Source organism: Corvus brachyrhynchos, unplaced genomic scaffold, assembly GCF_000691975.1.
Source record: "Corvus brachyrhynchos isolate BGI_N302 unplaced genomic scaffold, ASM69197v1 scaffold187, whole genome shotgun sequence".
Classification (NCBI taxonomy): Eukaryota; Metazoa; Chordata; class Aves; order Passeriformes; family Corvidae; genus Corvus; species Corvus brachyrhynchos.
Window position 1 is genome coordinate 480,983 of NW_008239050.1, and position 67,606 is coordinate 548,588.

Genomic DNA, 67,606 nt, shown 5'->3' on the forward strand with positions numbered 1-67,606 from the left:
TATGTACACTCTCCATGCACTGCAACTAAGCCCCAGTCATCCTTTAATATTGCATCATGAATGGACAACTCCTTGTGTGACCAGTGAATGACCTCCCACTTCACCCCAAAAAAGTATGAAGTTTTTATCTCTGTGGCAAGAACATTTACTATTATTAGTGCCTCAGAAATGTTTCTTTTGTCGTATATTTATGTATGGTACAGGCAGAAGGGTGTAGCAGGTACGTGTGCATACTCATGTGTGTGCATGCAAGGGAACTCTTAAAATTAATTGCCTTGGCACAAAAAGCCTTCTGGATCTGCTTACATTCCTGAGGCAAATTCCTTAATATATCTGTAGTTAAACTGTTCCACAGCCTCTAAATGCATGGCTTTGGTATGCTACCCACCTTCCCTGCACAGGGAATTGCTGGGAACATTTAGTGCCTGCTGAGAATAAACATGCCCCTGATATAAGCACAGCAGCAACGTGTGAATGCGCTCTGATGATGCTACTTAATCCTGAGGATAATGTAGTGGATTTTCTGCATATCATCTTAATATAGCACAGAAAGGGGAAATTGTTTGGTGTGGAGTGTGGAGAAGTGGGTGGGGGGAGGAGGAGGAGAAGGGAACGGAGTGGGCAATGTTTAAATAGCTTCAGTAATGACCTCGGTGCTGATGGAGGGCTCCCACTCACATCAGGAGTTATGCTGAGTGTTTGAATTGAGCAAGATTTGCCCAATAGTGTCAGATAATGTTCAGTGTTAAGGGCTGGGCAGTGCTCGTTCAAGATAGCAGTGAGAAGTGGCTGCTGCACTCCTACAGGAGAGCGGGTGGGAAGTTCCTTCCCCAGCCCTCGAGGCCATATCAGAGCCATTCCCAGTGACCTTTCAAGGCCAAAAGTATTAGCTGTAAGATAAAGGTTTGGAAACCAGCCTTGATCGTGCAGCCCTGATCTTCTCCCAGCAACCTGAGAGATGACCCTCTTCCATGGGGTTTTGTGATTCAGGATAGGGCAGTCCCGGGAGAGCCATGCCTTAGATGACTTAAAGGTGGATTCTCTGCATAGCTGGAAAGTGTGCAGCACTTGAGAAGGGTGCTTATGTGTTCTCCTGGTTCTGCTAGATGAGAAAAAAATTAAATAAAAAGGTCTGGAGAAGATGGAATAGAAGAAAATCTACAGCTCCAAACAGAGTGGCTCAAAGAAAATGCAGGAGACAGATTCTTTTGGGCAGAGTGGTGGGGTGGAAAGGCAAGCACAGGTCTGTACCCCTTCTATTCTGACTTCTCTTACTTTGATCACCTCTGGTAGGAATAGGATCACCCCTGAGCAGTATCTTGTTCCCCCATTGATGTCACAGAGCACATCCTCCCTTTCACCAAATTTCTCTGGTAAAGCCAGTAGCAACATGTTACACCTTCTCAACAGAATATATGTATACATCTGTTTTCTTTTCCAAGGTAAAGATGCCATCAAAAGAGTCAGTTATGCAAGAGATGTTTTGAATGGTGTAGCAAGGTACTGCTGTAAATCATCTTGTTCCATTTACCAGGCTTTCTGGTGTTGGAGGCTGGTATGTGGGAATGTGATGTTCACCAAGATGGTGAAACACTGGACTTTATGCAACAAGTGCTTTACATAAAAGCTTGCCTGGTTTTATAATGCAAGATAAAGAAAAGAAAAAATCACTTTAGCATTATGGAAATATATATATGTTTTGGGGCAGGGGGAGTGAAAAGGCCACATCTTTAAAGTTTGTTTTGTTTTTAGTTTTTGTAAAACTAACACTTTTTTACTTGGTGTCAATTATTTTCATGCTGGCAGAGATCAGAAACTCACACTCTGCAAGGAGGGCTCTACAGCATCTCTCCTCTCCTTTCTTGTTGCCCCACTCATCATTGCAAATCAAAGTCCCTCTTCACAAGCAGTGGCAGGAGCTTGGGCTTCTGCTTATGGTTACAGCCCCAAGCTGCTTCCAGCAGCTCCCTGTGCCTCTCTGATCCCAGCCTGGTGCCCTTTCCACTGTATCACAATGAAAATGGAGACAGATTGAATATCACCTGTTTACAGTGATCTCAGCTTGGATTAGCACCATAGGGAGAGTCACCAGTCATAGAACCAACACCACACAAGAACAACAAGGCTTCAACAGTGATGGAAATGAACAGGTCTGATGGACCCTAAGTGTTCCGTCCATGTACCTAAGGGAGGAAACCTTCTCTTTCCCAAGATGTGTGTCTGTAGCCACAACTCAAAGGGCCAAAGGAATAGGAACTAACTGACATCATTGACAAACCTGTGAAGGACACAATGCTAATTACAGATTTGAGCTGCCTCCATTTGGGATCAGTGTCTGCTGATTTCACCTTGCACATCTCCAAAATGACAGCTGCCACCTTGATACCAGCCAGGAGATAAACTACTGTTCCTGCTACTGTTCTGGAGGCACTATTTACTAGCACACTTGGACTCACTTTCTTGCATGTGTTTATTCAGAGCAGTCATGTGCTTGAGCAAAGATCAGTAGTGATTTGTCATGTCTGCTGAAAACCCTCTGAAAATCAGTTATTGATTAAATTCTCATTGCCATTTGTAATAGATTACTGTGCTAAGGGAGCTCTTGGCACACTCAGTGGGATTTGCTGGGGACTATGGTAAAGCTTGGTCAATACCATCCTGAAATTAAGTACTGCTTCATTGTACTTTGCTTTCTGCTCAGCAGGCGTTTATGATAGTTCAAAATGTAAGCATGAAATTCAGACTTCAGATAAGACTTATCCAGAAATATGTGTTAACAACTCAGCCATTTGTGTGCATCTGCCTTTCTGTCCCTTTGTCACTCTGAAACACGTTTTTATCTCTCTTTTATGTTTTAATAGTGGCCATAATACTAACCACCCAGCTTACTACAGGGAGCATGTCCTTCAGCAGTGAAACACAGAGGGCTATGGAACTGCAGCACCGAGAGGGATGAACAAGATGGCAGAAAAATAAAACTTGCTTGATAAAATTGCCACAGCTCAGCTGCTGCTGCAGCAGCTTGGACCTGTCACCCAAGCTGGGAAGGGACGAGAGAGGAACAAGGTCAGCTGGACTCCAATCTGAGCAGAAGCCAGGTTCACATCGGTCACTGTTCCTGCTCTGTGCAAACAACTCCCAGCCTGTAGCCGAAAGCCTGCACCGCTCACCCAACCAAACTGCTCAGCTGCACCATGAGCTGGGGCAGGGCTGCCTCCAAGGGCTGCACCGTCCTGTCCAGCCTGTCAGGGTTGGGCCAAAGATAACTTTTCCTGAAGGACACCAGTATTTTGAAACCTCAGGCAGCTACTTGGTCTGCCCGCTGACCTTTACAGAGAGGCCTGTTGGGAGCAGATACACATTTATGGAGACATTGGACTGCATTTCTCAGAAGCTGAAATGTCCTGTAACACGATTCAGCATTCTTTAAAATGCTGCCTCAGACTGCCTCAGTTAGAGGGAAGTATTACTTCCCCCACAGTACTTGTAATCAAAACAATGGACATTATTATACCCTGTGCTGGCTCTGGGGTGTGTGAGTGGGAGAAAGAGAGTCACAAGTTTTACTAACTAGATAGATTGTTTGATTGTCTCTTGAGAACATCCCTAAATCTGGAGCAGCAAAGCTGCAGCCACAGCTATCTTTCAGGTTTTTTATTCCTCCAGATGCAGATTTAATACTTGCACTGGTGGCAGATGGATGACTTGCCACTGAGTCACAGAGTTGCTCCTTTTTGCTTTGTTTCCTACTTGTTTCCCACAATGGCAAAAGATGCTTTGTGTTTTAAAGTATACCTCTGCCACTTGATTTTTCAGGTGTATTTTAGAGTTTAAAAACAAAAATAAATAAAACCAGGATGTGGGAAGCAAACAAACCAGCTGAGGACTTCTTCCTGCCCAGGTGTTGTAGAGAGCAATCCCAGCTCCACCAAGAAATTCTAAATTATGAAAGAAAAGTCCTGCTATAACTTGGAATCCTGATTTTTTCATTGGAAAAGCAAAAAAACTTTTTCACTTGAGATGTTGATTGGGTGCGTTGTCTTTTTCTTGACACTTCTGTTTCAAATGATGAATTCTTTAATCACCCTTTCCTAGGATACATTTTGAGTTTATTTGCATCTGCATTTTCCCACAAAAGACAAAGTCTTCTCAGATTACCAGTAGGCTGTAATCACAACCACACAGTACCCAAGGTGTGCTGCAGGTGCAGAGCATGGGCAGAATTCCCACACATGCACACTCACACACATACACACCTGTTCCACCAACACCCAGAAAGGGTATTTCTCCTATACACCACAAATAAATGAATAATTAATAATAATAAATACATAAATAAATACTAATATATTATTTATTATCAATAATTAGTATTTAACATCGTGCCCTCATGAGCCAGGGACTAGACTTAAAAAACCCTGTGTGGACTGCTTGTGGCTGGAATAGAAGTGTATGCAAGTGGCCACATCCCACTGCAATGGGATTTATCGGGAGAACCCACTGGAGAGAGGCATTGCTGTAGGTAATATGGCACCACCAGCATCTTCCTGGCTGCTCTCAAAGAGTAGGAAACCCCAGGTAAGGTAGAAGAGGAGAGCACAGGGCAGTACCCTACAGAAAACGTGCCAGATAACACTGGAATCCTTTACATATTCAAGCAGGATAGACCCCAGGATAAGTTCCTACCCAACAACTATTTCAGGAATGCACTTGGGATCCTGCAGGGAACAGCCTAGCCCTCAGCAGGTGAGGCCCAACCTGCTTTTAATGGCAAAAATCCTGAGACAGAGTTCCCTGGGTGGGAGGCCAAGGAGCTGGAGCCTGAAGAGAATGTTGTCCTGAATTGCAAAGACTTGCTCTTGGCGAAAATCCTGTAAGGTCTGATGGAAAATTAAACACCTGAAAGGAGAATTTGAAATGTCTTCTAGGAATTTGCTTTTGTGATACATATTTTACAAAAATCTGGGTAAGGTATTCTTGCCTCACTGCAGAGACCTAAATGCTCTTGAAGTTCCTTTGAGTTTTTATAGGGATGGCAAAAAACCAGGATTTAGTATCACAGCATCATTTCCAGTGCACTACATCGTGTCCACAGAAGTGACTTGGTCTGTCACAGCTGGGCACAGTAGGGTGCTCCATGCCAGAAGGAGTGGTACCTTCCTGCTGGTGCAGAGTAGGAATGAGGTGTGGGGGACTTCCAAGTGCCTGGATGGAAAGCAAACCTGCAGAGGAGGGTGGGGAAAGAGGATCTCTGCTTCTCCTTATTTGACTTCTCAATTTCTTTGGCTGGAGCTCTTAGTAGGGATGAAATAGAATGGCTGCCAGAAAACTTGTGAGAAAGCCTGTTGTGGGCTAGATTTATTTGCTAGATAACATCTAGTGCAGGTAACTGGCAGCCTGCCTTACATTGAAAGTTAAACATTTCTATTTCTGTCACGGAAATTCAATTTACAGGTGCACTAATTAATCCTAGATGGCACTCTCAGTGCCAACTGGAAGACTTGGGACCATATTTTATATCTTCTATCCTCCCTGAGAGTATTTACATTGCAGAAAGATCAGGCTTCTAACAACTACCACTGGGGAAGATTTGCATATCTGAAATATTTGAATAGTGCTATCCTAGCCCATTTGCTGCAGGTTTTATTTTCACAAAAATGACATAATCATCATAAACAGCATTTTTGCAAGGCATTGTGCATGCTGTGAATTCATATGGTAATTCCCTGAAGCATCTGTACCTCCATATTCATAGGTCCTTCAAAGGACCCCAGTCTACACGTGTAGATCTTTGCATCCTAGTATTTCCTGATTTCTGCTGTAGGTTAAGGGTATATTTCTCAAATGCATGGCAGTGAATAGGGAATATATTGGAGACACCTAAGCTAGATATCCTCTGAAAGGTCTTCCTGGCTCTCTCCTCTTGAAAGGACTTTTTGGAGGACATGGTAGAAGGAGTAAAGTACTTTGTGTGAAGTTAGATGGCATGGAGACTGGAGCTGTCTTGGGAAAATCTGGCATCCAGTAGCAGTGTTGGCAGTGCTGACACAGAGCGATGCTCTCCAGATCCTGGCTAAGTGTTTTCCTCTCTAGAAAACCTTTTCCAGGCATGGTTTACACTGGAACTACTTGCATATTTTAAAGAAATTGCACTGCTCTGTAACAGTGATGTTCCTGATACCAATTTCCAGCACAACTTCTGGTTTACAGCTTTGGCAGCGTTTGTCTGGTCAGGGGGTTGGTCTGAGCTGGGCCCTGCAGTCCTTAAGTGAAGAAACAAAAGGAAAAAAAACACTCAGAAGCTCCTCAGAAATCAGTTGCTAAAACAAAAGTTTTATGCCAATAGCTGAATTAATATGATTCATCTTGGGCTTTACTGAGTTTAGCAGGTCTTTGAGTTAGTGCTTCCATTATGTGTTTGAGCACTTTTACAGCAAAGGGAAAGCTTAAGCTTCAGCCAGAACTCCACTGCCTGCTATTCAGTTTTATATTGCCATTTTTCAATTGCATTAACATCTAGGCACTCAACCCATTTGGTTCTATCCCAACTCACACAAGATCTCTGCTTTTCAGTTAAAAAGACTTTTAGTGCAGGACAAAAGGTAACAACATGAGTTTTATCTGGGCAATGTCTGTTTTCCTTTCAGCACACAAACATAGAGCTGGGCATGTGAGAACAGAGACATCTTCGAGGTCCATGTCTGGAACATCAATAATTTTGTTATGCTTTGTTTGGGATGGAGCATATTCAAACCTTGGAGAAGCCAAACCAGTATTTTCTTCATACAGGGCATCACAGATGATCCATTGCAAACTCAGAGAGCCCCAGTTTAAAATTCTAAGATCAAATCTACGGTGCGTTAATAATTCCTGAGGCTCTTCATAAATCCTTTACTCCTCTTCCATACTCAGTCTCCCTGCTGCTAATGCAAGTCCCTCCTCTTGGTGAGGACCTGTCAGGAAGCACAGTTTGTAGGGGGGGGTTCACATCACCGTTATCTTCTTTTTGCTGTTCTGTGAAGATGGTACCAAACAGAACTTTTCAGCTTTGCTCTACTGCTTTTCTACCGAGTGATCAGATCTGATCCTTTGTTGTGAACACACAGCAGGGATTTCCCATTCAAATCCTGGGCAGGTCCAATCTTAGCTTCTGTTAGCAGGAGTGTTCAGATCATTAAATATAAGGTTTTATTTTTTTTTTTTGATACTATAAATAGCAGCAAAAAAGAGAGGGTGCTGCTATGTCTGTTTGTGGAGGGTGATGCTCTTAGCATCTGTACAATTTGTGTGTGATGTGACTAAGAGACCTATATCCTGGTCCACACTCATTTCCTTAAGGTCACCACCTCTGCTCCTCTTTGTCATATGCTTAGACTGACTTTTTTTTTCTCTCCTGATCCCAGGCCTGCAGACTTCAAGGACAGGATTTTCAGAAGTGACTTAAGATTTTATATCTTGAATAATCCTGACTCTTTTAATCTCTTAGCTCTGAGTTGGGGCATGCAGTGCTGTTTGAGTTACAGAACATGTGCACCACACAGAACACAGGCATGGTTCTGGTATGAGCTAGCTGATGTGTAAATCAAGATTTTTCTCTGTATCCACCCTTGATGACAAAACAATGTCTCACCTTGCATAGAGGAGCAAGGTGAATCATCAAACCTGATGACTTCATTTTTCCCACACACGAGGCAGGATGAAGTTCACCTCTTTTCCTTCCTTTCCTTGTGTGCTGGAAGGCATTTTGGAGGGTGAAATATTTCCCGCACCAGCTCAGGGAAATACAGGGTGTTTTGAAAGAGAAAAGATTGCCAAGATTCATGGAAACAACTTAGCAGTAGGGGGAAAAGATGGACATTGTTTTATCAAGACAAAGAACCAATATCAGAGAGGGTAAAAGGCACTTGAGAATACAGAGAACTGTCATGGAGGACATGACCTGAAGACCCCAATTTTTCATTTCCTTTGGGTCTTACTTTGTGGTTTTACTGATACTTGAAGAAAAACAATGAATTCAGAAACCTTCTATGAAACTCCTGTGTGCTGGTGTGTGTTCCTGGGTGTGTCTGTGTGTTGCAAGCCCCCTTTGTGCACCCCCCACCATGGCAACAGTGGTAAAAGCTACACTGAATGTATAGGGGAATCTGAGAGCTCCTTACCAGGCACAGGAGCTGGTGAAGGTACAAATGCTAAGCTTGTATTAGGCCTTTCGAGGTGTGCCTGGAGTCCAAGGCAAGACCAATGCTGAATTTCCACTGAGAATCCATTTTGGCTTGATGAAACTGAGTCTTAGGGTTGCCTTGGATCTTTTGAGTGTCTGATCTGGGGGAGAGGAAGAAAACTGGTCCTAGAAATGCCTTCAAGGTGGTTATCAGGAGCAGTCATCTCCAGTCTCCTGCTCTTGGACTCCAAATCCTTTTACATGTAAGCACACAGTTAGAAGTTCTGTGTCTGGCATTGGCAGGAGCTGGAATATTATTGCTTGATTGGTCACTTTTCCCCATGTCTGGCTTCCACTTTCCAGAAATAAAGCAATGGTTAGTAGCAGAGGAGAGGAAGCAAGGAGAAAACTGCAGTCAAAGCTGAAGGTTAGCAGATTATAAACCTTGCTAGGTTTAGTGGGTTCCAGGCTGGGTATGTAGTGTTGAGAAAGTAAAGTAAAATTTTAACTCAGACGAAGATCCCAGTGGTGAATCAGCAACCAATTCTCTAAAATCACATCCCTGCAAGCACGTCCATCACGTCTCAGAGGAATGAGTGATACCTTTTCCTGGGACATGCACCTTCCATGTGATGTTTCTGAGTTCAGTGCTAAAAGAAGAACAGTGCTGCCTGGCAAGTTCTGACCTGCGTGTTCTCTGAGTATGTCACTGCCTCTGATGACCTGTTCTCTTTCATCCTCCCTCTTCTCTTAATGTTTTGGTTTTTTTGGTTTTTTTTTTTTTTTTTTGAGAATTAAGGTCTGCGGTCATAAAAAGCGCTTCTGCTCATATCCTTTGACTGCAGGTCTGGGTGTGATTTGTTTCCATGTGAAGATATTGATATGTTTCTGCAAGATAAGGCCTTCCCTTGCAACGCAGATAAGAAAAGTATCTGTCTTCAGGCAACACAAACTGTGCAGAAAAGCTTTCCAAACAGAGCAAATTATCTTTCGTGATTCACAGGCCGTACGTGCCTATAATGCCTGTTTCTATCAGGAGCACTGCTCATCAGAAGATTTCAGAAGAGGTTACAGTGTAAGGCCATCTACTCTGGAAAATTTAGTGGGAAATTAGTGGGAAACGATGGGAATTTACTGTCGTGCCTCTTGCCTGCTGCAGCCATCCAGCCCTTCTCCCACCTCCACTGCCAGCATACAGCCCATGTGTGCTTCTCTTCTCTCTGCGGTCTGAAGGTACCCCCCAGAAATGATGATGCATCAGCACCTGAGCAGAAAAGATAAATTGGTTGCACAAGCAGTCATCAAATGTAGATAGAAATGTAAAAACTCACTACTGCCTTGTTAACAATCACTGAATAGGGCAACATGGTGGTGGTTCAGCCCCTGACCAATACAAGCCTGGCTGTCTCAGCTCAGGGAGGTGCCCCCCGGGTATGTAATTAGCAAACACATTGGAGCTGTGTAAGGAGCTCTGGGGGGCTCTCAATTGCATGTGAAATACAGCACTTAAGGAAAATCTGTATGTGCTCACTGTTGTCTCTCACCACAATAAATTCAGATTTGTAGGTAACTATGTGAAATAAGGGTAGCAAAGATTTTAAGGTTTAACACATTGAGAGCTCATGCTGCATTTGACACCTGGACAATGCCTCAACAGGAAATACAGTAATTTACAGGCAAGGCCCTTGCATTGCAGATGGCTGACACCCTTGATTGCCTGGAGCCTTATGGAAAATGACAAAAACCCCTTTGTATTTAGGGATGACTCTGGCTTTCATGTGAAACTTGAGTTTTATAAGACACATGACCCGTGACTTTGTATGGCATTTTGGTGCTCAACAAGAGACATGCTATGGAGACCCTATCTATGCCACACCATTAGCCTCTCATGGTGGTCACAGGTTTCCTTGGCGTGTTCTGTGGAGGCTGATTTCTGTTCATGCTGCAGAGCATGGACCTCTTCTTGCTCTGTATTGTTCTGCTCTTTGTGACCACACTACTACTCTACCTCCAGCAAAAGGAAAATGGAAAAATTCTGACTCCCCTTTTTTTTTTTTGTGAGATCTTTCCCTCCTGCTTACTCCTTTTTTTTTGCTGCTTTCACCTCACCGCATATGATTGACACAGTTAATAAAAAATTGGTAACACAAAAATATTGTTCTCTCTTATCTTGCTAGGGAGCTGGGTCTTTTCAGGCAGCTTAATAAATAGTACTATGAACCTGGGGCTGTTTTTGCAATAGGTGGCTTTAATTAGAGTTTAATTTAGGCTGGAAAGAGAAAAGGGGATTTCATAATCAATGCTAGGAAGCAAGGAACATCATTGCCAGGTCAAGAGAGTTTCTTCTCTCAAAAGCAACCATTAAATTTGCCCTGCGCAGCTCTGGATTTGTTGTTTCTGGCTTTCTGTGGTTAGACTTTTCCAGTTTACAGGAAGATTATGTCCGTCAATCCATCCTTCCTTTCTCAGTGCCACTTCTTTAAATGCTGCCAGGGCTGTTGGCATCCAGCTGTGTGCTTTCAGGCTCTGCCAACATCACCTGGAGATGGTACTGCAGCAGCATTGTGCCTTCATTGAATTATATGCTCCTGGCTTTTATTTTGAGTGAGCTCAGGCCCATGTTCACAGCCTATTTCTCTGCTGGATGTTATGTGGGTGAGCAGAGGCTCTGGGACAGACAGCCTCAACAGGATGTTGGAAATTAGTTAAGGAGAGTAGCTGTAGCACTTCTGCTGGGCAAAGAGGAGTTGAACATTTTTATCACATATTGTTATCAGCAATGAGAAGAGTGGATTATGAACATGCACAAAGCCTTGACACCACGACCTTTTTCAATAGTTGCTTTAAAAGCTGTATTTTGAAAAAAGACAGAGAGAGAGAAAAGCAACCAAACACAGTGACAACCTGGGTAGAAATGACACAAAAGAAGGAATCAGAGCAATAGAGTGGGAAGGGGCGCAGAGAAATCAGCTCATCCTTTGTGGAGGAAGAATTGCATTAAAAGTGCATATTAATGCTTAAGGCTGCCTTAACATACTTTTATAGATGTCAAACACCTTCATGCCCAGCTGGTTTAGCATTGCAGTGCTCAGGGACCACATTGCTTCAGGTTACATGAGAGCAGGCAGAGTTGTTGGCTTCCCTCATCCACACAGGTAGAAGTGGCAAAACCAGGAACAACAGCACTGAGTCCTCCCCTATAGAAAGCACCAAATCCAAAATTCACTCTACAATCAAAAACCCTTCACCTCCTTGTCCCTGTCCCAGTAAATGGAAGCACTGGCATAGAGCAGAGGGAATATACGTGGGACACAAAACCTCCAGAGATTTCTCTGCTCCGAGTGTTTCTGTGGTTCTGAGTGAACAAGTGGAAAGGAAAGGACAGCAGCTGAGAGAGCGTATGAGGGGTAAAGTCATACTGGGGTGTGCTGGGAAACGTATGCCTGCAGAACAGCACTGGGCTGGGAACATGCCAGGCTAGACATGGTCTGTGCTGAAAGGGCTGAATTATTTTTTTCACTATAAGCACTCGAATTTTCCTTTCTATGTGCCAATGACTGGGGGATACAGCTGCTTACAGTCAAAATGACCACCACCAAAAGTCCTAATATGTTGAGAGAATAAGTATATTTAATCCCCTTCCCAGTAGTTACTCATTAAAAGAAGGCAAAATAACCCAAACCAGCAGGTATTGCAAGGGAGGAAAAAAATAGTTAAACATGCAGGTGATAAACATCTGAGTTACTGATTAACTCCTGGCTTTTGTAACCACCACAGTTCTTCATCTGGCTTACTGGGACACCAAAACACAGAGCTGTGCCACTTCAATAGTTTATAGTGCACTTTATCTCTCCTTGGCACAGCTGTGCCGGTGCTGTGACAGTGAGGACAGCACTGCCCTCTCTTGATGGGAAGAGTTAAGAGCCCTTTCAATGCCTGCAGTGTCTTTCAATGTGAGTCAAAAGAGCCACAGAAATCCATGTAGGACAGGATGGATTGAAGTATAACCTCTTTGGTGTGTCAGCTGCCAGAAGTTGGGAGAGAAGAGAGGGAATAATTGATTTGCTCTGTGTGCACATCCTCAGGCATCTGCTCCAGGATGTCCATTGCAGATGGGATGCTGGGGCAGCTGAGCCTTTGGTCTGTCACCCTGTGGCCAGGCTTATGCTCTTGGAGAAAAATCCGAGCTGGAAGGGAAAGTGGAGACAGACATTTCAGGAGCAGTCACAGTGAAAGCAGTGCAACATGCTTGGCAGGATGGAGAACAGGCTGATGCTCATCTGTGAGGAAAAAAAGGGTGATTTCATATGCCTTCTTCCACCTGGAGCATTTTGTTTTCCCCCCTGCACTCAACCAGCTCCAGTCTAGAGTGTTGCCTCAAGCAATATATCTCCCTCGTTGTCAGTCTTGATGTTGTCACTTGTCATTGCAGCCTGTCACTCAGGTTTAATTGAGAACACACTGTTTGCCATCTGGAGGAAAGCCTGAGAAGTGAGGTAGCAGCACTCACTGCCATCGAGGGTTCAGCTGAGCCTCCTCAGCTGCTGGCTCTTCCTTATGCTGCCTGACTGGAACATCCCGAGGTCTTGCAGGGATGTGAGGAAACTCCTGAAGATGTGAGTCCCTGAAGAGGGACATCTTTCCCATGTGGTGCAGAGGAAGTCCTTCCAAAGTTTAATAACTGCATTTTTAACTAACACAGCTTATGCTTAAGCAAAGTTGCTCTGGCAAGGAACTGATCCTGCAACACCCCAATCTCTGCTTCACTCAGAGGTGGTGAATTTGAAGAAATAAACAGAAGCACTCAGCACCATCAGTAGAGATGGACACAGGCTTGCTGAATGGGCAGGATGTCAGGGGTCCATCAGGCTGAAAGTGAATGCTTGACCATGGTGAGCTGAGGCAAGGAGGGCCTAGCTGTGTCTCTGGGGATAAAGGATGGCCTGTGAATGGAGCCTGAAAAAAATCCAAGTCTGGTTTGTGTTCTGTCTTACTTCTGCTCAGTCTCTTATAAAACACCTCATCTACAAGCCAAAAACAATAGCCATTAAAAAAATCTGAACTCTTGTTTGTCATCATTAGCTGTCACAGAAGGCAAAAATGCCCATTCTGCTGCTTGACCTGCCTTTGCAATGCTCAGCTTTAATCTTTTTCACTTAAAATTTCACAGTAAAGCTCTATTGTCTAGGTCCCAAACAAACAGCAGGGTGCACACTGAACAATAGCAAAGGGTTTGGCAGCATGCAGGTTTCTCATCTGTGCCAGAAAAGCTTTTCTGATGGCCCTGAGTTCCTCTTTACCCCCCTCTGCCAGGGGCTGCCTGTTTATTTTCCTGCTAACAGAATTATTTTCAGAACATCTCAGAAATCAGAAGTGGGAGCGACAGGAGGGCTGGGAAAATCAGAACAAGCCCACTTTGGAATATCATTAGCTGTTAGCAGAGAAGAGACAAGAATCAGGACCAAAATGCAGGCCAGGGACACAATAAATGAAGCTGTACATACATCATGTGTCCTTGTTTTCCCTTCTGAGAAAAGACCATAAAGAACTGGGGAGGTTTCCCTGCCAGAAGCAGGACGTTGTAATATGTTAATTGTGTGTGTTGGTTATTGCTGGTTCCTATAACTGTATGGGGCAGTCACTCCAGAGCAGCTCATACATCAGTATGGATATACCAGGGGGAGAAATAAAAGGAGATATGGTCTCCTCCCCATGAGCAGTGTCTGCTGCTGTTTGTCCTCATGTCCAGTGATGTGGTCGTGCATCTGCACAGCCTCTTCCTTGCGACACAAAATGGGGGGCCAGTCTGGCATCTCCTGGCTGATGGAAGGGACAGGTTTGACTCCCTATTTTTACCTCTCCTCCTTCCCTGCCCACAGTTGCAGCACTGCAGTCCTGCTCTCATGCACAAGCTCTAGCTTGGATGGGAAGGGGAAAAATTAAGCATCAGTCTGGTTGGAGCTCTACCAGCTTCTGTAAAACAATTTTTTGTTGTTGTTCAGTAAGACTACTTTGTTAAATCTTGCTTTGTTAGCTCTTCACAGTGGAGATCCTAGTCTGTTCTTGTTCTGTGACACTGTTCTGGCTTACAACATGCATATTTAGTTTTTAAAAGGGAGGATCTTGGGATGCTGAGCTCTCTTATCCAGCACAGAGCAGCAGGACACATGGACTATGCAGATCATCTCAAGGTTAGTGGAGTGTGCTGTATGTCTTCTTGCCTGAGTGGGGTCTTCTTGTCCAAATGCTATGTGTCTGTCAGAGGTGTTCAGTTCTGCCTTCCAGGATATTGAACAGCCCCCAGGAGTTCAAGTGGTCTGTTTGTCCTCAGGCCAGGAGAAATGAGGTGGACGCACATGGATCAGGTGTAGGTTGAGGAAAATGGGGTGGCTTCCATCCAGACATGATTTGCAAAGTGGAAATCAGAGGCCAAATGTGCTGCTCCTGACCACGCAGTCTCTAAACCACCTCTGCTCACTCCTGCATGGGAGATGCTCGTCCTCTGGAAACCACCACAGCTTACATTGTTTCCACTGCTTTAATTGTGATTCCCAACCCTGCAATTACAACTGCATGGATCAATAACAAACTGATGCTTTCCTGAGGCTACTGCATGGAGCAGGGGATGAGGAATGGAGTAGGAGGCTTTCCAGCCTTCAGTTCACCACCTCCTGTCCCACCGAGGTTAAGTGATAACCCAAAATCAGACAGAACAGACGGCTGACTCAGCAGGACCCCCCAATGGGCTTGCTGCCTGCTCCTCTCTGAGCTGACTGCACTGATGATGATGGAGAAGAAAATATATGGGAAGGGATGGTAGACCTGTCACCTCCTGATTACAGGCTGGTATCAGCCATGGACTTAACTGGGGTCGGGTGGAATAGAGGCACTTGACCTCTCTCTCTGCATTCCCTGGGCCAGTTCAGGGATGTCTTTCCACAGATGTGGAAATGTGTTATGAAATGAACTTACAATTTTCCAAGAAAAGTAGTTCTTTCCATAAGAAAGAGTGAATGAGCCATGAAATGACATTTCTGTCCTTTACACAGCATCAGGACCCACACCTCAATTAACCTTTTAACCAGGACAAGTTACTTCACTGATCTGTGTACTGTGAACTCCCTTCCCTTACCCATTCCCGTTTTGGTAGGGACTGCATTCGTGGCATCTTTTTCTTTGTACAGCTATTTTTCAGCATAAATCACTTTCCATTGTTCCAGTCCAACCACCAAGTGGAAAAGAAAACACGTATGGGCTTTGTTTGCTATCTCTCTTGCTAGTAAAGGAGAAATGCCAAACCTGGTCTCTGAGTCAAAGCTAACAGTAGATGGCCAACACCTGCTCTGCAGTGGGGAGGAACAGTGATGGAGATGGCAAAGAACATGGGAGTGCCTCTACCTGCCCCTGTCAGAGGGACATTTCCTCCCGCTTAGGAGTGCATTGGTGGGACTTGGCTCTAACCTGCCTCAGGTTGGCCCCATAGTGATAAATAAAACCCAAAATAAAACCTGTCCCGCAGCTGTCCCTTCTGCTTGGTTGTGATGCCATGATGATTTTTTGCCTTTTCTTTTATATACCTTTATATATACCTTTTATGTATCCTCAGTGCTCTTGGCATGCATAGTTGCAATTCCTTAAGTCCCATAACTTAGCATAGTCCTAGTATTTTGTTAAGCCAGGAGAGCAGACATCCTGGAGGCCTCGCAGTTGGTGGCCAGAAAGCCCTACACTATCCTGAGAAACCAAGGTCCTCTCTAGAACACATCCTGTAAACTCAGATTAGGCCCATCCAGGGGGAATTCCTTGGGATGGGGGGATATCATGCTATTCATTCAAGCCTCTCATTAGGGAATCTTTGTTAGATATGCTAATTTGCAAAGTCTATAAAATTGTCTACGCGATCTGTGGTGGTGTGTGCATTTTGGCGCATTCCACCTTGGCAAAGTGGTGCACCACAAGGATCCTTATTAAATACCAAGGTAAAACCCCTTTTTCCCTTAACTGTGTCTGGCTCTTAACTTTTAAAACCAGGAAAAGGCATCAGCTGCTTGCACACTTGCTGGCCTGGTTTTGGGAGCCGTTCCCATGAGGCAACACCTGGAACATAGCTCTAAATGCAGCCGGTTGGGTGGGTGTGAGCTGTGCTAAAGCTCTGTGACTTCTGACATGGACATCACCCACAGTCTTCATCCAAACCCACTAAAGACAATGGAAAGGTCTCCTGGTGGCTTCGGCAGCCTCTGTGTCATGTCCTAAACTGAATTCAGGCCAACACGGGATCAGACCAACCTCACTGCCTAAGCAGCTTTAGGCTGATGTCAGCAGAGTGGTTGGTGTGAATTCTCAGCAGCAGGGCTGGTGTTGAAGGGTGAGGGCTTCCTCAAAGTCAGGGCCAGGAATTTATAACTGTGAGCAAGACAAGTCCAGTCAGAGTAAGTTTTAGAATACCGGCCTGGATAATGGTTAGTGACTGACCTACAGAATAAATTATTGTAGGTGAAGTCTGTTAACCCTGTGCTTAAAGCAGCCTTGCTGTGCTCTCCCTCCACAGACGAGGGTTCTTCCAAAATTGAATGGGACTTCCAATGTTATTAATTTTTTCCAAGGAAAATTTTCACTTTGCTCCTGAGCTTATTGCTACGTTGTAAAAACCGGTGTTTTTACTCTTTTCTCTGACCTTCAAAATTATTCCACAACTCCTAAAAATTTGGAAGGGGTAAAAAAGGTCAGGACAACAAGCTAAAAAGTTTAAAACTCAGGCCCCAAGGATAGGTAGGCTTTTGTTGTGCAAATACATATATATTTCTATACATCTCACTCTATAAAAATAAGGTTTAAGATAATTTTGAAAGTTATCTAGTCATTAATTCCATTTCCTGATTATTCTTGGTAGCACAGTAGATATATTAAATATTTACATAGCCTGGGTATCTTGGGGACAGAAATTATTTTTGTTCTGAGTTTGTACATATAGTGATATTGAGGACAGACACTACATTATGAGGACACTGAACACTTTCGCTGCAGCAACAAGGACTCACCATGTCACTGTCATTTTAGTGACAACCTGCGACCTTGCTGCATGCCATTAAGTGATAGGAATTTTAGGAAGCTGTTGAGGTACAGGAAAACATTTGAGTGACAGACAAGTTTTGTCAGGCATTCTTTTTAATGGCTGCTGAGCAGATCAAAACTGTCTGGTCAAGGCCCAGATCTTCCTGTGCTAATCTCCAGGTTGAGGTTTGAAAAAAGACAAGCTGAAAGAGTTGGATGGAAAGGATACCAGGTATGGCATATCTATAAATGCCGTGTGGCATTTCCATAAATCCAGATCCAGAAAGTTAAATTAAAGGAGAGGGTATAGGTGATGACAAAAATGGAAATTTTTTTAATTCTTTTTTATTTCTTCTGGTACTAATATTGTGCTGCCTGGTATAAACTGATGTAGCTTTGACCTCTGGGAAGACATGGTCTACATCCATGAGAATATGGCCAAGTATTACTGTGCTGTATGACTGCCCAGGAGAGGAGGGTCTAAAGGGCACCATTATCAAAGGAAGTGAATACTTGAAACACAAAGAACTAAAGTTGTTCTGTACCAGTCATGAGGCCAACATTTGTTGCTCTAAGCACAGGAATCTGTCTGTCCTTCCTGCAAAATAAAGCCTCTCCCAAAAAAAAACCTGTATGACAGAGACTGTTTGCTGATGGGTTTAAAGGAATTTTTCTGTCTTTTGTTCAAAACCCTGCAACGTCAGCTCGTTCACTAGAGTCATTGCCCTGCTGGAGCAGCCCACTGCCATAACCCCATAACCCCAGCTGGGCAAATCAGCAAAAAAATACTTTTCATCAGAGCCTCCTAGAAACCTCTGATGAAATGACTTTGTGAAGGTGTCTAACCCAAGAGGGAGTCCCCAGTGCTGTGTGAGACCAGCCATTGCTTTGTCTAGCCATGCCATGATGTCCTCCAGGGACAGAGGTCTCATTTCTTCTCCTGGCCGACCTGTTTCCTTCTCATCCTCCTAGTGAGAAAGGCATCTTGCCTAATGTTCAGCCTGAACCTCACAAGCTGCAGTGCGTGGCCATTGTTGCTTCTACTGCCATTTGATACTACAGAAATGAACTTGTCTCAGCCATCTTCACCTCTCCTTGACAGAAGGGCAAGGACATCAAAGCCAGACAATATTTCTTGGCCTTTTTATACACTGTTTGCTCATATCGTAGAAAAGAAGGCTCAGGGTACACATTCACGCTAGGGACTAATTAGGACCTGAGATCATCGATGTTATTTAGTCCATAGTTTGTTTCTTGGCACTGTTTCAGCTTATGACTGTTCATCCCCCCACAGACTGTGCCCAGGCTTAGCCTGGGGCACAGCATCAGCCAAGAACTGTTGCCAAAGACAGTAGAGATGAAGCCATCCAGTATTTTTAAGACTGAGATTTAGCTGTACAGTCAGACTCCACAGCCTCAGTCACAGGAATGGGATATGACTTATCTTTTTATATCCTATTGTTATGTTTATATATCTACATATACAAACATGTCCCACAACACACCTATGAAGTGCCAGCTGCCAGCTCACCCTTTGTACTGTCCAGCATTCCCTTCCTGCCACCTCTGGGGACACAATGTAAACATTCAGCTTCGTGTCATAGGAATCCCATTCTGATGGTGCTGCTGCAGTACTCTTACACTATATCATATACTTTTACCTAAAATATATATGAGTTTAAGTAATAATTTTATTTTAAGTGACAGGGACAGTACCTTGGGGCTACAAGAAGTGGAGGGCTAGGGACTTATCAGAACAGATATGGTCAGTCAGCTGGAGAGAACTCGTCTTCAGCACTGTGGGTGAGACAACTCCAGAAGAAGCCTAAGCAGTGCTGATGTAGCCACAGAAATGAATAGCTGGCTGTTCCTGGAAGGATGTCTAGAGCTGGTAGATGAGCCTTACTGTGCTTTCCATTATCATGAAGAAAGCACTGGGCAAACAGCTCACACACTGCTGGCAGCCAGCAGCCAGAGAGACCTTCTGTTTTCATTGAACCCAGCTAATTAATTTGCAGCATCGATTGTTTTTTACAATATATCTGTGCCTCATTTAACATTTGGGTACTATAGCTGAGAACAAATAAATCCAAAACTACACAAGTTGATGGTACTGGTAGCATAACATGAAAGTCCTTTTAGAAATAACTGAGTTGCCTTTATAGTCCACAAAGGGTATTTTTATCTGCTATAACTAAAGCCTTTTACATCCCAAAATAAAAGATTTGTACTGCTACAACATAGCCAGGAGTCCCAAATATTTTTTCCTTGTCAGGAAATTAGGTTACAAGGGAAGAATTTTTTTAATTCTTTTTTTTCAATTATGAGCATTTCTTAAGGGTCAGAACAACAACAACAAAAAAATCCACGCGCATATCTGGGAGTGCTGTCCCCTTTCAAACAGAAAGGAAAACTGCACAGAAAGCAGCACTGATGCGAACCCTTAGGGTGTGAAACCTTGCAGAGCTTCTCCCATCTTGTTCTCCCTCATGGCCTGTGGGCTCTTGCATTTAGTTATTACCCAGAGGCCAAAATAGATAGATTCAGCAAATAAATCCCAAGCCTTACAGCTGTGAAGATAGAAGTGCCAGGAGGGAACACGCTCTGAGCTTGTGATGTGCCACATTGCTGTGAGAGAGCTGAGTGCTCCAGAAGCCAGGGGATAACTCATGGGAACAGGAAAACAGCACGCTCTAGTGGGGAAATTATTAAAGTCTATTAGAAAAATCTATAAGAAAAATCTAGTAGAAAACAAATCACTGAGTACTGCATGTGAAAACATCTGTTGCTTCCTATCTCTATCCAGTGTTTCTTCTCCCATCACTCTGCAACTCTTGTCACTTGTTGCCCTGGTACCCCGAGGCCCAGGCAGGGGGACAGTCCTTCCAAGGCTGTCCCACCTACTGACACACAGCTCAGGCTGATTTATTTTTCGGAAGCCAGAATTGGGCCCTCTCCCTCTGGCTTGCTGAGTGCACTTGGCACAGGGTATGCTTGCCTGTGCCAGTGTGGCAGGGCCATTTAGAGGGGCATGGGAGGACAGTTGGGTCAGTGACCGTGATGGCCAAGTGCCCCATCAGCACAGTAATTAGCAGGCTCCTTCCCGCTCCCTTTCACTGTCACCCAGTGGAAAACTCCATCTCCATTAAGAAGGAGAACTCATTACTGGTGAAACAGGCGCTAATCAGATATTAGTTGTAACCATTAATGAAAAAGCTAATGAGGTGCTGAGATCCCCAGCGCTGACTGAAATGAGTTAATCACATCTCACTGCTCAAAGGCCCATTAATCTGCGTGCATGCTGATGTTTTCCATTCCTTTGCTTATTATAGGAAATAAAAACATTGTTCCAGCTTAATTTGTGTGCATCTGCTGGATCTCTCTGCTGTGCTGTAAAGCCACGTTGCAAAACCTGCAACTGGTGACAAGCAGTGACGTTCCCTTGGCTCACAGGAAGCCATCACAGAGAGGTGGAATGGCACCAACCTTCAAGGAAGGAAGCAAATACAATGCCCGTAGCTAAATAAAAGAGTGACTTCTCATTGTTCCTGGCTGTTGGTCTAAAATGTTATTCCAGCCCCTACAAGTAACAAGAACTGAAGAGCCACCAGTGTCCCAGGTGCATTCCTCCTGAAGCAGCTTGTATTTTTTTCAGCTGGTTTCCTGTCATTACTGCTAATAGTGAGTATTAATCTCACCTGATTCAAGTGGGATATCTGTGGGATGGATGAGTAATTAGAAGCATCCAGCAACTGAGGTAGTTTGGTGTAGATTTCACCTAGATTTATTTCTGGCATTGTTGGCAATATGTGCTCTCAGACTTCAGGAGATCCCCTGGAATCCACGGGATTCTTTAAGTATCTGGTTTATTCTAATCTGCCTGGAATGGAGCTGGTTTTATCCCTAGCACCCATATAGTGCTGTGTTTTGGATTGGTGGCTGTGGCAAGTGAATGAGTGGCTGTGTGGGTGCTTGGCTGCTGGCCAGGTTAAAATCACACTATGTGTGCCCTAAAGCATCACCAGCTTAATTCACTCCTGGCCCACCTACTTCTATGGACCAAACAAATAGGTAAAACTCTATTTCTCTGCAAAAGGTTTTCTAGAAGACACATTTGCTTTATGCATCCTGTTTTCACTTTTAAATCTGTTCATTCCTATGTCCTTGCTTACCCATTCAAATCAAACCCTGAAATGACAGAGCCTATCAGCTGGCAGAATTTCTCCCTGCAGCCAACTCTTTGGTGACCCCAGTGAAGGACCATCAGTCATTGGTCTCTCCCATGACTCTTTCCTGTGACTCCATCACAGCAGACAGGAGCTCTCTGCCTCATCAGCCTCTTGGGGAGCTTGCTCACACTTACCCACCATCTGATATCTGAATCCTTCAACATTTAAAGGAGAAAGAGGAGTTAAAATAGTGATGGGACAAAGGGAACAGTTTTAAATTAAAAGACCAGCGATTTAGATTAGATGCCATTAAGAAATTCTTTACTGTGAGGGTGGTGAGGCCGTAGCACAGGTTGCCCAGAGAAGTTGTGGATGCCCCGTCCCTGGAAGCATTCAAGGCCAGGCTGGATGGGGCTCTGAGCAACCTGGTCTACTGGAAGGTGTCCCTGCCAACAGCAGGGTTGGAACTGGATGATCTCCCTTCCAACCCAACCATTCTATGATTCCATGATTGATTCTATGAAATAACTCTTTCCACTCTTTTCTACCGTTTGAAACCCACTCTGGTATCTGCACAGGCTGAACACGGAAGTGACCGCAAACTGGACATGCTTCAAAGCAGAGCTCAGGTATGGCCAGTCCGTTCACACCCCCAGCCCCAGACAGGGTTTGAGCTGGAGGAGCAATGTGCAGCTCCCCCAGATGGTGGCACCTCTTTGGGGCCAGCTCCAGGAAAGCAAGGAGTGGAACACAAAAATCCACATGGGGAGAAAGGGCCATAGAGGGCTCCTTGATGTAACACCTGATTTGGGACATCCTTGGAGGAACACCAAGGTGCTGCAGGATGCAGTGTTTGTGGCACAGGATGCTTCCTCACTGATTTGGCCTCTGGGTGGACAGGGAGACCAGCTGGTAGTTTCTGTGTAACTCCAGAGTCTCTGACTATGTGGAAACAGTAACTCTTGTGGAAAATGTCCTGTCTTAGTAGGAGTGTTAATGTCACAGGGACAGACAAACTCCCACATGGATATATTTATATTCTGCCAGCCAAATGTTACCTTAGAAACTACAAACTAAGGAGTAGAGCAACATGGTGAATTTCCTACAGAACATTTAACTGAAAACACAGAGCTTTCCCTCTGCATAAAAGTACCTGACCATGAAGAACTTTTTACTGTGTGAACCCTATTTTATTTTATATTGCCTGAAGACAATAAATGTAATGAGATTGACTCCCTCAAATTCTATAGGAAAGACAAGGGAAAACAGATTTTTAAGGGTGGCAAGGGACTCCTTTGCCTTTTCATTCACTGGATTTAATTGCTATTCTGACTGTGAGCCGTCAAAGGAACCCATGCCATGAACTGAAGCCATACAGTTCCCCTGTGGGTACTTCCTTTCTTCATTTGATGGTATAAGCAAAGTCCTTTGTCCAAGTCCTGTGGTCAGTCCATCTGTCTGCATGTTGCTGTTATTGTTGCTGCATGTCTTACTAGTCTCAAGTGGTTTCCAGATTGTAATTTTATGCAAATTACTTTCCTGACAAAATCATTTCAGACCTGAAAGCTGCATTGCATTGCACCTCTTGTGAGTGGACATGAAGCAAAATAATTTCCAAGAAAGCTGTTCCTTGGTGTTAGTTTGCTTTGCTGAAGAAAAAAGAGGAGCAAATGCTTTGCATGTCCTCTGTGAGACATGTAGCTCCTCAGACCCATGTACCTCTATTTCCCACTCATTTTTGACAAGTGTGATTCTGGCTGGGCTGTATCCATTAATGGTGGTTAATATCTCACTGATGCAGCACATCTAGAGCCTGGGTTGAAAAGCAAAGTGTGAAGTAGCTTCTGAGAACTGATCTTCTGAACCTGATCCTCTGAAGGTCACACTGGACAGCAGCTCTTACTGTGACCATCTGACCTCTGCCTGCATCTGAACAGGAGCTCCCTGTGCTGACCTCTGACAACTCCTTAAGCTCCTACCACCAAGCCACCAGGATGGTTGCATTTGAAAGGGCAGCTTGCATCACTGCCCGACCATCTACCCTACTCAGTCCCTTAAACAATGAAAGGAAAGAGCACATAAGGAAACTGAGCAGTAGATGAGGTCCATGAGAAATAGCCAAGATAGATTGTCCACATACAAAGCCAGGGTGATGCAGATGTGGGTGTGACCTGCTAAAGTGATACCTGAGCAAAGGGATCCATCTCCTGGATGGGGTTCTTCTAATGGACAGCTAAGTCATCCATGACTGAAGTGTTTGTGTGATCATAGCAGGCCCTTAAAACAGGGACCTAGGGTGGATCCTCAGATCTCAGCCAGGTCAGATAAGTTGAATCTTTTCTCAAGTCGCTGATTTATAAGTCTGCCTTAATTTCCCTTTTATATCTCCTAAACAGAGCACAGATCCATCAGGAGACCACAGCCATATTAAGTTCAATTTCTTTTCTCTAGAGAGGCCTAGAGGTGCCATGTGAGCAGTGTGATGCCCATGACCACAAGCAGCCTGAAACATGGCAATGTCACTCACAGGACTGCAGAATCATAAGGGTTGGAAAAGACATCTAAGATCACTGACTGGATGGTGTGAGGAAGTGGAATAAGCCTCTTTACACTGTTATGTGACAGAGGAGGTTCTAGGAGCTAATGAAAGTACTGTGGAAAAAAGAAGTGTACACAGAAATGCTTTGATTACAATAAAAATTTTATTTTGATTCATATAATACTGAAAAATTAAATAAATAAAAGGTCAATGAATGATTGTGTCAGACTCCCCTCCATTAGAGAAAAAACCCATAATTGATTGTGTAGTCAGAGAAAAATACAAAGAAAATCTGGTCATGGGAGGGAAAAAGTGCTCAAGAGATTTGGCTTTGGTAAAAAACATAAAAAGCACTCAAGGAGTGCTTCAGAGATTTTGCAGTGGTGGTAAATACAGTCCAAGAGTTTGAAGCCTTGACAAGTTGTTAAATGTTTTCCTTGGTTCTTTTAAACCAAATAAACCCAAAAAGTTTCTAGCAGGAAAACAGTCTTCAATAATGGCAGTGGGAATTAATTCTTCCCTCAGCATCACTTGTTGGTATCTCCTGATTCTGAAGGCAATTGAAAGAGCAGCAAAGTTGTGGGGAACTGAGACAAGGATCTAACACAAGTCAGCTGCCTATAAGGACTCTAGAAAAAGTTTCCCTGGAATAGAAATGTGATGGCACAGACTATTCCTCATCCTACACCTGGAGAGATCCACTCTCTTCTCTCCTTACACTCTGAAAAATGGACATCAGTGGTTAACAGTTACTGCTTGCTGTTGGCAACAAAATTAAATGGGAATTGCAGCTTGTTCCATGATGAAGACACTAAATATATCTGCATGTACGAGCCATGAGGTTTTATATGTGCTGTCAGAGGCAGAATGTTCAGGGGAAAATGGAATTTTTATTAGAAAAGCAAAAGGAAACTTTCAGAACAACACAGACTAGAATATATCTGGCTTCTTTTTCTACTATTTTTGATTCCAAACTGACCCCTGTGATAAAAAAAAAATCATTAAGGGGATAAACCACCATGAGTTTTCTTCCAAGTCTTTCTAAAAATGACTGAAAGAGCAGTCAATGTTTCTGAATTACTAATATTTGTCCATGAGAAAAAAGAAAAAATTAAGTACTTGAAGCTCCAAAATCCAGCCACACTGTGGAGTTATCATTGGCATCTTCCAAGTAGTCTTTTGCCTCTTAAACTTGCTTTGTTTGTATTACTGCAGCACCTCACCAGAAGCATATTGATTAACAGCAATTTAAACAAGCAGGAATTCTTAAACCAAACGAGCAAACGTGGTTCAGGTAGTAATGCTTCATTCTTTTACAAAGGACATGGAGCAGACAGTAAGCCCATCAAATCTGCTGTGCCTGTGACATGCAGGTGAGTTCTGCTGGCCACCATGCTGGGAAATGGCTTCTTGACATGAGGATCATGAACAGGTCTCATCTTGAGAGAAATCATGATGAGATTTGAAAATCCTGCCCTTTCCATATTGCTGAACTGAAAGGTCACACCAGGTGAGGGAGCTTGATGCCCCACACAGACATTTGGCATCCTTGGCTCTTTATATGCCGCGAGTTCAGTAGTACTCACGTGGGTAAAGCAGTTCATGTTGGTGAGCGGTGCTGTGGCCCAAAATTCCAGCTGACCATGACATTGTGCCATGTATTGCTGCCTTGGAGGGCACCTCACTGGCACCAGCTGGTGCAGAAAGACAAGGGGATAAACCCTGCGTGAAGCACATCAGTACTGAAGGGCTTTCACCAACCTCAAATACTCATCTGCTTGGCCATTCTGCCATAACTGGTGCATAGAGAGGAGACGTTTAGATGATTTGGCATAAACTCCAACCAATGTGATACATTAAAAATTAAATATGCCATTTTTCCCAAGCCTGATCAAAACTCCCTTGAAGTCTGTGGCAAGAACTCCTCTGGCTTCCCCAAGGCTGAAAGTGGGTCAATAATCCATGAGTACTGTTTTCATGATATCAGGAAAAAAAGACCACTGTTTTCCATTGTTCCCTGCCTTACTTGGATTTGTACTTTATCTGTCCTTGAGGCTTTAATGTGTTGATTCCAGCAAAAATCTGTGGATATAAAATCTCCAGTGTAACTTCCCTCCTCTCACTGCCTAGAGGTACTGACATCCATATACTCATTCCTCCAGAGATGCACATGATTTTGAAGTCTGTCTTATGCTCTAAGATCAGCTTGTGCAGATTGTGTCTTTGTAGGTGCTGCTACAAAACAAAGATTGTTAATGTATTACTAGTTGATATCCCAACCCATGATTTCTTTTCCATTTCAAATAGAGACCTTGTAAAGAGATACCACATTTTAATTGTTTAAAAACTTAAGAAGAAAATTTTCTTGGGACTTTTGAATATTTTCCCTTAAAAAAGGTAAAAGCTACCTTTAAAAATTGTCTTGTTTGCATTTGTTCAAATGCAATATAGGAGTTGTTATTATAGGTTTCTACTACAAAAGCATACCAGACAGAGGCTAAACTTTGGTTAATTTTCCCCCCTTTTATAAAAAAGTTTAATTTAGGGTTTGTCACCTTAAAAACAAAAATCACATCTGTTGCACAATTATAAAAGGCACATGTAAATGACTTGAAAAAAGTCCACTTTCCAATCTTAAACTGATTAAATAAAAAAAAAAAAATCCAGAGTATTTTCCACCAAAAGAGAACCAAAATTACATATAACCAAACGAGACAGACAAGTGGCTAAAAAGGCCATTTTTTCCCCTGGAGTTTTCAGTATTATTTTCTCCATCATTATGGCTGTGTAGGAAGCAATATTAAATAATACATGAGACGATTTCATATTTTCTAGACACTATCAATGCAAAATGAGGCAATGGTTGAAACAGTTACTACTCCAGGCAACTTCATCATGTTTTTCCTTAATACAGCATGAAAACAGAAGTAATAGAGAATAGAGAAGAGACGGTTCAAAAAGAAGATCAACAGCAGAAGTGAATTCATTTCTTTGAGGTAATCCTTAGTATGATGTTCACAGCTGCCTTAGTGGGTCTTAAGTCCCAAAAGTCTTTTTCACTCTTCTTCAAGGATTTCCTGCCTTGCTCGCGGAGAGAATGGACACACAGACAGCGGTTCCTGTGCCCAGGTTTCCCCTAATTGCAACAGGCAGATCTTTCATCAGTAATTCAAGAATCAAGGTGTAGAGCTTAAGTAGAGATTAGTTCATTCCCACAACTGATTGATAGCTCCCAGCTATCCATAGACAGGAAATCATGTGCAGTTGGAAGCCGGTCGTTGGCCTCATTCCCTGCAGTGTGAGATGCTCCAAATCCACCGCAGATCCACGCATTCAAACCTGGCTGGTGCCTAGATCATCTTCACTGAGCTTTGTTCTGCTGCATGCTGGAAATTGCAGCCCCCACTTGTTCCCATGGCCAGGGTCATCTGCCCTTGAAAAACTTTATTTTTTCAATGGAGGCAAGAGTCAAAGTTATATTGAACTCAAAATCCCCATCATGGACTCCTGTCTTGCGGAAAGCCCCACCTGAAGTGTTGTTTTCCCAGTAATGGTGCCAGTGTCCTTTGCTGTCTGCTCCAAAGCCGTACACATCCACCTAGGATGCAAGGGAGAACTACTGTTATTGGCTGGAAAGCAATTACTCTTCATCTGAAGTGCTGAAGAAACTTTACTCTCAGTGTATTTACAGGCAGCAGCACCTGAGGTCCTCAGTGGTGTCCCAAGCTCTTCTGGTGCATGACATGACCACAGAGAAACAGCCCAAGGCCTGTCCAAAGAACGTGACATCCTAAGCTATGCCAAGACACCACCAGACCTGAACTCAGAGGGAAAAGGAGATTTCTATCCATTAATTCTGGTTTATTTGCAATATGAAAATGCATTCCTATCCCTTAAGCATGATTGACCTCAACAGATCAGTGGCTTGGGATGGGAATTGCCTCTTTAGCTGATGTAGGCCACAAAGAGTGAAAAAAATTTGGTTTGGTCCTGGTCTTCCAAATAATGTCCCATGTTTACCACACTTACATCCTTGATTATATGATATTTGCAGTCACTTCAGAGACAGATGGATTTTATGTTCTTTGCACATGTATACACCTACAGCCTCTCCTCTCCCAAAGGCTCGTTTGTTGATGGCTGTGTCTGTGTCCTCTAATGGTGAAAGTCCAAACATCACAGCTGATTTATTTAAACTGTGAGTGGTGATATGTCTGGCTGTATTTGAATGGGTCATAGCTAAAAAACAAGCTCCCTAAACCACTCACACCCAGGCCCACTCAAATATGAGCTGTTTTTAAGTTGGTTTTGGTAATGTCAGAGCCCTGTTTTTTGCCTGCTTACCATAAAACAGGCTCCACCCAATCTGCTGTGACTATGATAAGAGTTTATTCCAGTATCTTTAGGAGTATTTGCATCACCTCTCCAAGCAACACAGGCCTGGGTGACCAAAACTCTTTCATCAGCAGATGTGTGTCCAGGACAGGGATTTTGCCAGCAAAGTGAGATTTATCCCCCATGCTGACAAGCTCAGGTTTGCAGGACTTTGTAGAATTAACCTGGCCTTAGAGCTAACCTCTAACTAGATGAGTCTCCAGTCACCTTGGAGCACCTCACATCACTCAAATTGGGGAATTTCCCCAAGTAACTGCTGGAACAAAGGCATTTACTATAACCTACTGTAAAAACCCAGAAGCTTGAGTTTGAAAATACAGCGAGGCAAAACCTAATTGAAACTTTCACTAACAAGATGGGCAAAGATGCCATTCATGTTTAGATGTGTTTTGATACCAGTTGGAATCTCTGTTTATGTTTAATTATATTCTCCCAGAGTGCCTCGTAAACCCTACGACTTGATGACATTAAAAAAATCCGTCACTGTCAGTTGAGTGTGTCTGCATGTTTCTGAAGAGTTTGCATATGTTTGAAGAGGCAAATGGCAGAGAAGGTGGAGAGGGGGAAATAGGCTGAGTGAGTGGCCAGGGGTTGTTCCTGGCTCTTCAGTGTGAAATGCCCTGATTTTTTATCCATATATCCAAACACAGACAGACTTTACCTCATCGCACACATGGAGAGCAAACATCAAAGACAGAAGGCCTGTGGAGGGGTATCTGCCATGATGCTCGAGCCAGTTTTCATAGATGTATTTCATAAAAGATGGATTATAAACCAGGATCTAGGCAAAATTGGAGAGAAAAACTCATTAGTAAAATACCCTGGGAAAAAACAATGGTAGCGCATAATTCCTAAAGGACACTGGGGTAGGGGAGTGGGTAAGAAAGGAATAATAGTTATTCCTTGAGGGCAAGTGAAAGGGAAAAATAAGTCTCATATTAAGTGCATTCAGGAATATTCCCCATGTGCAGTTACACATGAATAGCCCTTCCTTGGTCTTGATATTCCTCCTGCTTACAGTAATGTGAATCCTGGAAATTCCTACTGGAACCAATGGGTATGAAACAGCACAAGTGAGATGGAAATCAGGCATTAGCCATTCAACTCTCCCTTCAGCACCCTGCAGGTGAGCTCTGGGGAGTTGGAGTCCTGAAAAAGGCAAGCATGAGATGCCATGACACGTTCCATAGAACCATAGATTAATTTAGGTTGGAAAAGACCCCTAAGATCATCAGTCCAACTGTAATTTGAGTGGGAACATAGGAGCAATTCCCTCTTCCACACAATACACCAGCCATGTCTTGGTATCTCTGTAAGTACAGATCTAAGGAAACCAAGGGCCAAATGTAAACTATCAGGAAGCCTATCAGGTCATGTAAGCTTCTTTTATCCTGTTTCCTAAACATGCTATTTTTCTATGCTGTGTACTTTTTTCTTACAAGACATAAAATGCATTTTTTTATCTCACAGAGGTCATCTCACAGAGACAGAGCACTTAAGAACTGAGAGTACAGTAAATCCAAGGACTGGTGGAGGCCCTTGCTTTCAACCCCCTCCCCTGAACGAGGCAGAGGCTTTTCCCTCCATACTGTGTTTGTAATTAGAGTGATAGCATTTCAGTGCTATCTGGTTAGCTGCAAGGCTTTTCCTTTTACAAAGTCAGAGGTTAATTGCTGATATTGCATCTGTGTGTAATCTCTTCTTGCAGGGTGTTTTCAATTGCACAGTGTGGGAAGAAATACAGGCTTCTCCTCTCGTGCTCAGGAAGCTGCTACAAATCACCACATCCTGGGCTGCTGCCACTCAGCTGTGATGCGAGTTTAACCACCTGCCCTGGTGCTTCTCACAGGGGTTTTGCAGAGGTTGTCATGTACCTCACAACAGGTAAGAATGAGCTTAGGGATTATTTAATGCACCCTAGAGGTCCATGGCTTGAAGCAAAGAAAAATAAAGTGATACTAGTTCAGGGTCTCACCTGAAGCCTTTGGCAAAACCTGGCCTCTTGAATGAAAGATGTGTGCTTTAATTTGTAATTTTAATGTTCTGGAGCTAATGTCATACTTTAACAGCCCTTGATACACCAGATGCCTGTACTTTTTAAATCCGTCTTTCCAAAGACTGAGAGAATGAGACCTTTATTTTTCTGGAAGTTCCATGGAAGAGGTTCTTCCTCTCCCACACAGCCTGCCTCAGTTATATCCTCAAACCATGCAGCTACAACAACAGAAGTCTTTGCACAGTGGCTAAAGTTCCAACATTCGAATTAACATCTTTCCCTGTGGGAAATCCTGCCTCCAGCCTGTCCCTGTGCAAAGCAGGGAATGTTCCCTGGTCTGTGCTCTCATGCAAACTGTGCTTGAACATTGCCTGTGAGACCTGTAACATACCTAGAGCAAAACCTTCCTGGACTTGGCCTGAGCTCAGCCTCCAAGCTTGTTTAATTGGGTACAGGTAATTATTGCAGCTGTGGGTCAAGAGCCTACCACGAGGAATTCTCCACTGACTTGGAAACAGCTTTATTTGTTCAGAGTTCACTTAGCTCCTTATTACAAGGAACTGACTGGGGAGTGAGAAACATCCTTGGTGTTCAAATATTAAAATTATTTTTAAAAACCTCCAAAGTCTCTCCTCAGTGTCATTACATACAAATGACTGCAACAGGTGGGAAGAGAGTAATTGCTGTGGAGGACAATGCTGCACTTTTAATGTCCCTGAGCAGCACCAGAGGAAGTGATACAACCTTCAGAACAGTGTTCATGCAATGGCATAGCCAAAAGAGCAATTTCTTTCCAACCACAATTATTTAGTAGTTGATCTATGGCCTAAACGGCACACAGGAGCCAAATGTTTAGCTTAGCTGAGCCTTGTAAAGCGTCTGTATTTTGGTTTTTTTATGAATATATTTTTATGAATGTCAAAGGCTTGCTTGGATTCTTGCTGTCTCCCAGAGAAGCAAAAGGCCTACAAATAAATAAGCAGAACAAATCCACAAACCAGCATTTCTCACCTTTTCTTTTTTGACTTTGATTTTCCGTGGAACTGGAACATATGTGCTGTTAAAGAAAAAAGAAAGACAACACCATGATAAATAAAACTCCAAATGTAATTCCAAAGAAAGAATATTCTTCACGAACAGTAATAAATTCAAATTATTTGAAAGTAGTAAATTCAAGAAATTGTTGTAAAATGAGGCTGCAATTAAGTAACACAGCAGGAAAAGAACTGAGCTGTCACTGAAGCAATTTTACAGGAAACCACTACATTCTTAAATATTCAAGTTAATTATTGGCAGTAGGACACCAAAGATTTAGTTGAGAACACACTGTAGAGTCAATACTATGTGGAGCTCGAGACTTGTAATTCTTGGATCATTACAGTTGCAGTCTTTGCTCTTTGATGATGGGAAAGATTTTCCATTTAATTTCTTGGCAGAAAAAACCTTCTCCCACCAGGGGGAGACTTTTCCTCTCCTAATACTCGGCGTTACCTCATAATTTTCAGAGTTGGTGGCAGCAGAGTTCACCAGTTCTGCGGTTATATGAAAGTCAGGCATTCCCAAGTACACAGCCCCTCATCAGAAAGCTATTTCCCTCCTCCCCAGGGCGATGCTGAAGGCTTCCTGCAGTTTCCAGCATAAATTTTCCAAGTTACACCTTATGACTGGGTTGAAATCACGAGTCTTGTCTTGCAAATGAAAAAAACTTTTATTCCCCATATCTCATGCACAGGGTGTGCTGGCATTGCACAGCTTATCACGAGTGCTGTAAGAAGAAAATCTTCCTGAATTTGTTTCACATGAAAAAATTCTGGTGAGCTGGCCTTGTAATTGGAGTATATCCCAAAATACATCCTGCATACTTCTTAGATGGGTTGTGATAAATCACCAAAGCCTTCCATTAGTTCAGTCTCAGTGTTTTCACTTGGGTTTTGGTAATGACAAGGTTCCTGTCATTAAGGTTTTATTTTCTTTGAACCGTGGAACATCATCAGTTTTAAAACTTAGTCTAAATCTTCCCAAACTAGTGGCCACCTGGCAATGTTCTCCTGACCTGCAATCCCGGCTCTGGGATGGAGGCAGTGAGAGAGGTGATGGGAGGTTCCAACCCTCCTAAGAGGTGATGCTATTGGGGAAAGGGCCACTCATGCAGACTTCTCAATCTGATCTCAGCAAATATGCCCTTGCAGCTGTAGCCCATGCCTGACCTTGACCAGCAAATCAGTAAACAGTCTTGGTGATCCCATATCCTTTTCATGCTTATGAAGACAAAAAGGGCTTCTTTGCTGGTAGAATCTCCTCAATATAATAAATAAACAGTCAATCTTTTCCCACAAGGTGATGTGGAGGAAACAAGAGGGCTGTATTTCATGGATAGATACAGTAGAAGACCAAAGAGATGGGCATGCAGTGTTCAAGACAATACTGGTGGACATCTCTGGTCTAACCAGGAGACTGCTGTAGCTCTTGTCAGATGACATATTAGTAATTTTAACCAAGGGCTATTTCATTCTTTCAGAAGAAATACCCAAGCCCTGCTGTCACATGGCTGCAGAATTTCATAAAATCACACAGAAGATATTGGCACACTGATAAAGACCTCTGCTCTTGTGATCATGTAAAACCTGGGCTGCAGGGCAGCCAGGGAGTGAGAGACCCTGGAAGCTGGAAGTACCACACAGGAGTGGGACAGAGTGATATCTGTGACGAAGGTAACACATTGCCTGGGAAACATCTTCCATGAGCCACTGTGCAGCACTCTACTGAACTCTGTCATTGGCCACCTTGTACAAGACATTTACTGAAACCTCGACCTAGAATGTGCAACATTTTAAGGAATACAGTAATTGTCTTTGCCAAACTAGGTGGAGTTTTTTTCAGCATGCAGATTCCTAAAAGACTTGCAAGTGAAGGCAACCAGGGTAAATATATGGCTGATGAGGGCCTGAAAGTTTCCTATCCTAGAAAAGGCATTTCTTATTCTTTTCTGGAACAATGCTTAGTTTTAGAGAGACATTTTCAGATGGAAATACATCAGTTAAATGGGACTGAGAATGTCTGAGAGAATCAATCAGCTATCAATTGAAGCGAATATTAAGGCAATCTGCAGTTTGGCTTTTGTTTTGAAATGTAAAAATTGCAAGAATTATGATAATACTAAGAGGAGAATATGTTTAACTCACAGGTTTTGTGTTTTAGGAAATTCTTTCATTTGGATGAAATACAGAAAATTAAACACTGTGTAAAGGTCTAACCAATGCAGGATGCTTATCTTTTTTAGCTACGAGTACACTCGGGTTCTTGTTAGCCTAAACTCAGCTGACACTATGCAGCCTGTGCACACAGAACAATGACCAAGCAGATTGGGGTAAGGAGATAAGTACTTCTTCTTTCTAAAATACTGACTTTCAAATGTGTTTTATTTTTATTTCATGCCTTTTTCTCTTTAAAATTGTGCACTCAACAATTTTCTTATACCCATTATCTGACACTGTGTGTTTAATGCATGCTCATAGGTTAATTCTACAAGGCTAAAATTATACTACATACATTGCTATGATTTATATGCTTATGATTTTCTGCTTTTATTATTCCAGCTTATTAATTATGCAATTTCCCTGCTTTGAGTCTGGCAAAAATCTTAAAATAGTGGTATTTCTTTCATGTGGTTAAATACTCACACGCTAATTTATACCAGATGCTTACCAAGCCCATGTATACAATCTAATTATAAATATATAATATATTCTGTAATTTATTAAGCAAAGATGTTTTTCCTTTCATGTGCTGTGACTGCATTGTGGTCAACCAGCCTTCCTAATAGGCTAAGAGATCACCTGAAATCAGAGCAGACCTCAGAGTTCAGTAAGTACCAAGAGCTTTCTCCTGGGGCAGGAACAGGCAGTGGACCTGCCTGCAAAAGGTGCGTCCATGTAAACTATAGAACACTAGAATCATTTAGTTTGGAAAGACCTACAAAATCATTGAGTTCAACAGTTAACCCCGCACTGCCAAGTCATCACTAAACCATGTCCCTGAGTGCCACACCTACACATCTTTTAATTCCCTTCAGGAATGGTGACTTCCACCACTCCCATGGACAGCCTGTTCCAGTGCTTGACAACTCTTTTGGTGAAAAAAATGTCTTTAACGTTCAGTCTAAACCCCCCTGGTGAAACTTGAGGCCATTTCCTCTTTTCCTGTTGCTTGTTACTTGAGAGAAGAGACCAACCTCCACCTGGCTACAGCCTCCCTTCTGGGAGTTGTAGAGATCAATAAGGTCCCCCCTGAGCCTCCTTTTCTCCAGGCTGAACATCCTCAGCTGCTCCTCATCAGACATGTGCTCCAGACCCTTCCACAGATCCACAGCTTTTATCTGGACATGCTCCTGCACCTCAATGACTTTCCTGTAGTGATTGGTACAGTTTTCTGAGTGTGCTGATTTTTCCCAGTTATGAGTGTGTCTTGAAGATGGTTTTTTTTAAGACAATTTATGACTGTGTGTATTAAATGCTGGTGATGAAAAAGGTAAAAGGAAGCTAACAGATTTGTTACAAGTTAAGGGAATCTTAATAAGAAATTGAAAGAATCTAAAATGCATCTACAAAGAGAGAAAAGAAAATGAAGAGAAAATAAAACTTTATTTGCTTTTCCATCAAAGAGTTCCAGTTAAAATTGCAAAGTAGGTCTTATGCCCAGTCAACACACTCAAGACACGCTTTTCCAAGTTTAAATCTTCTGAGACCTTGAAACTGGGAAAAAAGTTCAAATGTCTTGAAATATTTCTCCCTGGAATAAAGCAATCTGATCTGCTCTCGCTGTCTATGTGTAGCAGAGTGTCACCAGGCAATCCCACAAGGCTGTGGTTTTACACCCAGCAGACAACCTCACACACAGTACAAATGTCACATATTTCATTCTCTGGATTAGGAAAAGCCAGCTTACAGGAAGGAAGAGAATCTGCTTGCAGGCTTCCAGAAGAAACATGCATTTTGATCACATTTCTAATTCTGGTGCTGCCATAAATCAACCAGGAGACAACCCTTACTTCTGACAGCACTCAAAAAAGAACTGGAGAATAAATTCCAGTGTGTCACATTATTGCCAAGTAGAACTCTTGAATTTAAGGCTAAGACATGCAGGTGACACACAAAACATTGTTTCCTCTGCACAGTTCTCAATCACGTTCCACCGGGAAAGACAGACAAAACTCCTGACGAACCTGTCCAGGGGTGCCCGTCCTGTGGATGGGGCACTAAGTGCTGTGGTCTGCATCTGCTCTCTCTGCCTCAGGTGAGCAACCTGCACACCCCTCTCTGCCTCCTTGTCCTCTTCTGCAAGTGTACTGACTCACAATGAACCAGAGAGGAGAACAGATGAGCAGAAGCCCAAAATGAGGCACTGAACCCCAAAGTTCAGGAGACTTTAGATCAAACTGGTCAACTCCACCAACAAAAACTCGCCTTCTCATTTCTCTCAGAAATGGGGAGGTAAGGGACTGGATCTTGATCTTTCCCTCAACAACCACATCATAACATTAAGTTTTTCCTAGAAATCAAGTGTCAGGGCTGAACTCTGACTTGAGAGGGTCTGTAAAGCATGCCTAGGCCTTATCAGAAGCAGGGATTTACTCCACACAGGCCATTATGTCCTACAGCAACATGAAGTATGGAACTCCCACCCCTTGTCCCTGCCCTTACTCACAAATTGATGGTGCCTGTGGTGAGAGCGGTGACAACCCAGCGCAGGTCCAGGGTTTTGAAGGGGATCAGGATCATGCTCACATTTGCTGCCAGCTCTTTGTAGCTCTCAGGATAAATAAAGTGGTGAGTGGTCTTGCTCCCAACATCTGATTCGTAGCCAGTAGTGGGGGCACGGTTCATTCTGCAGCCCAAAAGCAAGAATTGAGACAGGAGAGGAATTAGGTAAATACAAACACATGGGAACCATCACTAAGTCATTTGCTTGAGGTACAGGAACATGCTCCCATACCTAAGGGAGTGCTCTATGCAGGGTCTTCAGACAGACCTGACAGGGTATAGGGGTCCTCAGGCAAGCTGGAATGATCATAACCCATTCAGTTACACAGTAAATGAAAGCTCAGCTTCTGTGTGGAGCTCCTTGAACTGAATAGGAGTGTCCACCAAGCAGATGTATCTCTGAGCACATCCCTGCATTCCCTTTACAGCCAGCAGACAGCTGACCAAAAGAGTGGTGAGTCCATGAGGACACATCTCACTTCATCCTAAAGCTGCATCCCCCAGCTGATGAGAAAAACATTGCCCTGAGGTACATCAGCTAGACTTCTTGCAGTTCCATTTCCCCCTGTCTATACAGGTGTATTTGAATGTCTAGGGTTAAGGTAATAAACCACATTATGTGTGACGAGAAACGTCAAATCTTCCTTATGGTTCTCCCATGAAAAGACATCACAGCCACAGCGACAAATGCAGGACCTGCTGCTGACCCTTCATTTACTCAAACCTTACTTTTACTTTGTAGTATGTCCTCCAAAGTCTGTAGATACTCAGGGTCTCTCTGCACACACAAGGGGGGCTTTAGGTAACCCTGGAGTCAGCACACGGAAATCTGCCCAGGGCCACCAGGGCTCAGTCAAGACATGTTGGCCAAACAGGGCTACCCTACCTTATGCTGGCTGTATCACAGAGTCACAGAATCACAGAATATTCAGAGCTGGAAGGGACACACAAAGATTACAGAGCCCAACTCTTAAATGAACGGCCCATACAGGGAACAGAGAGGGGATTTCTGAACTCAGGTCTGCGGAAATGCCTCTATGCCTGTGCTCACTTCTGAAAGCCAATCTGGGAGCTCATCAGCAATTCTCTCCCTGACACTTTAGCTCCTCAATGGCAGAGATTTACATATTTCTGTGGTACAGCACAGTGCACATTAGAGACCCCCAAAGCAACTTGCATGAATCCATGGTGCTGTGCAATACCATGGAGAAACCTCCCAGTTGTCTCTGAGCAAAATGTTTTTTTCTGCAATGATATTAGCTCAGCTCCTGGCAGAAGCACAGGGAGGACAAGGAAGGATGTAGCTGACGAGGTAATGAGGAGCATCACACATTGCCAGACAACATGCTGCCCTGGTTGCTGATAACAGGAAAGGCAAAATCTGTTTCTCGAGTCTATGCCAGGCTGTGTTATTGCAGTTCTTCCCCAGGTGAACTACTTAAGTTTCTTCTAAGTCCCGTCAAGGGAGTTATTAGCATAGTCAGAATATCCTGCCAGCCTGTGTGGATTTGTTATTGAGTTCCCGGTTATTGGCTTCCCTGCCAGCGACCCACACCATACTGTGCAGAAATACTGGAAAAGCACGGGACTCTCTGTGTTTTATCTTGAGATTAGTTAGTCAAAGATATAAAACACGGGGGTTTCTTTCCATCAAGACAAAGACAAGGGTGACATCTTGGTTATCTTACAACCTACCCTCAGGTCTATGCACCTTTCCTACCACCCAAGGTGGGGCTGCTGTTGCCAGATGGCAGAAGGCAGACTTCCTTCTGTCATGAAAGTAGATAGTTACACAAATAAAAATGGGCTGGGACATGTTGTTTGGAAGGAAAGGTGAGCCCTCAGGCTCCCTGGCTCTCCCCTGCACTTGGCTGTACTGACAGAACATGTGGAAGTGAATTTCAAGTCACCAGAGATTTTGTGTTTAATGCACAGAGGGGTCACCTTCTCTGCACAAATTCCCACAGTGAATCCTAAAACCTTGTGCAATCCTTTCAGATCTGGCTTAAGATTGCTGAAATATAAATCAGAGACTGGAAGATTCACCAAGCCACCAAGAGTTCTGCCCTTGCCAGGGATGGATGGCTATGGGATGGGCAAGGCCTCAGAGCAGAAACATGAACCTGAATGAGTTACTCTTTAGTTACTACTACCAGCTTTTGAGTCTCACTGCATGAGTCCGGAAATGTAGCCCAGGCAATATAAGGAAGTCCACACAGGAACGGGGCTGTCTCCCCAGGGAAGGACACAGAGTTAAGCATAAATGCATCACAGCTTTCCACATTTGCAGCTGCCCTACATTTACAACCTGCAGGAATAATGTTGAGGGCTCTCCCCTTCATGAATCTGAAGGCCAGGCTGGCTGCCTCTGCCTTTGGGGAGAGACTTTTGGCAGGAAGCAAGACATGGAACTGCAGGCAGCAACTCCTGATATGATTTATGAAGATTTAGATGTCACCTGAAGACTCTATGCCATGTTCAAGCCACATCAGAAGCCAAGGTGGCTTAACAGTTCAGTGTTGATCTTCTGCTAATTTATTCTTGACTTCAGTGCACGCTTCCCACTAAAGGTTTTGTTGCTTCTGAGAGCATAATCCCACATGTGGCATTTTCCATAGCAAGCCCTCCCTTCCCGCCCTTTATTGCTCCCCAAATTGTACTGCACTGGTAGCTGTGGTGTGAAAGGCAGATGACATGCTGGAGACTAACTTAGTCCAGATATTTTGGCTGCTCTCTGAGTGATGAGCTCTGCTTACCTAGTTCCTGCTTGCCTTTCAGTGGGACAAAGTACCCAATCTTGTTGCCTCAAAAGGGAGAAGCAATGAGATCCCTTACAAATTACCAGCAGCCAAACAGGGGATTCCTGTCCACTGAAAAGTGGCTTTGGCTTCCCCACCTCACCACTGCTTAAGAATGAACCAGTGCAAGAAAACCAAATCTAATACAGTCAATTAAATGTCTAAAAGATCGCTTGTGAGCACTGGCTGCAGAAATAACTTTTAGTCATAAGTGCAAATCTTTTTTATCCTATATTTTTTAACACAGGCAATTATAGATTGTGCAGAACAAGCTACAGTATCAATACCTATTAATGTTTTTTTTCCAAGCTAAAACATGAGGTCCTATCTCCAATACACACAGTTTATGTCCCTGGAACTTAGACTTGATTTAAGTACCAGATTTCACCAGATAAACCATTAAACTTGTTTACTCACTTGTCCCCTGCAAATATCAGTGAATTTTAGACACAAAGGCACCTGGAGCTGAGGTGGTTTTTACTCACCTGAGCACAAAGTCATGGGAGTCAATATCCTGGCCGTACTGAGACTGCCGGAGGTTCCCAGAGTTGCCCACAACAGCGCAGCGCCTGCAGGTGTAGGATCCCCGCTCCTGCAGCGGGTCCCCGTCCCCGGGGATGACCCCAAACAGCTCTGTGAGAGTGGCGTTCAAACTCTTTGGAGTTTTCTCTCCTTGCAGTTTCTGTTAGGGCGAAAAATCACTCCAGGTTACCAACACAGGCAGCTTTTCTCTGAGCTAGAGGTGGCTTCAAATGTCTCCTCAAAGCACATTCCTGAATCTACCTACAGATACTGCCTTCTGCAGTAACAGGCTTTGAGTTGGGAGACAAAGCGTGAAAAAAATCAGGTGGAAAACCCCTTACCTTTTTAAACTTGGCTTCCTTTTTCTCCTCCTTCTCCTCAGATTCACACACTTCCTCAGTCTCTATCTAGCCATGATAGAACAGATCAAGCATTTTCCCCAAGGCTGGCCTTAGCAGAATAAATGTTTCTCTGGTGTCTATAAGCTTAAACCCACTCTGGGTCAGGTATCTTCTGCTAGGTCATGCGTAAAATTTCTTTTAACTCTCCAAAAAAGGACAGAAAAGTCTCAAGGAAGTTGATGAAAGACAGAAGTGACTGATATCCCTTCCACAAATTTTGGCATATGCCAGGAGTGGGAGAGGGAACTGGGAAGTGAACTGTGGAGAAACCAGCTGCTCATGCAATAAGAAACTCTAGTAGAATTAGCCCTGAGGACTGGAGACACAAAATCATCTAAAAAAAATCTCCAGGATGAAGAAATCCACCCGGACCTTGGTCATTGTGCCTGTTGCCATGGAGGGAAACTGTTCTGTAGCAGCTCTGTGGTGCATGGTGGAAACAATGGCTGGATTGGGAAGGTACAGGCAAGGTGCAGGGCAGGTGATGGTCAGACACTCCCTTTCTGGGGATCAGCTCTCTGAGGTTTCCTGAAGAGGCTGGGAGTGCTGGCAGGCTCACAAACAGCATTGCCCACCCTCCTGGTGCCACTTGCTTCCAAGCTCACAAAGGGAGAACGGCTCCAGCATGAAATGGACCAAAAAGGCTCTGGCTTGCTCTGCCAGCCCAGGGCATGGAAAGACAGGGAGGGAGAGAAGAGAAACACCTTTTCCCACGACTCTCAGGAATGGCCTTGGGTAATTTGGCTTTAGTTTCCCATGAGTTTCCCTTGACTGCACCAGGAACTGTTGTCCTGCTATCTCCCTCTCTCACACAAACACAAACAGGTGCAGCACTGTAATTTTTGTTTAAATTCTGTGTTGCCTTTTCACAGGACCTTATTTGCACTGAAGTGAGCAACAGGTCTCTGGAGCTCAGAGCTACAGGATGACATTGAGGCCAAGAACTTGAAACAAAGAAGACAAAGCAACGTTGCATACACAGGCTTAATCTTACTACTGGACTGCACAAGGTGATTAAGATGCAAGGTAATTAGGATGAACAGACAAGCACTGTAATTATGACCATGTGTCTCACTATTCAGTGCAAGGCTCAATTATATAAATAAAAAAGGTAATTTCTAAATTTGTGTGTGATGCAACAAGCACATAACCACATATCTAAACTCTTGTGTGTTCTTTATGAATCCAATTTAACCTGTTCTTACTCTGAATATGAGAAAAACAATGTTAGAAAACCTGCAGCCCTCAAAATAATTAGAGACTTCATAGATGTTACAGTGTAGTACAGCTGTATAATGTTGTAAAATACAACTTTTTGAAAAAGGAACTTATTTTGAGTTATTTGAACACATATTTACATACACCCAGGTACACTTACTCTCTGTAAAGATGAGCTGACTCTTAACCGTCCTTAAGAAATGAAAAGGAAAGCCACCAAAATCTTATTCTTGAACTGATTTTGCCTGAGAAAATTCAGAAGAGGAAGGAAATTTTCAGAAAATTTTAAGTACCTGGGTGCCCTTTTTAGGTTAAATTTTCTTTTCATCCAGAATGATAGCATCAGAAAAGGACCTGGAGTATTGATGCATTTTTGCTGCATTAAAATGGTAAGAAACATCCTGGATAGGCTCCTCCATCCTGTTATGTTTCTGTCTAGAGTAATTCTACTGCAACCAAATTGAAACATGGGCACCAACCTGGAAGTTGGACACCATTGTCCTACAATCCCTCTGTTGCACACAACTTCCATGGGAAAGACCATTACTAATGTTAGAAATTCTCTCAGTGATCTCAAATAGGGTGATGATCTTATTGCACTGTGTGATGAACACCCATACAATGAGACATCTGTTCTTAACTCATTTTAAGTGCTCTGTTTTAATTTCCCAGTGATTATCTGATTGAACTATACTTTTCAGGCCTAATCTTCTATCAACACTGGCTGGTCTTTGATGTTTCAGCAAAACAGAGAAGAGGAGGCAACAAAGCTGGTTAACTCCAAGGCATATTAAGCTTGTAAAAGTTCAGACTTAACATGCAGCCAGTTCTGTATTGCACAATGTTTGCTTGGCTTGACAAAAGACCATTTTAATAGCATTACAATTACAAGCCGATTATAGTTCACTTTCCCACACCAAATTTTTGTCCTATTTTTTTGAGTATTGTTGTCTTTTTCTTTTTTTCTCCTTACCAAGCTCCCACCCGTCTGGCCTTTCCCCTAAATCAACAGAAGTACTGAGTGAAAGTCTGTCCATGCTGTGCAAGGCAGAGCCATAGCAGTGCCATGTGGCTCTCCTAGAAGAGCATCCTCCCTCCAAGTGCTGTGTTGGAACCCTGAGTTCTGAGGATTTCAGCCTTTCAGTGCTGACAGTGATCACCAGAAGCACATTGCATTTGACCTGAAGCCTTGGGAAAGGCTCCTAAATTGTGTGATAACACTGAGGTTGTTGCTGTGTAATTAAAGTTATATCACTGGGTGGAATATGCAGAGATGTAGAAAAATTAGGTTTATGGGATATATGTAACAACATGGAGGATTTTGGGTGTGGATTTGTTCTTCTTTTCCCCTTCCTTCATCACAAATCTGGGTGTTCTGGTATTGGGTCAAAAAACCTGCAGTGCATCTCATGAATAGTTAGTTATTGGATTATAAGTAAAAATAAATTACTTGGCATTCCATAATTGGGTAAATTGGACCTTAAAAGGCCTTGGAAGTTAGAACTCATGTCCATTTTCCACCTTGTTAACTGAGGCACATCCCGTGCAGCTGTGCTATAGATAAGAAAATATTAAATATCTAAGTCCAAACAACAACCTAGCATCCTCTGCTTTTTAATTCGAACTCTGAGTAAAAGAACTCAAGAAACAGAGGCAAAGAAGAAAAGAAACGAAAACAAGAGAAAATCAACAGTGCTGTAGATGTGTGACACGGATATGTGTATGGATACAGCTGCTAGAAGTGGCCTTAAATACACTGAAATACTTGACCCCTGTGTCCTGAGTGAAGTGGCTGCTTTTCTCAGAAGTCTGTGCAAGTAATATATGCGTCTAAAGAAGCAGTTTAACTCTTTGCCTAAGACCATAAAGCATCTTAACACACCTTGTGTGGGTTATAATCTTATATCATTTATATAAAATATCACTGGATTACTAAACAGTCCAGTTTCCCTCCATAAAACATTTGTGCGTCACTTGAGAGTCAACTCTTCACCTTAGGTTGTTAAAAACTGTACTTGGGAGTTCAGATTGAGAAGTTTCCTGAATCATGTCCCAGCCTTAGAAGCTCCTCATTTCACATACAGAAGTTAACTAGCTGGTTTTGCATCTTCTTATTTTAAAAAAGCAAGCAAAAAAAAAAGAACCCTCAAAGTTTATGCACTCTCTTTCTTTACCCATGAATGGCTCTCCAAGGAAGAGCCCGTTGTTCCCTCTCTCATCACTGTGCACACCCCCTCTAAGGATGACATGGGATTTGCTGCTTTTATAAACTTCTCAGAAGGCTTCACTGGGCTCTCCAGTGCCGTCACATTGACAGCATTACCAAGCAGCAATACCCAAAACCTGGCTAAGGGGTTGCAAAGGAAGAGGGTGAATTCAGCCAAGGCTGCTCAGAGCTAATGGCTTGGAGCTGTGAAGACACAGCAACAGTTATGGAATCACAGAATGGTTTGGGTTGGAAGGGACCTTAAAGATCATCCAGTTCTGATCCCGTGCCATGGGCATTGACACCTTTCACTAGACCAGGTTGCTCCAAACCCCATCCAACCTGGCCTTGAAAACTACCAGGGATGGGGCATCCACTTCTCCGGGCAACCTTTCCCTCAAAGGAAAGAATTTATAACTAATAATACCTAATCTCCAACGTACCAACTTCCAGGTTAAAGCCATTCCCCCTTGTCCTCTCAGTACCTGGCCTTGTGAAAAGTCCCTCTCCAGCTCTCTTGTAGCCCCTTTAGATAGTGAAAAGCTGGAATAAAATCTACCCAGAGCCTTCTTTTCTTCTGGTTCAATAACCCCAATTCTCTCACTTTGTCTTTACAAGAAAGGTGTTCCAGCTCTCTATCTTCCTGGGCTCCTCTGGATTTGTTCCAAGAGACCCACATCCTTCTTATCTTGGGGTCTCAAAGAAGTCAGGAGAACCTCAAAGGAAAGCCCTCCTGCTGCCTGTGCATCTTGCACTCACAGCCAAGTTCGGCAGCATATTAAACGCAATTGCAAAATCCCAAATTATTAGCAGGTAGAATAGATTAGCCTTCAATCACTGGCATGATGGAGTTGCAGACAGAACATGAGATGAGGCAGAACCCTTGTGGTGGACAGACAGGTACAGCTGTGGGGCTGGCAGCAGCCAGCACCAACAAGGCAGCCCTGCCAACACACAGCCAGGCAGCCTGGGGGAAGTTGGGGTAGCAACACTGGTGTTTGTGGCTTTTCTAATTAATTTTTTACCTGTTTTCAAAAGATAAAGAGGAAATACAGCCCCATGAGAATCTCTTTTGCACAGCTACTAATTGCCCAACTGCAGCAGTTTGGAAGCATTAACACTCATGCAACACCTTACAGCTACAAGATTAATCCTAGCAACAGTCTGGTGGGGCAAATCCAGGTAATCTCCATTATACAGACTCAAGGAGAACTGAAAAGGAAACCATCAACTTTAAAAATGCCTATTTGGTCTGGAAAATATGGCTTTATTCTAGTTACATTTAATGTCTTAATTACTATGCATCTAAGAGTTGAAGGGGAAAAATACAGGGGCTTTCAAGAGTTTGGGCTTTGTTTACTGATTTATGTCATTGAAAAATTTACATTCTCAAATATAAATATTAGTTTTATATGTGCATATATATTGTAAATAACACACAATAATATGCTGAGTTGTACAATTTCTGACTTCCATGGCTGGTATGGGTCGCCTCTACACTGCACTGCACCACTACTACTACTGATCCTAGTGCTGAGAGAGACACGTGAGCTTGGACCACCTTCTCATCCATCTGTCCTCACCATAGGAGGAGCAGCTCCAGCCCAGCTGCACTTATGTGGGGGTTGCCAGTGAGGGTAAGAGGTAGCCCAGAGTCAGGTTCTTCCAGTATGTCCAAATCTGGCCTAAATGTCACACTTGCAACCAAGCAGCTCAACTGCAGGTGGGACTGGGCATGTGGCAGGCACTGGCACCAGAGTCTGGGACCTGGCCTGGGTTTGGTACCACCTTCTGCAGTGATCTGGTAGCTACATGCTGCCTTCAAAGTACTGAGGCCTCTCTGTTGCTTTCAAAGTGTCCCCATCAGTGTCCCAGTTTTGAAGGAAACTTCTGGTGATCAAAGTATTTGGACACATTTTCCTCAGAGAGCATTCAAAATGCATGACTCAGGTGCCAAGCAGCTCTGCTGCTGCCTTAAAGATCAGTGCAGCTGCCCCAACTTCCCCAGCACACGTGTTGGGTGGGGATGCCCTTTTATTCACTGACTGGATAGCAAATTTTTAATTTTTATTACATTTTTCCTACAAATATAATGAGTTTAAACTAGTATTTTCTTTTAGATATGCTAGTAACATGGCCCCAAGATCTGAGCTTTCTTCCAAAGAAAAGGCAAAACTCTCAAACATCATAAGACTAGAGATAAAAATTCTTATAACATGATAGTTTATGAAAAATGATCTACAGAGAAGATTGCCAGGAAACTCTGGGTCTAAATTTACTTATCACAACTTCAATCCATCAACCTCAACGTTTGGATTTAGAACAGCAGGTTCTGATCTCGTATTTTTAATACTTTCTGACCACCAAGAACAATGCATCCACCCCTGAGAACTACAAATAAATGCTGTGCTTTGTTACGGCATGTAATTCTTGCCAAGTTTCCTTATATATGGGTTACTAAATTTAGTGAAAACATCCGCAGCAGTTGTGTCATGGTAAAACAATGGAAAACTTGCAGGTGAACCAGCTCAGGGAGGTGGGAAAGAAAATATAAACAGAAAGGAATGTATCGTGTAACACCAGGTGCCACCTTGCAAAAACACTCTCACAGTCCCTGAGCATAAGATGAGGGAAGGCAGAGGAGAAAGAGAGAGGGAGGAGGTGAGAGACAGGAAGGGTGAGAGGGAGAAAAGGGAGGGAGGGAGGGAGGAATTTCTAACAAAATGTTCACGGCCTGAAGTGTTATTAATGCCCAGATCCTCCCTGAGAGTAGAGGATTCCAATTCAACTTTAAGTCACAAAAAGCACAGAGCAGCTGCAGGAGTGTACACAGGAGAAGAATTTGGGCCATTCTTTGCTACCCAACTAAAATAATGAAGGGAGAGTTTATCAGCTGTGTATATTTAAGCAAATGAACGGCAAGGAGCTGTCCTGACAACATCCCCATTGTTTCCATGAGCAAAGAAACAGCCAGGTACATTTTCAGGTGCCTTCTCTGGAGCAGCCCTGCCCCATGCAGCAAGATGAGCCACTGCAGGGATGGTGACACTGACTTTCTCTCCCCTGCTCCATCCCACCTGCACAGGTGGTAGCACTAAATCCAGTATACACAAACAGTTTTATTCAGAGCAGGCAGGAATATTTCCCTCCAAAAGGTCACATCCTACCACACTGAAAATGTTCAAACTGTATATTCTCCAAATAAACCATAAAGAAGCCTGGCAGCCATATGAAGAGCTGTAGGCAAGTGAAACCACCCCATTCTTCCGTCCCAAATGTCACTTTGTCTCCAATTAGTCTCTGAAATTGACTAATGACAATTGGTCATTAGTCTCTGAAATCAGTCCTCACTGTCCTAGTACTGGAGAGACACTAATGCTGCAGGACTGTTTGGATGAATAGCACTTATTCACATCTACAGCGACAGGGTTAAGGGGGAGGGAGGGCAGACTGAGTTTGGCAGACAGGCAAGGGCTCTGCCCGTGTTTAGCGCAAGCACATCACACGGGTCTCCCCATGACAGGTAAGTCACAGCTGTGCAATAAAAGAGCTCCAGTGCATCTCAGAGTTTCAGTTACAGCTCAATGAAACCACCACGCTGCTGGAAATCAGCTCCTGAGAGTGAACACACAGTCATTCCTCCCCTGAAAAGAAGTTCGAGCAATCTCCGGTTTCCTCATGCCTCATTTTTATGTACAAATATAACAAAATGTCACAAATTACTGAGTTGGCAAGGCATGCAAGAGTGAAACATGGCCATGAGCAATGTTTTCTTAAAGACTGGCTAAAATCTCAGAATTGCTTTGAAGATGAGCCTAAAAGTGAACAGTGAAAAGGGAGTTGCCCTCAGGATGCAACTGGGAATTATTTACTGAAGAAATGATACTGTCTTGGAAAAGCTTACCCAAAGCAACATGTACATAAGCAATTAGTTGCAATGAGGAGGTGAGGCCATGTCATGCCCGGGGTTCACCCAAAACTCCTCTTTCAGGGCACTTTCACTATCTACTATGCATTAGGGCAAAGACTTTCAGTAAGTAAAACTTCCTATACACAATGCAGTTATGGGGGACATCAAAATATTTCACATATCCTGGTTGAATATTGAAAAAGTCTAGGAATCTTAGAAGATTTATTTTTACCATCTGAAAAAAAATTGCTTTGATTTTGTATTCTGAAATGGTGTATTCCCTTTGAACTTGATCTGAATAAAATTAAAAAAAAGAATGAAAACACTAAAACATGGTTAGACAGCCCTGAAAATTAATGAACAGCTTTTGTTTGGGATGGGGAGGGGAGACTTTTGACTGTTCTGAAAGTCTATTTTTTTTCATTTTGCTGAAAAAGAAACAAACATCCTCCGAAAGAATCCGTTTCACGTTGAGCTGAATTTTTAATGCACTGGTGAGGCCACACCTTGGGTGCTGTGTCCAGTTCTGGGCCCCTCACTTCAAGAAGGACACTGAGGAGCTGGAGCAAGTCCACAGAAGGCAACAAAGCTGGTGAAAGGTCTGGAGCACAAGTGCTGTGAGGAGACTGAGGCTGAGGGAGCTGGGGATGTTTAGCTTGGAGAAAAAGAGGCTCAGGAGTGACCTTGTCACTCTCTACAACCACCTGAAAGGAGGCTGTGGCCAGGTGGGGGTCAGCCTCTTTTCCCAGGCAGCTGGCAACAGGACAAGAAGACACAGTCTAAAACTATGGTTGGGGACGTTTAAGTTGGACATTAGAAGGAATTTCTTCACAGAAAGGGTGATTAGACTTTGGACTGGGCTGCCCAGGGAGGTGGTGGAGTGACCATCCCTAGAGGTGTTTAAGGAAAGACTGAATGTGGCACTCGGTGCCATGGTCTGGTTGACAAAGCAGTGTTCAATCATAGGTTGCACTCAATGATCTCAGAGGTCTTTTCTAGCCGAATCGATTTTGTAAATTGAGGAAACACTGCTTCTTTTTTTTCTGTTTCACTACAAGAAGGAGCATCACATATTCAGACTTCTGTACTGAGTCCCAAGCTTTTTCTTCTTATTAGTTTGGGGTTTTTTTCCCTAAGAGAGAATGCATTCCAACCTCATGCTTAAATCAGTGAGTTCTGAGTGCAGAATGAAGTGTGGCTTTGCTCATGCTGTCCATGAGTAACCTCATCCTCTCATTACTGAGCTCAGTCTGTCCCCTCCTCTGAAAACTGCCAGTTGTTAGATCAGCCCAGCTCCCTGGCGAAACCTCAAGCCAGGGCAAGGGCAAGGACCTGAGTTTGCCATCTTCCCTTCTCAAGGCTCCAGCAAAGCCCAGCTAAGAAGCACGGGTACCAGTAGGAAAAGTGCTGGGAAGCTGCAAGAAAAACCACAAGCAATGAGAAATCAAAGTCATGGCCAAAGGGCAGGTGATAGGATACAGCACCTGGAGTACATATGACTCATTACAAAAAGGAGAGTCTCATCATAAAACAATTATATCATTTACACAACAGTTACAGATGTCAGAGTTAAGTGGCTTTTATTTTTCACCACTAAATGCAACAGTGGAGTGAGAATTGATGAATCCTATACAGCCTCATTCCCACAGTACCTGACAACCCCTCCAAAACCCAAACGTCTCCACTACAATAGTGGGTGCCTGTTGGAGAGGCCCCCTCACGGTGCCAGAGAAGGCCTGAAAGCCCAGAATTCAACAACAAGGGTTTGCTCTCTGCAAGACACCAAGTTGCAGACTGCTGGTGTGTTCAAAGAAAGGCACAGGGGACTATTTTTCCAGAAGAGGGGCAAAACAGGTGCAATGAAACTGTGATTTCACTGTGATCGCTGCAGTGGAATCTGCACTTTAGCACCTTGGCTACACAGCCATGAGTAAATCAAACAACTGATGACTTGTTTCAAGAGAACATTAAAGGGGCTTTTGTTAGGCTAAACAAAAAGATGCATCTTTTTCCCTTCTGTGCTGTATAAACAAGGCATCTGCTCACTTTCGTGATGCTTGGATCAGGAGTCAAGGGGCAGCTGGACCACCCTGCTCAAGGATACACTTGGGGTTGCTCCTTCCCAGTGGCCCACAGCCACCTCTGTGCTTTCCAGATCTGTTTTACAACATCAGCCACAACAGAGAATGATCTCATACACATGGAATTAATACCAGATCTGTTTTACAACATCAGCCACAACAGAGAATGTTCTCATACACATGGAATTAATAATTTTCCATTTAATCCTGCTAATTATTTACATTTCTTACAGTAGGGAGAGCCCCAGGAGAATTACAGACATCACAATTAGTTTGATTTTCTACCTCAATGGATGCAAAAAGCCCATCTGAAGCAGAAACAGACGGGTTATGAAGCCTGGTCTTTGTAAGAGATGGGAAAAAATGACAGTATTGACATTTGCAAATTCCAAAGCTACCACCTAACTCTGTCAGGGATTTCTCTAGCTTGGAGCAAGTGAAAGTGCACTCCACGCCCCTCTGAGCTAAACAGCAGCACTAACACCCACTTCCTTCCACCTCTGCCTTGTCATCTGAGACAGACAGAAGACATCTCTTTCCATGTGCTCAGCATCACTCAAAGCCTGACACCGCCACCGTCACCCAAACTCTGGGATGTATCCACACCCCCCACTCACCAGCCACCACCTGTAGCTGTCTTCTGGGATCAAGGCATTTTGTGAGGTCAGGAAAGGTTGCATAGTTGAGTTAAATCTCTGATCGAACCAGAGGGAACGTCCCAGCTCTGAAATACACGTGCGACAGCTGCAAGGTCTCCTGGGGTACTTGAAGAGTTTTTGGACGTGCTCTGAAAACTGCACGGCGAGATGTCTGGGGTCCCAGGTGCTCGTGGTCACCTGGTGTGTGTAGTTCAGCACAAACGACGTCACCGTGATGAGCAAAAAGGCGAAGGTGAACATTTTCACATTCCTCCTCCTTACCACAACCATCTTTCCCCCTCGGGTTCTGCCACCACCGCTGGCCAAGAACAATGTAGAGTCCAACGTAAGGCAAAAAGGAAAGGCTGCAGCAGGTGTCTGCCAGTTACCACCCCGGGCTTAGGCTGTACAGATTGACTCCACTACCTCCAGCCGTAAGGGAGAAGCTGCATCTTCCCCAAATGGGCTTAAAAAAGGACATTTCCTTTCACCTTCTCACAGTGTTTCAAATTTCCTTCCACCTCTCTGTTTCCTGTTGCTAACCTCTCCTGATGAGGATTTACTGAAGACAGACCCTTGTCTTTCTGCATACAGAAATTAAAATTCAGGTTTTGTGTGTGAGAGCAAGCCATACATTAAAACAAGCAAATTGTAGAAAGAATTGTATTATTTTCCTTGGAATTTAGTTCTTGAAGGACTGGATCATCTGGGTGTGTACATTCCATCAGAGAGACATGCTCTGATGCCCATTTAAGTCATGGAGAGAAGTTTGCAACCTAGAGACACACAGACAAAAAAAAAGAAAGAAAAATTTTTATTAACTTTAGGGTTTTTTCTTTTGTATTCCTCCCAACCTAATTTCTCTGCTTTTCTCTCCCCATCCCAGAACTTCTGATCAGCTCAGAGCCCTCAACACAGCAGCTCTGGCTTCAAGCTCTGCTGCAGTATTTTCGTACTGAGGAGTTTGAGGGTGAAGTTTCAGAAAGGGCAGAGCATCGACCTGTGGACATTGAGTTTCTTTGTATTGAATCAGCCTCCTCACTCTGCTCTGGCCTTATTTGAATTACAGTCTGTAGCTATTTGAATGACAATGACTCACCTCCCTCCTTCAGCCTGACCTTGATAGCCACAAGATAGGAAGCAAAGTATTCATAACTCAGAGCAGCTGAACAAAAAGCAGCAGGCAAAGGAGGGAGGAGCAGGATAGGGAGGAAGATGAATCAGTTCTTTTCTCTTTCTTCCCCCCCGCCAGCTTAATTTCTTAAGGATCGGGATTAGACTTGTGATTAGAGAAAGCCAAGCAAAAAGAGCTCATATATCCTGGGACAAACAGGGGAAATCAAAGTATTTGAAACAAAGGCCTTTGTTTCACATGGAAAATTGCTCTTTTTTCTGTCAAGGAAAGGTAGGTGATAGCAGCTTTATCCCAGCCTAGGCAGAGAGACAGGGAGCTGCTTTGGAGGTACAGAGAGACCCAGAGCTGCTCTCCCTTCCCCTCCTGGTGTCCCCTGCCTGGCAGCAGTGATTTAAACAAGTTTTTAAAAGTCATAAAATGAATCCCTTCATCCCACAGTGTTTTGTGGGAAAGCCATTGTGGGACAGCCATTGTTTTGTGGGAAGAAAAACACGTTGTTTATAAAACTTCAGATGTTTACCAAAAGCCCCAAAAGTGCCATTGCTTAAATAACACTCTGTTTTGTTTTGTTGTTTTTTTTTTTAAAGGTAGGGAAAAAATTCAGAGAAGTGACTGTGTCAGAATACGTGCAATTTATGAACAAGTGAAAGTCCGGGGAGAGAAGTGTCATTTACTGCTCAGCTGCAGGCTTCAGGCCAGCAAAAAACCAGCAAAATTGCAACTGTTGCATTAAATCCCATCATTTTAACCCATTCTGTGCATGACATTGATGCGGGATCCTCCTCATTGCATCACTCAAATGTGACGTTTATCCAGACAGGAGGGGAGTGCAGCTGCAGCACCCCCAGCTTTGCTGCTGGCTCTTCTCCTGGGGATCTGCAAGGAGCTGCACCAGGCCAAACCTCTTTTCCAAGGGGTTTGACATGGCACCTTGGAAACAACTTGGATTTTAGAGGTGGTGTGCAAATATTTGCAGAGTCCCATAAAGCCAAATCCAAAGACAGGAGCCTCAGACCTTGGTTTTAAGCCTTTGCCCCAGCTTTCTCCTCCTCAGCACGTGACGGGCAGCATGTGCCCTTCAATTAGCTGCTGTTTGCCAAATGCCTCGAGATTTATTTTAAGTCTGGCCCCTCCACATGCATTTATAGGAGCTCAAGGGCTGACAAGTGGGTCAGGCTGGATAACAAAGGGCTTTATTAATCCCATCTGCTTGGGCTCCTTGCACCGGTAAATCAGGGAACCATCCTGCATTCACTTTAATGTTACAGAGGGAAGTTTTTACACTAACCAGAAATCTTCCAAAGTATCCCTGGGTAAAATTCAGGAATCCCAGCCTTGGAGAGGTGATGGGGATGCTGACACTGTGTCTTGGAGAGTTAGAATGGGAGCTCAGGAGAACAGCCCCTATGCACAGCCCCATCCATGCCAGCTGCTCTCTGAGACGCAGAACGGCCCCAAACACATTTACTTTTCTAGCCTGGATGTAGTTGTGAGTCTAAACAAAAACACAGCCTCTAACAACCCCAAAAACATGCTGAATCCCAGAAGCAAATTGATTTTCCATTTATGGAGTGTATAATTCAAGAGCTGTGATGCTGGCAGGTCAACCCCCCACTGCTGTCAGTACTGGGCCAAGTCAGTATTTGTAAACACAGCTCCTGCTCTTCTGTTATACTTTTAAGAGGAGGAGGGAGGGGGATTATCCAGCCTTTCTTGGAAAAGCCTATAGAATGGAGTATTGTTGATAAAACAGTTCTGGCTTCCAAAACAAGCACACATTTCACCAGATGTATTTATTTATTGTAACTCAGATGAGGCTAAATTTATATTTATAACTCAGGGATGAAAAAACCCAAACCTGAACCAGTGTTTCCACAGTGGGCTACAATGTCTTCAAATTCCTAATCATCCTGTCTTTTTCAGCACGTGATGGGAAGGTGAGAAACCGGAGCTCCCAAAGCCCTTTTCCCATGTGGATATAAACACTGTATGCTCTATTTTTATTCTTACTACTTACAGTTTCCTATGAATGTTCATGCTTCCTATGAATAATTATGATGGAAATATATATACAAATATATAGCTGACAGAAATGCTCCAGGGACTATATATTTGATTTAGGGCCCGAGGAAAAGGAAGACTGAAATGAATGTAAAATCTTTCTTCAAGTTCAAGTGTGACTTGGACCAGGACCCTTTTTTTTTCCTTTCTTAAACCATGTGGAAGACACAACCCAGATATCACTACTTTTACTCTTCACAGCATCTTGCACCACATCTCAGACTGCTCCTGTGCCTCCCTCTGATCGCACGAGATTCATAATTCTTTGCAAAAGTGTTTCCATAGGATTCACCAAGGTGCTGGGTAGTGGAAGGTCAGTGGTGTGGGAAACCATGCAGGGATGCCAACCCCAGCTGTTGGGAATGTTCCACTTCTGGATCCTACTAGTGATAGTTAAATTAAGCCATTACAAGTAAGCAGCATGATACCAGCCACGGTCTTTATCACCATCCCTCGGCATGACCTTGGCATTAGCACATCCATGAACAGGCTATTTTGGCCTCAGACGCAGAAACAATTTTTGGGGACTTAAGGTAGGGAGATTTAGTGCCCAGCCCTCTCCCCAGCTACAGAGAGATAAGCAGAGCTTAATACTGCATGCCTGTGGGCAGAGATCCCAGCTCAGCCCATGCAAGCAGCAGGTTAAGCTACCTTAAGTGATTGGGTGCTTAAGGTCTTATTTTTGGTCTGGATTTTGCCTGCTACCTTCCCACTCTCCCCCTGTCAATGGATGTCATTGTCCCCATGTAAGGCACCTTTGTACACCCTGGGACAGCTTATTTATGCTGATAATACCCAGTGATGTGCAGTGCAGGGAAGATCCAAAAGGTCATGTCCCAGGAAGACCAGAGAAGGCAGGTTCAGAAGAAAGAACAGGTTCCTCCAAACCCTGTCCTGAGAAAAAAAGTGGGTCCAGTGTGATTAAATGGTCATAAATGAGAGTCGAGTTTAATCTTCTGCCTACATTTTACATTGTAAAAGATACCAGGATCAATCAATTATGGTTGTTTGCCTTCATTTTCTTCTCACGTTTTAGAAAAAAGGAATAAAAAGAGCTTTTTTTTTTCTTTTTTTTTCTCCTCTGAGGTAGATTTTATGTGCATTGTAAACTCACAATCTGAAGTATGTCCCTGGTCCCTTGCCAATGTGGTGATTAACAAAGATAAAAACACATCGGTTCAATGGACTAATATAAAGCAATTCTTAACACCTTCAGGAAATATTTTTTTTACAAATCCACTTACAAACACAATGTATTCTCACTGCACTTGTCAGGTTCTGTGACAAAAGCTCATCTGCACACCCACAAAGGAGCACAGAAAGAATAGCAGAACCTAAATAATGCTCTGCTCCAGCTGCTCCCAGGCCCATCCCAGGAGCCATCAAACCATCAAAGTCTTCACCAAAAGAGCCCGGGGCACAAAGGCAGGTGGGAACCTGAAACAAGGACTCAGAAGAAGGGACACCCTGCCTGCATCCCTCCCAGGACTGGCCCTGCACAGCATCACCCTCAGGCATGAAATTCACCCAGGTGAGTCAACTCTGCCTTTGGGACTGAGATGTCTTGCTGTCTGAGGGCATGGGACAGCTTATGGGGTGCAGGGGAAGGGCATTTGGGCATTACACAAGATCTGTGTGGCCAGCCACACAATATTGGCAGAATGGTAATTTTTTGATTTCTTTTAATAGATGCCTTAGACAAAATGCATGAAGAAAATAATAACGAAAAAATACTGAGAAAAAAATCACCATATCACTCTTCATTCCTCCACATTGTAAATGTCCCAGTACATTGGTGTTTGGCCCCTTTTTGATGCCTACTTTCCTAGCAAAGAAGTGCTTTGTACCAGCACCACGTTGAGGACATCTTTGTTAGCTCGTGTTAGATGCTGATGGTTCAGGATCCAGCTTTCCTGGTCTGTAACTCACATTAAAACCCTGGTGTGAAATGCACTCTCTAGTTTGAAGTTGCCAGCATTTTCCAGACACAGAATGTCAGGCAGAAGAGCACAAAAGCAACAGGGAACAGCAGCATCCCAGTACTGAGACACTGCCAGAGTTCCACTCAGGGCTTGAACAGCTCAAAGGTCCCAAAATACTTTAGACTCAAAATTCACATATCAACCTCCCCTGTCGAAATGTGGAGAAGGACAGTGTGATCTGCTGCAGCTCTCTCATGACTGATGGTGGCCATCATACAACCCTTCGATATCCCACGGTGTTTTACAGCTGGAAACTCTACACTTCAAGGAGTTAAGTTCAAGATTTGCTGCAATTTTGACTTCAAGAGACTGTGCTGTGCTAGAAAGGCCTCATCAGCAGAACTGCAAGTGCCCATTTTCAGAAGCACAGCTCAGATTCCTGCCCTGCAAAACCTACAGAGATGAAGTAGTTTCTCAGCTTAGCCACTGACAGCTACATTGTTATAAATTTGGCAGCACCAACAGTATGTCCCTAAGCATCATTTTTGCCATTTGAGGACTTTTTTCCTGTCCACATTTCTTGTGAGTAACTACTCAAGCAACCCTTGGTCTCAAAGCCCTGGCCTGGGACAAGGCAGGAGGTTAAATCTTGCCTTACTGTATCCACAAGAGCCCAGAGCAGTCTTGAAAGACGTCGTTCTAAGGCAACAAAAAGCATGTCCCTGGAAAAACACACATAAATTCATGCCCCAGGTCTGTGCTAGGCCTGGAGAGGAACAATGGAGGGAATTGTTTCACTCCAAACCACAGGCTTGTCTGCCCTACCCTGGCTCATCACCGGCTGCCTCCCACTGACTGGAGCTGGCTGACATTTAGAAAGAAATAATTCATTGTTCTGACACCTCACCAGAGACCTCTGAGCTTTTGCTACGTGAGACAGTGTGAATTACAGGACAGCCTGGCAGGCAGCCAGAGCTGAGCACAGGGCATGAGCATGAATCTTAACCAGATGATGCTGGGACCCCCTGCGAGACCTCTGGTCCGTGGCCTTCAGCTCCAGCAGATCAGTCTCACCAAGCACTGAAGGCTGCATGGAGACACGAGGGGGTGTTGTCTGTGCCCCAGCACAGCCTCTGCCACTTCAGCCTGTTCGATGCTCTGGCAGGTAAAGGTGAGCCCTGCCCTTCTTGGGCACCAAAAATCACCACAGGACACAATTTTGGAAAAGCACAAGCTGCCACGTCCCTTTCCATTTTCCCATCCATCCAGCCATTCATCCCTTAATTACATTATGGATTCCATATAATTCCTCATCCCTGGAAGTGTTCAAGTCCAGTTTGACTGGGGTCCTGAGCAGCCTGGTCTAGTGGAAGGTGTCCCTGCCCACAGGAGAGGGGTGTTGAAACTAGAGGATATCTAAGGTCCCTCTCAACCCAAACAATTCTCTGATTAATTAAAATCAGATTGTGTTTTGTCTCTCAGAGCTCACTGGCTCCTCTCTCCTGTCCGTTGTTACATCCTCACAGAGATGGCATGGGTCCTGCATGCACACAGCCACAGAAAGGCAGACCCAAGTCTCACCTGCCATTTAATCAGGGAGAAAATGATCTGTAACTCTTCTGCCCCATCCCTGACCATGCTGAGAGGCAGAAGTCTGTTTGATTGCCACTGTCAATTGGGGTCACAGCATTGAAATCAGGCAAGGTAGTTGGTATCGTGCTCTCAGATTTATTAAAATGTTCACTCCAAGCAACTCAAACTAATCATATCAACACTGCCTGGAAAACAAAAGCAGGAACATTTGAGGAACATTTAAGCCATGAGAAAAAGTAGCTTCAAAAAACATTTGAATGCAGCAGCTCCTCTGCGTTTCTTGAATGTGAACTCAGCTATTGGGCAGTGTTTCATCCATCACAGTGAACAGAAGAAAAACTGGAGATGGTTTATGGAGCGTAACCTGCACAGCATTTTAGGTGCCAGCGATCTGAAAAAAAATCTTTACCCACTTGTGCCTTTATCAGTGAGCAGTTTGGCAGCAGGCTGGGGCTGGCCAGGTCGATAGGGAATCTCCCTGGTACTCCGACACAGCCTGCCCTGCCAACATGCGTAACAGGGCTGCGTGGTCAGGGTAAGCAAGCACCTTTTTGTGCAAGATGTGTATGAGATCAATAGAAATTTGGGTGGGGAATTTTCATTCTGTTGCTTCAGAATAAATATTTATCTTGGCAGACTTTATCAGGCTTGTTGCTGAGCAGTCTGGAAATGAAAATTCCCTTGCGATGTTTGAAGAAAAGGCTGGAGGATCTGGCTTGGAAAAGGTCACGAGTCTGCCCTTATCTTTGGGTGCTGAGAACTGCCATCCCTGCCACCTCCCACCATGGTGAAGACATTTTTTCCTCCACCACATCCTCCTCCCTTGCATACCAAGTGTTCACTCCTGCAAAGGCTGGAGAAATCGCAGTGTTAATACCCAGGATTAATTGTGCTGCTCTCCATGGGCTACAGTCTGTACTTGTGTCTTCGGGCCAAGTGGGAAATTTGAATGGGACTGCAAATGCCATGAAAGATTGGCTCCAAAATCTCCTTCATGAGCTTCAACAAGGGCAACCCCAGGTATCAATACAGGCAAGAGGATGAAGAACAGGTCTGAGGAGAAGGACCTGTCCTATGAAGAACAGTCTGAGAGAGCTGGGTTTGTTCAGCCTGGAAAAGAGAAGGTTGTGGGGAGACCTCAGAGCAGTTTCCCAGTGCTTAAAGGGGGCTTTTAAGAAAGGTAGGGTGAGATTCTTTAGCAGAGCCTGTAGTGACAAGACAAGGCAAAATGGTTTTAAACCAAAAGATGGTAGATTTATACCAGATACAAGGTAGAAATTTTTTACAGCGAGAGTGGTGGAACGCTAGGACAGGTTCCCCAGAGAGGTGGTAGATGCCTACCCCTGAAAGTGTTGGAGGCCAGGTTGGATGGGACTCTAAGCAAAATGATCTAGCTGAAGATGTTCCTGCCTGTGGCAGAGGGACCCCATAAGGGTCCTTTCCAACCCAAACTCCAATTCTATGATTCTATGATTCTGTAATTCTGTGATTCTATCATTCTAAGAATAAAAAATGCTGATGATCCATTCTATTGTCCCAATAAAATTTCTTATTTGATAAATGTCGTGTTCCCTACCACCATCTCTTTACACAGCACCTGACTTCCAGCCTTGAGAGAGGCGTGAAACTGCGTTTGGGGTGAATAGAAAGGGTGGGGGGAGCCCAGCTCTCTCCACTGGTGGCACCAGCTGTGCAAGGATGACATTCACCTGGGTATCACGTTTCATTCGGAAACACATGAGTGTCTGGGACTGTGGAGATAAACTCATGATCAATTTATTTCCACTGGGAACTATAATGTGAGTAAGTCACTGTTTATACAATGGCCCTTTGTTACTGCAGCCAGGCTTGGTATCATGCCAGGCTCAGTGAAAAAAACCACACTGGTAATGCTCCTCAGCTTGCCAGTGAGAGCTTGGTCTTAAGTTTTCCAGGTCGTTATGGTGCCAAGGGAGCACTCAGCATCATCTTTATACCAGGAAACAACCATGAGATAAACTGGGAGAGGCCAGAGAAAAGGGTGATGAATTCAAACTCAACGAGCAGCTCCACTGCTGACCTGTTTATGGTCCATTCCTTTGGCTCAACCCTCAGCTCAAATATTTTCAGGACAAAATAGGAGCACTGGAATGGCAGAACTGTCCAGCCAAGTCGTGAACAGTAGCATTTATGGCCAAGAGGCTGGAGTCTGGCAGGTCAACCAGGGGTGTGCTGAAAAACAACAGTGGAAAAATAAGCTCCTGGTCAGAATGTCTTCCACAGCCCCTGTCTTGCTAGAAAGTGATTTTGGAGGAATCCTACCTCTTTGCACACACTCCATTAATCAGACAATGGCACCTCTGCCTCCCTGGTGGTGCTTCATTTTCTTTTATATATTCCAAATCCCCTTTCCCACATATACATTGATGTTTTAAATAGCAGATATATTGTTACAAGTTCTTAAAAAATACTCTTTTCCTTCCTTATCCTGTAGTTTCCAATGCTATACAGACACATAGGTTTAACCTGTTGGATGAGAGCTTTTCTGTCATGGGCCAATATCCACCATGGGTTGGGATGGGACTTTTTTGGGCTGCACGCCCAGAGTCCAAAGCTGGGACAATGAAAATAATAATTTAGGATTTTCTGTGGTGAAAATCCTAAACTAAAATTCACTCACTCACTAAAATTTCTTCACTCTGTCTCTGTGAATTGCTCTACTTCAAAGAGTTCTTTAAAACTATCAAAGCAGACAACTGGACACATAAAAATTGCTGTTTGATTCCTGTTGACAAACTTTGATGGCAATGTACTTGGTGGACAGACTGCCCCTGTACTTTCACATCCTTCCCATGCCATTATGAGATTTGTAAGCTGTGATCAAAGCTCTGCTACTCTTTGCTTGGAAAAGAAGAGTTATCAAAGGGATTTCCAGGACACCTATATGCGTTTGCACCTAGAAGAATTTTTAAGTGGTTCATGATAGGACAAGTGTAGAATTGGAGCTGGTAACTCAAGCACAATTTATTTTTATTTCTGTCTTGTTTCAGATCAGTTTGTCAAAAATGAATCTATTTTTCATCTTGATTTTTTGTATTAAGACATTTTCAAAAAGTATCTTTGACATTTTGAATGAAGAAATCTAGTTTCATTTTGAAAAAGCTTTTTCTAGAAGAGGTGTAACTTTTGGTAATTAAAGAAAAGCAAAACATGTAGAAATTCAAAATAAAAAAAACCCAACACCTCCCGCTTCCCCTAAAATAAAAAGCATCCCTGTAAGAGAAAGGAAAAATACTATCACCTCTTCTTTTTGGTTTTAGCTTCATGTTGGGACGACGATGGATTGTTTTTAAAGTCTTGCTAATTCACCAGAGACAGTAAGAAAGCTACTTTCATGTAATTCAAATACACAGTGACAAATTAACGATGGCAGCAGCAGTAGTAGAAACAGATGCAAACTAAAACTACTGAAAAGCAAATTCCTGTACCTGCATTTGTTTTAATTTTATAGGATAACAGGTGAGGATATAGGATTATTTCAGACTGTAGAATACTCTGAACTAAAGGTGTGTAGTGGGTTGACCTTGGCTGGATACCAGATGCCCATGCTGGGCATGGGGGCAGCTTCTGGCAGCTTCTCACAAAAGCCAATCCTGTCGCCCCAACCCTGTCCCCACTACCAAAACCTGGCCACACAAACCCAGAACAAGGTGGAACCCAACCACACGTGTTTTGCTGTACTCTCTGTGAATATCCAGCTCAACAATATTCACCTATTCCTTGGTTAAAGCTGGAACTTGTATTTATATGTGGCCATAAATACAGTTGTTCGTGATTTCAAAGAATGTGTTGTGAGGAACATTAATTTCTGATATTAAGAAAGTGATTAATGCACTGCAGGGGATCTCATGGCATTACAATTCTTAATGCCAAGGAAGATTAGATGGCAGTGATGATAATATTGATGGTATTGTCAATAATCCTGAAACTCTAGGAAAACCTAGGAAAAATGTTTCCATGCCCATGTGAGCATCTCTGACTCTCTTTGCTGGGGTTCCTGCCCTGAAGCAATACCAAGCAGTTGCTGGCACTGTGATGCTGTTAACGGAGCTCAGCTGATGGGATCCTCATTAAACCAACAGCGTTTCTCTCACAATCGATGGCACCACCTGACACAGCACTGCATTAAACATTTATTCATCAGGCAGACTGAATTCACTCTGAGGAAGATTTAATGACACCACAGGGATTTTCTCATTCATTAACTTGGGATTTACATTTAGTCTTTATGGTGCTACAAAGGTGTAAAACTACCCACAGTTAAATTCAGAGGTGTTTTAGCATCTGTGCATAGTCTGGACCTGGCAGCCACTGCAAACCTTGCAAGTACAAAACAATACTTCCAAGTTTTCCATCTACTGTGCACACTACTCTGTTTGGCAGCCATAGAAAGTTTACAAGAAGTCTATAAATAATACAATAAAATATATTAGAGATATAAGTAACACATTTGAAAAATTAATATACTGTTGCAAGTCAGAATTAAAAAGCCATTAGGCAACCACTTTAATTGATTGATCATTTATGTCCCTAATAGGTGTACTTGGCCTATTTGGATCCAACTGCACTGTGTGCTCTTGCTATCAGCCTAGGCATCGCCCAGCTTCTGTGTGGATGGTGACATTCCCATTCCAGCTTTTGTCCTACATTGACAACAGAGGTGACAGTCAAGAAGGAAATGAGTGATTCGGGCTTCCTTTTATCCAGAGGACTGATAGCTCTCAGGTTGTCTCTGATACCTGATGGATAAAAGCAGCTGCCCAGAGCGGGGCACATGAATACAGCCCTTCAGTGCACCACTGGTGGAAGCTTTGCTCTGGACTACATGGGAGCCTGGGTACAGAAAAAACACAGGGTTTCAGTGACGAAGAAATGCTGTCTACTTGTCTGGACTTTAGAAGTGTTTTTAGAGAAACAAAGATTTGCATACATCAAAGTGGCACACAAAAATCTTCCCATAATCCTGAATATGAAAATATGTCAAGAGCTGCATGCAAAATGGATTTGCATACATCAGAGCTGCACATAAAGCACTCAGCTGGGCATCCTGAAGTGCATTAAAAATGGTAATATTGAGTTTTGTGGATGCTGATAATAGAATGCTGGAGAAACACACACAGACATGCATACAACTATGGCATCTTCTCCACTTGTCTTACTTAGATGGCTAAAACCTGAACAGGGAGGCTGCTAAGGTAGCCAGCAATCCCTGAATGTTTAAGGACTTCCTGATTCAAAGAGAAATTCAAAGTATCACTTAGCCATACAGAAGTAATTAGCAGAGGAAGATTCAATTAATTTAGTACTTAAATTTTCAATTTTAAAATGGTATCATTGATGTTGTAAAAGCAGAAATTTTAGCACAAGAAAGTGGTGATCAATTCAATACTGTTTTGGTCTCGACCTCTGCAGTGCTGCCAGCATCCTACCTAGAAATCAAGCTGTAGCAGGCCAGATGCCAGAAACATCAGCCTGAATTTACCCTTTTGCCTATGACGAGTGGCAGAGGGAGATCTCTGTCCTTTGGGCTCCTGATTATTGAATTAGAATGGGGAAGCCCCAGCTGCTTACTTTTCCCCAATAAAAATTCCCAGCGTTTTCCCAGCTAGTGACACTTTAGAAAATCAAGAACTTTTTCTTGCACATCAACAATAGATAAACACCAGTCCTACACGGGCTGATTTGGTGCTGGTCAGAATCCTCAGCTTCAGCCTTGGTGTTACTGTCCTGAAGTGACCATAACTGTAAGAGCACTTTGTCAGCACAAAACCCACAGCAGGGCAACATCTAAAGCTGAATTCTGTCCCTGGGTTCAAGATAGCACCTCCCATTCAAGCACTGAGAACAGGATCCCAGACTCACTGCAATATCCTTTCCCCACCTAAGACATCCCTCCATTTTCAGTGGGACAGGGAAGCTTTCCTTTGGGATTACAAGGTTTTGTGCATATGACTATTGCAATGAATGTGGGATCCTGCTCTCACTCCCATGAAAAATTTCATGGTAACTTTTAAAATGGAGTTTATGAAAATGTCACCACTTGCTCTAGAAATAAAGCTCCTGGCAAGCTGTAATGGGCACACTGTTAAAAACTAACAGTCCCCAGAGACCACAGACAGCAGAGCCCCGGGGTTTTGTGCTTTCTCTTAAATGAGCCACCAATTTGTGTCCAAACGTTTGCATTAAAAGTGGCAGCTACAAGATTTTTATTTGTGTTTTGCCTTTATTAAGGAAAGAAAAAAGAAACCTTTAATTAAAATCTCTCAAAGATTTGCAGGGAAATGTATACCAAGAGCCTGGGAAATGGGCTGTTCTGCTTGGCTTGGTTTTAAACAGGATAATATGAGTTTTTAATCTTTTTATACTATGCGTCTCTTGCTCAAAAATAAAAAGTGAATACTGAAAAATAATGACTGCATCCAAAGGGAAGTCATTATAAACAGAACTCAGACATTCCCAGAGGAGAACTGACCTATGACTTCTTATGGAGGAGATACATTGGCTGAAGGGCACCATTGTTTTTAATTTCCTCTAAAATGAGATGTGAGTTTCCAGCCCCAGAAGTGTCACACTCAGCTACAGGGGGATGATCCAGTACTTGGTAATTGCTGCTGCTGGGGAGTTTCCATCCTTAGGAAAAGAGAATGGATACCAGAGGTTCCTGTCCCTCAGTGGATTGCTAGATCTTTGTTTGAAAGATGAAGTTTCCAAGTTTCCAGTTCCCAGCATCACTGCTGCCAAGATGTTTCCAAACTTGCAGCTGATGGAAATTGTTCTCATTTTGCAGCCTCCTGTATTTCTTGCTTCTGAATTTCATTGCCCCTGCTCTGGTTTATGTGCATGGCAGATTTGGTGCATCTCTCATTTCCTCAGTGAGGAAAGTGTGAGAGGTGCACAGCAATGAGGCTCAGAGTGACAGCACACAGCAGACAGAGGTAATGTGATCTTTCCTGAGTTTTACAAATATCTGGAGTCATTGCTGTTCATGGAGCTACCAGTCGGAAAGTGGCCAAGGAGGAGACTGCTCACCCCTCAGAGCCACTCAGCAAGGTGCAGTTCCTGACTGACACCCAAAACTGAGACATTTTGGCTTCAATCCTGCACATTTGTTCATAGACTCGTGGGAGGCTCAGCTGGGTGAGGTGCTGAGAAGTTTCCTCCCATGCAGAGGCAGTACCAACCAGTCCCACATAACTAATAGATGACTTTTTAACTCCTTCTCTGCAAACAACCAGTCAAGGAAGTTTTCTTGCCTCTCTTGAGCAATTTGTTATCAGTACAAGATCATAAAACAACAGCAAAAAATGTGCTTCCCCAAACTCCTATTTGATTAAGAGTCTTAAAGGACTGAAGGAAGAAACTGAAACAAGCCCAGCCTTCAGATGAAACACTGTGCTGCAATCCCCTCAGTCCTGAATAAACACCAAACTCTTTGGGGTCACCTCAGAGCATTCCCCTGCAAAGCCTACGAGCTGAAGCTGCACCCTGGCTTGCACAGCAGTGCAGGGGCAAGAATCACAGAATCACTCACGTTGGAAAACACCTCTGAAATCACCAAGCCCAACTGTTAACCCAGCGCTTCCAAGCTGTCACTAAATCATGTCCCCAAGTGCCACATCACATGTTTGAACCCTTTCAGGGATGGTGATTTCATTACTTCTCTGGGCAGCCTGCTGCAATGCTTGACCGCCTTTGTGGTGAAGAAATTTTTCTTAATATCCAGTCTAAACATGTCTCTAAACATGCCCTGGCACAATTTGAGGCTGCTCCTTCTCATTCTATCCCATGTTACTTGGGCAAAGAGACTGACCCCCACCAGGTTACCACCTCCTTTCAGGGAGTTGTAGAGAAAGTCTCCCCTCAGCCTCCTTTTCTCCACACTAAATGAACCCAAAAGGAAAAGTCCCCCTAATTTTAGATACAGGCAGCCTGGGAAGTAGGCCCAGCCTGTGATCCCATCTGTTATTTACAGGACATGACTTTATGCTGGGAAAGATAGGGAAAGTCCTGGGATGCCATTGTCCAGGCAGTCACAGGGGGAGAAGCAGGTAGAGTGGGCAGACTGCACAAAGACATCTGCACAGAGCCCAGAGGGACAGCAGGGGCCACACTGCACGTCAAGGACACTGATTTTACTCTCAAGCACCTACCAAAATGGTTAAAGTGTGTTTCCATAGCTTCCCTTCCGTTCCTTCAGCCTCACCTTTTTACTCCAAGGTAATGGAAGAAACAGGAGAAGGTACAAGGAAAGAGGATTTGCTTGGATTAGCAAGGAGCAGGAAGGGCCTGGGAGCAGGTTTACTGACCTGCTGACAGGGCTTACAGTTGGAATTAACCCTTATATGGGTCATGCTGCTGCGTGCAAGGAGGGTGGGAGGCACACAGGGATGTCCAAACTTCTGCTGGTCTGAACCAAACCAAGCTGCCACTGAGATAAAACACCTCTTCTAGAGCAAAGGGCAAAAAATAAGAGAGACAGTGCCCCTCTTCCTCCCCATAGCTTTTATTAGAATCACGGAATGGTTTGGGTTCAAAAGGACCTTTAAAGGTCATCTAGTCCTACCCCCCTGCAATGAGCAGGGACATCTTCAACAAGATCACCTTCCTCAGAGCCCCATCCAACCTGACCTTGAAAGTTTCCAGGGATGGGGCACCTACAACCTCTCTTGACAACCTGTGCCAGTGTTTCACCACCCTCCTCATAAAAATTTCTTCCTTATGTCTAGTCTGAATCTAAACACTATTAATTTAAAACCATTACCCCTTGTCCCATTCCTACAGGTCTTTGGGTGTTTTTGGTGCCATCTCCAACTCAAAAAAGTAGGGCAGGGTCTGCAATAGCATCCATGGGGTGAAACATGATTTACAGCTCAACTTGTTCAGCACAGGCAGAATAGAAACAGGATTTGCTTTCAGAAACAACTTTACAAAACCCATGGAGGTGAGCTGCGCATTTGGTGGCCAGGCTCCCCAGCACTGTCGTAGCAGAGAGAGCAAATGAAGTTTTTGCAGCCCTACCAGTGCTACTGGGCAGGAATAAAGCACCTTTATGCCCAGATGCCTGTCAGCAACATCCCTCCTGTGCAGGTGAGGTTCCTGTGGGTGATATCTGCCCCAAGCCCAGACAATACAGCTCTGTGAGAGCACACGTTCTCTTGTCTCCAGGCTATCTAGTCCTGATGTGTAAAGCCTTTGGCTTGCCAGGTGTTGCACGTTAATTCAAGTTGGCCAGACATCTTTGAATGAGTGTAGAAATACCAAGCTAATTGAGAAATTAAAATAGAGCTGTCTTCCTGATGAGCAAGCAAAGAAAGAAAATCCCTAATAGTCCTAGACAAAAAAAAAGAAGGAAAAAAAAGAAGCCAGACTTTAAGTGACAAAATCCAGGTGTCATTTGTGGCTGTGCAATGACAAACAAGTAACAGCCAAAGCACTTACTGCTTCCATTTGTGGTACTGCACATGAGATGTTTGAGGTATGAGTTTCCAGAGAGGCTGAGCATCCACCCCTCACTGTTTTCCACAACTTTTGCCACTCAGTGCTCCCAGGAAGGCAGAGCAGAATCCTTCAGGATTGGTTTGCTGTTCCTCAAACTGAATCACACAGTTCACCCTTGTTTTCAGCAACATACAGCTTTGCTCTGACAGCATCTCTCGCCACATCCATGCACACACACCACACCCCTCCCAGCTGACACAGGACTTTGTTACTGTTTTTGAAGCTCTTTGGGAAGGTGTCACAGAAATGGACTGATCACCTCTGTTTGCATTTCCTGACCCACTGAGGCTTGTTTGCTGTGGAAGGAGAGCCCCTTGGAGGGGAAGGTGGCACAAAATAAGTGGGTTATTCACCCTCCCATGACAAGTGTACATGACACTTGTCCAAATACCACCATGCACAAGACATGCTGTTGCCAGCACTGCTTCACAGATGTGCAAGGGGTGAGTGAGCCTTCATGCAACCATTTCATTCTCACCATTAGAGAGCCATCCCTGGCTCCCAACTCTGCTCCTGACTCCACCTCTTCCCTTTCCCGCAGTTGCTCAGCATTTTGACAGTAAATCATCAGGAACGGGAAGCTGGTGCAGTAGCAGACACATTACTTTGCCCTCTTCGCACCCCTTCACACCTCCAACCTGCAGCTTTTTCAGGGCTATGTTGCAGCCTCCAAACACTTGTTAGGTGCTGTTGACCTGGGGAAACAGTCCAGACAAAGCAACTTGGAGTTAGGCAACCATCCCTGGCAGGGGTAAAAATTAGTCTAAGATGGAGTTGGCTGGTATTCCCATCACTCTTTGCCAAGTCTGATGCCTCCCTCAGCAGATTTCCTGGCATAGTTGGACTGAAGGAGAAGCACAAGCTGTGCAAGGGCTACTGGTAAGGACCATTGAGTTTGCAAATGCATGGATAGCTATATTAGCACTAAGCAGGTAATGGGAGATTCAAGCCATAAAAATATGTTTCAAGGCTTCTTTGGTCCAGTTCACAGCCTTGTGCACGTGACTGTGGCAGCTGGAGCGGAGTTTCATGTACGATCATCGTGTGGGAAGTGGGCACTGCTGGCAGCACAAACCTGCAGGCACAGCAGTCACTCTTCAATCACAGCAGTGGGACTTTGGGGATCCACCCAAGACCCTGAGTGCCCCCAGCCCCAGCTGCACTGGGACACTGAGCCCTCTTGCCACTTCCAAAGGCTCTCATTTTGGAGTGGTTGCAATCCTGCTGTAGATCTTTCCCATTCCCACATGCCTCCACTGACACCAGCAGAGCTGCTAATTTGAATTACTGTCCCCTGCCCCCCCCCCCAATAATCTCCATCTATACAAACTCCAGAGTTAAGGGGTCGCAGGATGCTTTTTATAACTTTACCACCAAATCAGTTTTCAAGAGCCTTTTCTTCCACTGTTGTGGACAAGATTAGCCTCTGCAATTTGATTGTGCTGCTATGGCAGTAATGAGAAAAAGTAATTTCTTTCTCTTAAAAAAATTAAAAAATCAATAATTGGCAT

The 67,606-nt window shown here is 43.7% G+C and overlaps 1 protein-coding gene across 1 annotated transcript; it reads right to left on the reverse strand.

Moving 5' to 3' along the window:
• Positions 1-24,064: 24,064 nt before the first annotated feature.
• Positions 24,065-50,623, reverse strand: ST3GAL1 (ST3 beta-galactoside alpha-2,3-sialyltransferase 1). Its single transcript, XM_008637492.2, has 6 exons — positions 49,827-50,623; positions 39,357-39,553; positions 36,018-36,197; positions 31,326-31,371; positions 28,980-29,099; positions 24,065-27,521 (listed from the first exon to the last, which is right to left on the reverse strand). The coding sequence occupies exons 1-6, from the start codon at positions 50,136-50,138 to the stop codon at positions 27,348-27,350; spliced, it is 1,029 nt and encodes a 342-aa protein (XP_008635714.1). The 5' UTR covers positions 50,139-50,623; the 3' UTR covers positions 24,065-27,347.
• Between the last annotated feature and the right edge of the window lie 16,983 nt (positions 50,624-67,606).

What these genes read in the sequence shown, in the direction of transcription:
- ST3GAL1 (XM_008637492.2), bottom strand. Translation starts at nt 50,138, where the DNA reads ATGGTTGTGGTAAGGAGGAGGAATGTGAAAATGTTCACCTTCGCCTTT. An exon ending in ACAGCTACAGGTGGTGGCTG is followed by an intron (nt 39,554 to 49,826) that starts GTGAGTGGGGGG and finishes TCGCCCTAACAG; the next exon opens with AAACTGCAAGGAGAGAAAAC. An exon ending in TCCCATGACTTTGTGCTCAG is followed by an intron (nt 36,198 to 39,356) that starts GTGAGTAAAAAC and finishes TTTGGGCTGCAG; the next exon opens with AATGAACCGTGCCCCCACTA.